Source organism: Cavia porcellus, unplaced genomic scaffold (genome assembly GCF_034190915.1).
Source record: "Cavia porcellus strain 051 isolate PalLab524CR breed Dunkin Hartley unplaced genomic scaffold, mCavPor4.1 scaffold_18, whole genome shotgun sequence".
Lineage (NCBI taxonomy): Eukaryota > Metazoa > Chordata > Mammalia > Rodentia > Caviidae > Cavia > Cavia porcellus.
Genome location: NW_026947501.1, coordinates 47,020,469 through 47,082,296, shown reverse-complemented (window position 1 = coordinate 47,082,296; position 61,828 = coordinate 47,020,469). Strand labels below are relative to the sequence as shown.

Genomic DNA, 61,828 nt, shown 5'->3' with positions numbered 1-61,828 from the left:
CCAGCCCCTGTGCGGTCCTGACCTCATCCTCCTCCGGGGACTTCCCCAAGTCACAAGCTCTGCTCAGGGTGCCCATCCCTCCACCCACAGCGGCCTCCCTGCCCACTCTCCAGCACAGTGTGCCCAAGCCCACGCAGAGTACCCTTCCTCACCCTCTGATCCCCACAGCACACACAACAGCCCTGGCCACTCGGGAGGCTGAGACACAAGCACCACACAAAGCAAGCGTTCAAAGCCAGTCTTAGGAACATGGAAAGAGCCTATCTCCAAACAGACATCAGCCCTGGTCCATGCGCAGAGATGGCACTGCTGGTCAAAGCCCATCAAGGCTGCTAGCTTAAGCAGGGAGTCTAGGAGTTGAGGAACAACACACTTTCGAGGCAGGGCTGGGGTGGAGATAGAGATGGAGATGGAGACGGTGGCCATGATGATGGAGATGGAGATGGAGATGGAGATGGAGATGGAGATGGAGATGGAGATGGAGATGGAGATGGAGATGGAGAGGATGGAAATGATGGAGTTGATGGAGACGGAGATGGGAACCTGCTGTACTGGTGGAGCTGGAGATTGTGGATCCCAGGGCCCCTGAGATCCAGCTGCCAGAGGAGGCCTGAAGGCGACAGCTCCAAAGCACTCCTGCAGGGCCCTGGGGTCAGGAAGGCATGAGCTCTCACAACCCCCCCCCCCCGAACCTGGGAAGACCCTGGGAAGCCTGGGGCTTGGCACCACTTTGAGAAGTCTTTGCAGATTGGACTATGTCATCTGGCTCCCCCTGGGGACCGCTGTCATACTCCAAATTAATTCCGGATGGGCCAGGGACATGGCTCAGTGGCACAGCACCTGCTTGGAAGGCTCAAGGTCCTGAGTTCAATTCCCAGTACCAAAAACACAATGAATTCCCTGCATGTGCTCAAGTGCCCCCCCCCCCCGCCTTGCCCACCCCTGCCCCGTGAAGACCGTGGCTGACACTTCTGCCGAAGGCCACTTATAACCAGTGTCCACTTGGAGAGCTGGCCGGGATCCAGCGAGGGGACCTCAGCCAGGGCCTGGCTCCCCCTGGGTTGAACCCAGGACCTCATTAGCACAGAGTTCTAATCAGCGGAGCCACCAGGCTGGTCCCTCATGGAAGGCTCTGAGGTGGTGATTTGCTAACTGTTAGTTCTGAGACTGAGTAGAGCAGGAGTCCTGAGGGCCGGGGAAGAGCCTGCTCACTCTGGGAGGGGATTCAGGCCCCTTCTGTTGTGAACCCTTTGTCCCATGTTAAGGTACAATTCCCACATCTGAATACGCTGCCCATCAGGAGCGCTTCATTTCTCTTTAATCAATGTCCAATCAGAAGCCTTTGAAGGCAAAGGCAAAGGGCATCACACAGAGCTCTGCCCGGTGACTCTCTTGTGGGTTTGTCCCCAGCCTCTGTGCCTCAGCCACTGCACAGGTGGCCAGAGAGGGAGGCTGGGCGTGGTGGCGCATGCCTGTAACACCAGCACTCAGGAAGCTGAGGCAGGAGGATCCCCACAAGTCTGAGGCCAGCCTGGGCTACAGGGTGAGTTCAGTGCAGCCTGAACTACATAGTAAGACCTTTTCTCAGAAAAGAAAAGAAAAGAAAAGAAAAGAAAAGAAAAGAAAAGAAAAGAAAAGAAAAGAAGAAAAGAGCAAGAACCAGCATCCCCATCTGAGCAGAGATGGTCCTTGCAAAGCCAGGAACGCTGACCCCACAGACGCCACCTCCGAAGCCCTAGAAGGAACAAGGAAGCCGAAGCCGGATGGAGACCTGTGTCAAGGCTCCAGGAAACCCACGCCCCCCACCCCCTCCACCCTGTAGCCGCCCCCCAGGGAGCCGCTCTACAAACAGCAAATATGGTTTGAAACAGTTTTGACACTAACTCTGCACCCCAGGCTCGGATTACGTTTCCATGAATATTCCGCCCGCTTTCAACTGCAGGAGAAGTTTCCGCTCCAAGGCCGTGGCCAAGGTTCAGGCCACTTCAGCTTCCCTCGCTCCCACCCTGACGGCAATCTTTGAAACTGATACGGCCCTGGAAAAGGCCAGCAGAACTTTTTAAAAGATATTAATAGTGATGGGCCAGGTTCCCAGTTTTTGTAATCTCGTGGAAGAGCCTCTTTGTGACGGCATGCTGGGAACTGAATGGAGCGTCGTCCTCCCCGCCCCCCCGAAGATTGCTTGAAAATGTGTATTTCTGCCTTTCTGCTTTTCTCTCTCTTTCTTTTTAGTCCACGCTTGCAGCACACAATGGGTACATTTGCTGTGGGCACTGGGACATGTGCATGACATATCCTCATTCTTAGTCTTCCTTTCCCCCCTCCTCCTCGAGGCCCCATCTCCTTCCAACTGCAATAGCTCTGTCTCCCTCTTTACTATCCTCTGTCTTTTCATTTATTCCTTAACTGATGTGTTGGGCTTCTTACCTAAGAGAAGTTATGCGATACTGAAGTTATGCGATACTGAAGCGTGTGTGTCTGATTTATTTCACTCAATGCTGTGGACTCAGTGTTTCCTACAGACGTTGCAAGCTCATCTTTATGGCAGCGTGGGGCTCCGTGGGGTACAAACACTGTCTTCTGTTTCCTGAAGAAGCATTTCCCTGAAGCGGAGGACAAGAATTGCCTTGAGTTTGCACTGAGCACTTTTGTCCTATGAGCACCCAAGCATCGCAGGCTGGAGCTCAGTCCTGAAGCAACTACCCAGCATATGGAAAACCCTGGTTCAGCTCCCACAGCTGCAAAATAAAATATACAGGCATACGCATATGCAACACACACACACAAGGGCCACTGCCTGGAGTATGGACACCCTTCATTTGTCAGAAGGCCCGGTCTGGCATCTAGGGAGCACCCTGTTCTCTATGACCAACTGGCTGCCATGGGAACTCAGTTTCCCCTGGAGTTGTGGGTTTCCTTGTCTATAAAATGACAGCCTTTATGACTGCTACAAAACAGGGCCGCCATCTCCATGCTAAATAATGGACGTAAAACTCCTCCTCTGTGGTCCCAAAGGGTACTTAGCAAAGCACTCGTTAAAACATTAATGGCTGGCATGGAGCAAGTGGCCAGTAGTGGACTGTGTACCTAACACCACAAATAAATAAACACATAAATACATGTATACATCCATAGACTCTCAGTTCTCACAGCTACCATCTCGCTCCTTAGCGGGAACGGCTGTCCTGGTGGAACCTGTGCCCTTCCACGTACGCCTGCCTTTAAAATCCTCAGTAAGAATGAAATGCACACTGCAGTCTGCCATCCACGAAGAAGATGCTGACGGTTGAACAGAACAGAACCACGCTTCAGTACTGCACTCTGATTCGGGCAGCTGAGAGGCAGCATCTAACATGGGAATGTCTGAGTCGCCCTGAATTCGGGGGGGGGGGGGGCTCTAAAGACATTTTCCTACGAAACACATGATCAAGTGCTATGAGAAACCTCCTCAACTGGCTCCACAAAGCATCACAAGGCAAGCAACAGCTCCACAGCACCCCAGATCTCCAGGCAGCCCAGAAATTAACAGGAATTTCAAGTAGTGAGTACGTAAAAATAAGACCCACAGATTCAAGCAACCAAACTAAGTACATTTTTATCTGAAAATAAAATCTGAGGCAACCTCATTTTATAGTGAAGGAGTCCATTTTAAGCATTTAGGAAGTTACGATTTAAACTTCTACCCAAGTTGAAGTTGACAGTCAAGAACTAAGAAAACAGAGACTGACGGGCTGAGCAGTACCTGTCTGCAGTTACGGGCTCAACTGGCCCTCTAATCTCTAGCAGGGATACTAATTCAGCAGAATAAATAGCCTTCATTTCCTCTGTGCATTTCCTCAGACCACGCCAAGACCTTTATCTGCGGCTTGCCTGCCTAACAGGTTTCCACAGCGGTCCCTGCCTCGCCTGCAAACTGATGTTTGATTTTTTTAGGAAACGGAGGGCCAGCGGATGAGGGTGCCCATTGTTTTAAGGCTCTAAGCTCTTAATCACTTCCAGTTCTGAATCATCAGAAAAGTAGTACTCTTGAGGGATTTCTCTTCTTTTGGTCGCTAAATATTGTCTTTCATTTTGAGATATTTATTTCTTCCAGAAAATGATACTGTATTTTTTTTACCCTAATGATGAAGGATGAAAGATGGAGAGAATTCCATGTAGTGATTATTGGACCACGAAGACGTAAACTGATTCAGAAAACAAATCCCCAAAAGAAAAATAAAATGTATTATGTAAGGTGGAAGCATGGGGTTCCTGGCAAACACTCAATTGGAGCCAGGATTGGTAATTTAATAACATCCTTATTTTATTACTATTGAAGGGGGAAGGGCAAAGCTCTAGGGCTTTAGCCTTGAGCCAGAGCCTTCCACTCTGCACCGCTCCCAGCCAGCCTGCGAGCCCCGGCACAGACACTGCAGGCTGAGCACGGGCTCCCGCACCAGCCGGCTCTTCTCATGCAGGGCGCGGCCCCTCTGCCGCTCTGCAGCCCCTCCGTGGGCTGTTTCAGGAGCAGGCAGGAGACTCCATGGAGGTGATCCGCCTAGGCAGGCTCATTCGGTAATCACGCCTCTGCCTGGGCCTTCTGTCTTCCTTATAGGCTACTGGCCACTTTGCTGGGAAGGTGACCAGCCTCTGAAAATACTCATGTTCTCCTATGAAAGGGCCAGTTACTTGTGAGTAATCCAGATAGGAAAGGTGGCAGAAGCTTGTGGTAAACTGGCAACGGTGTTATCTCCTGTGATCCCAGCTACCTAGAAGGCTGAGACAGGAAGACCACTTTAGCCTAAGAGTTCAAGGCCAGCCTGGACAACACAATCTCAAAAATTAAAACAGAAAAGGAGGAAAGAAAGGCCTGCTGATGACAGGGTCATTTCTGACCTTTGTTTTTCTTCCGTGTTTAAAGAAGAAATTGTCACAGGAGGAATAATGAAAGGAAAATTTTAAAAGATGGAAAAAGTGGGGCTGGGGAATTAGCTCAGCGGAATAAGCGCCTGCCTTGTAAGCAGGCAGTTGTGAGTTCGATCCCTGGTACCGATAAAAACGAAAAAAGACAAAAAAAAAAAAAAAAGATGGAAAAAGTAAAGCCAAGTTTAGCCCAATCCCAGTCCCCAAGACAGTACTGAGTCACCAATTTTCTTGCATAGAACTTTTTAATTCCTGGATTACACAAATGTAGAGAAAGTCAAACTAAACTGCTAGAAATCTGGCCTAATTTTTGGTCCTCAGGATGGTCTGAAGAGAAATATTCTATGTTATGTGGGTGACAAGAGGTGAAAAGAGGAGTGATAGTGGGTGGAAATGATGGTGCTAGAGATGGTGGTTATGATGGAGATGGTGGTTATGATGGAGATAGTGGTTATGATGGAGATGACGAGGTTATGTTGGTAGTTATGATGGTGGTGGTCATGATGGAGATCATTGTTATGACAGAGATGGTAGTTATGGTGGTGATGGTTATGACAGAGGAGGTGGTTATGATGGAGATTTTAGTTATGATGGAGATGACAGTTATGATGGTGGTGGTGGTTATGATGGAGATACTGGTTATGATGAACATGGTGGTTATGATGGAGGTGGCAGTTATAATGGAGGTAGCGGGGTTATGTTAGTAGTTATGATGGTGGTGGTTCTCAAGATGGAGATCATGGTTAAGATAGAGATTGTGTTGGTGCTGGTTATGAAGGAGATGGTGGTTAAAATGGAGATGTTGGTTATAATGGAGACTTTAGTTATGATGGAGAGAGTGGTTATGATAGAGATGGTGGTTATGATGGAGATGGTGGTTATGAGGGAGATGACAGTTATGATGGAGGCGGTGGTTATGGAGACAGTAGTTATGATGGAGGTGGCAAGGATTTGTTGGTAGTTATGATGGTGGTATGGTGGTCATGATGGAGATCATGGCTATGATAGAGATGGTGGTAATGGTGATGGTGGTTATAATGGAGATGTAGTTATGATGGAAATTTTGGTTATGATGGAGATAATGGTTATGACAGTGATGGTGGTTATGACAGAGGTGGTGATTATGATGGAGATTTTGGTTAAGATGGAGATTTTGGTTATGATGGTAGTTATGATGGAGGTGGTGATTGTGATGGTGGTTATGAAGGTGATGATGGTTATGATGGAGGTGGTTAATATGATGGAGGTAGTATTTATGATGGAGATTTTAATAATGATGGCAATAGTGGTTATGATGGAGATGGTGGTTATGATGGTGGGGGAATGTGGCAGAGGTGTTGATGGTGGAGGTGATGGTGGTAATATAGTAGTTGCGGTGATGTCAGTGGTGGTCCAGGGAGAGGGGTATAGTGATTATATTCAAATCTCTAAAAGCTGAGGTGAAGGCTTTAAATTTCAGAATTTGAGTCATCTACCGCACTCACCTTCTCTGAGTCTTCATTCTTATCCATCAAATGCTGAATAATTTGATCACAATGATGTTCTTTAAGATGTGAAAGACACTTTAAAAAGAATAAGAAGAGAAGGCAAAATTAAGCCACGCTCAAGTGACTTATGTCTCTCCACAAGTGAGTTTTTATTTTTCACTTTCATTTTCATCTTAGTCACTGTTATGAGAAGCATTTCAAAGAATCAATAGCCTTGAAGCTGCTGCCCTGAAAGATTCCGAGGATGATACAGTAGATGCAGTTTGGGGGGGGGGGGGGACTGCACCGTGGCAAGCTGCTGCCCACTTGAAGTGGGACACAGAAACCCATACTGGCGTCACCAAGGACCTGGCCAAGGGAGCTCTCTTCCAGGTACTAATGCTTAGTGGTCAGCGGGATAGGCACACCATGGCTCCTTTTCATTCTCCTAAGTTCAGTGCAGGAATGAATGTCCCTAACTGCTTAGGTTACTGTCTTGGTTACTTTTCTCTCATTGCTGGGACAAAATACCCAGCCCTCTAAATAAAGGAAGGAAGGGTTTATTTAGCTTACAATTTCTGGAGGTTTCAGTCCATAATCTGTTGGCTCCAAAGCAAGGTGTCATGACACAAGGACAGTACTTCAAGGCAGCAGCTAGAAAAAGCAGCCAGAGCAAACAGAGAGCAAATAAGCCTCTTTTCCTCCCTTATATTGTACATAGGCTATCCCCGCCTCCAGGGTGGGTGTAGCACCCACAAAATCTCCATGCTGTCCTCTTGCACAGGATGAGGATATTTACAAAGTAAGAACTCTGGCTCCCTGCTGAATCTCTCAGTTAAACCTCTAAACTTCTCAAGTTGACACAGTGTTTCAACCATAACAGTCACAGTCCTGTCCTTTCCTTAATCCAGGAAATGGGAGCAGAGGCAGGAGGTGGCACTATTCCCTTCTCCTTACCACACTGGAAGTACAGGCTAGTGCCAAAAGGACCCCAAGTGCCACAACAGGCACCCCCTTTCTGACCCCCAAGGACACCCAATGACAAGGAGAAATAAATCCATCACTGGAAGCCACTGGTTTCGGTGCTCCTCCACCACCATCACAAGCTGCTCCTTCCTAACAGGGATGCGTGGCCAAAACAAGGGGGTTCAGAGGTCACTCGTGGTCACATCAGAAAGAAGGAAACTGTGACTGCCCCAGAATAAACCAAAACTCAAAACTTTCTATGACCAAATCGCCAATTCCAAGGTGCTTCACTTTTCTCCTGCCAAAAACTTACACTGCAGCCCGTGAGCAGATGAAAGCCACGTTCATCCACACTGACTGCCCTGCAAGGTCTCTTTCGGCTGAGTTCAATTTCCAACAATAAATGCCCTTCACGAGAAGATGGCGTGGGCCCCCCATCCCCGGAGTTCAGGGCGGCTGAGTCAAGGTGCCCGCAAAGTAAGAAGCGCTGTGGGGGAACTCTGTTATTCCAAAAACCGCATCTCATAAAAATCAGGACATTTCCACACGCGAAGTGGGGCAGCAAACGCAAGAGCCCATCTGTGCCACCCCCGCCCTACCCCCAAATCCCACCACCACCCGGAGCCGGAGCCGGACTTGAAAATCCAACACACCGGCAGCACAGAAGCCCTTTGAAAGCCTGGCCCAGCGTGCCGTACATGCGGGCTGCAGCCCGACAGAGCCATGCCAAGAACAACACACAGGGAAGAAAAGGAAAGGTTTTCTTTTCTCTGAACTTGGGAATGAAACATAAGACTCCTCTTTTCTACAGGGCCGAATGGCTCCAATTTCCCACCCCCAGGACCATCTCGGACCGGCCTTGCCTCGGCTATATCTGAGTGGCTTCTTACTGGGCATCGATTTCCTCCCCAAGGAATCAGAGGCCACAGTGGCCAAAATAGTGTCCCCATTCTTCACAGCGACACACTGGGTCCTCACGGGGCCACGGGGCCCTGTCGGAGTAAGTGAAGTGGACGAAGGGAGGCAGCTTCGAAACTGCAAGTGACATTATTTCTATCATTCCTCAGCTTCTGTGGCATCGACAGTTCTACTGGGTCTAAACTTGCCCTGCTTGACATTCCCCAAGACTCTCCCTGCGTAACAAGGGAGGGAATTCACACTTACTGCAAATACTCCCAGCACAAAGTCCCCACATGACCCTGGGAGCAACTGCTGTACGCCCAAGGGTGCACAGCAAGGCAGAGAACTTGCCAGTTCCCCTAAAGGGCACAGAGGTGGGTAAATAGCACCGACCAGAGCCTCATCTATCTGTCTGTCCTCAGACACAGCCTGCGCACAGTGCCGACTCCCACCTAAGCTGTCCTCCTGCTCCCTGCAGCGTGCTTGCCAGGAAAGAGGGATGGATGTGCCACTCTCTGAGCCACTACAAAGAGAGGACTGCAGTACCCAGGCTGGGCCAGCTAGGCCAAAATCTCAGCTCAGAGTTTCTCCAACGCGACTGAAGTCCACCGTGGAAAGAAGGAAGTGAGACAGAAATGACTACCTCTGTTTACTGGAAAGACAGCAAGACTGAGAAACTATGGGAAAGGAATCCAAGAGCAAATCCAACTGGGAAGCTAGTGAAAAATTACTTATCCATCACAACGTATGGGTTTGGACTTTCCAACAGCTTGCACATCCTAAGAGAAACTGCTAGGAAGAACAGGATGTACACAGGGAACGGAAGGGGACCAGGGCGCCCTGGGTACAGGTCACCCACAGAGACTGAAGGGAGAAGAGCCAGGTAATGGGGCAAAGACATCCCAGCAAGATCCTTGAAAAGAATCTTGAAAAGAGTCCCCTTGAAAAGAGTCCCCAGGAAAGGAACAGAGAAAAAAAGTAGAGGGGTAAATGATTTATTCTGTACACATGCAAAAGCAAACAAAATGGGCAAAGAAAAAGCCCAAGGGACAAAAGGAAAGAAATTAAAGTGAAGATATGAAGTAGTCAAAATTATTTCTGCACAAAATAAGCACCAACTGCTTAGAAAATATCTCCGAATAGCAACCCAGGCAGCAGATACATCACCGGGGCCAAGTCACCTGCTTAGGTTAAGGTACTGACAAATACATGGGCTATTTAGAAAGGCGAAACCAAAACAAGAGAAAGGAAAGCTTTTATTATTCACAACACAGAGATTTCTGTTTTAAAAAATAGGTTTTTATTGAAGCCTGCCTTTCCATTTACTTTTCTGTTTTATATATCCTAAAAGTTACGCATTTTCTCTCAAATCATTACAAAAGATGTTTTCAATCTATTTCATGGCTGTGAAATGGCATGGGGGCTCTGTCTGTATTTTTTATAGCATCTTTTGATTTTGATCTATCTGCTTGAACCATCCAATTCATTTTTTAAAACCTAGCCCTACTTCACTCGTTGACAGAGTTAACTGGTACACCAACCTAGCTGGAATTTATAGCTAAATGTATCACTCATTTCAGCCCCAATGGTCCGGCCATTTGAGCACACAGACACACAGTGTGCTTCCTCTGTATTAATTAACTTACACTGCTTCCTCATAGCAGATCGTTGGCAAAACGACTTTTCCTAAGATCGGGGTCCCCAATGTGAACACTCACTACTGCACCCAGCGATTCATAAATCCCCAAAGTCAGGGGCACAACAGCCCAGGCCTTTGCTTATGGAGAATTATACCTTTAAAAAGCACATTCCCTGACCTGCTTTAACAACCCTTTCCATCAGCAAACTCATGCTGCTTGATAATATGATGAAAAGAGGAAATTTAAGACCTCGTGTAGCATTCTCAGAACAACTAGTTAAAAATGAAAGCTTCCTGCATTTCAAGTGGTAGCATTTTTTAGCTCCACACATAAAAATGCTGAAGCTGTCCTGGGTCATTTTTACAATGCCAATTTCCTGTTTTCTAAAGAGCATCTAAAGCAGAGTCCACAGTTCAGTCTCGGGGTTTTCACCAGAGAGGGTCAAGGTGGTACAAAATTTGTGGGCATTTTTGGGTATTTTTTCCTTGTGGACGAGCTGTTTCATATTTTCTTAGCAAAACTTAGCTCTGGAATTCACATAAATAATTAATGAAATACTCATAAAAGTTCATGAGACATAAAATATTCTCTGGGCAGAGCCCAGAGTAGAAATCCAAGCAGAGGTTCTCAGTTCCCCCACTCTGCCCACGAATGACCGCCCGAGGTGGGGTTCCACCACCCGCTTCTGAACAGCAATCATAACACCCAACCAGAAATTGCACTGTAAGCAAAGGGCACTTCCAAATCAAAACAGCCCGCGAGCACAGCAGAGAACACCAGTGACGGGCTTGAAAAGCCAGAATAAGGCACACAGCTAGTGTACTTGAGAGCTGGCCCTGAGGCTGCAAGGACTCTTTCCTGGGCACCCTGCAGGCCACCCTGGGCACCCTGAGTCCCCAGGAAAGGAACAGTGCAGTTTGCCTAGAAAGTAGTCTTCTCCCAGAAGCGCTTGCAGCACTGACTTGCATTTCTTCTCTCATGCCCTTGACCTTGAGGTCTCGGTGGTACTGTGGTGACCCAGTGGTCTACTGTTGGCTTCATGGCATCTGTGTTGCCGGTGACTAGTTCCCCAGTGTTCCCATGGGGGTGGACTAGGTGAAGAGCCAAGACGTGGTAGCCAGGCCATGGGCAGGAGGCCCTGGTCTGCTCTGGAGGGAGGAAGTTCCTAGCAGTGGGTGCAGAAGACACCAAGAGGGACACACCTGGCACCCTAGGCAGAGAAGTCAGTTGGGAGCTCTGCCAATGGAGGAGGGCGATCTAACCTCCCTCACCTGGAGACAGGGCTCGGGGCACAGGGAGGTGGGAGAGTGTGTGAGGCAGAGCCTCGGGAGAAGCTCAGCATAGGATGTCTCTGGTTTAAGGGTGCCTTGAAGCTCGGAGGTGAACCTGGAGCACACAAGCCACAGCCACCTGTTATCATGAAAGCTCTAAAAGGTTGCTGCTCTGGAGCATTAGGCTGTGGTCCCTAATGTGGCAGAGGATAAATCATCTCTTTATTCTAGCTAATTTTCATTGAAATCTGTTCTGTGATGGGGTAGGAGGAGACCCAGGAATCAGACCTACGGGCCTCACGCATACCCTCATGCATACTCTGCGCAGCCCTAACTTCTCCTCCATCTCTCCTCCAGCAGCTATTTTAGCTGCTTACGAAAAGTTCTGCCCAATGTGAGAAATAGAAACTCGTAATTAACAAGTCCCAGGGTGCTTGGGTCCCTGAAGGCCCTCGAGACTTATTGCACGGTGAGGCTTCAAGTCCGATTTCACAGGAGCTCATGGCGGTACATGACTTGACTCTGTTAGGGCCTTTTAAGCCATCCTCCCTGAAAACAGTCAGAAAATGTTGCCAGCCCTTATCATGCTGCTATTATGCTGAGTCTTGATAGATAGGCACAGTGTTTGGGGTAGAGAGAAGGAAACAGGTGCAGTGAGGAGGCCACCTCGGGTCTGAGCTTGGAGTCTGGTCGCAGCACACTCATGGACTTGGCACGCACAGCGCTGCAAGGGATGGATCACAGGGCTCAGACACGCCCAGGAGAACGCTCAAAACACGGCCTCTCAAGAACCTTTGCACAGTCAGGTAGCAGGGTGCAGACGATACTTCAGTAACTAACTGTAAAGTGAGAAACTTTGAAAGGCTTCCAGCTGTTGGTGCCACTGCATGCCCATCTCCTAGCCTGAGGCCAGCAGTGCCCTCGACAAGCCGTGCTGGATAGAGTCAGGTGTCTCCCAGCTGACCACATCGCCAGAGCCGCTGGGGCAGTGACTGTCTGAGGGACAGCTGGAGATCTCTGGCCACTTTTCCCTTTTCACATGCCCCTTTGAAGAATCCTTTCCAACCTCTGGGGATGAAACATCAAGCCGAACCTTTTGGAATTTATCATAAGCCTGGCATCTGTGCTTTGCAGTAGAGCCTCTGAATTCAAAACAGGACGGTTTCCTGGCTCAGAACCCCAGCTCCGAATTCCTCAGGCTCAAAACTGATGGGAAAACAGATCTTCAGCATTCTTCTGATTTAGAAATCATTAAAACTGACAACAGATAAGAAATTGACAAGGAGCTACGAAATCCTTAATTTGCATAGCTGTCTCTTTTTTTCCTCTCCATAGTGGAGAACAGAACATCCTTAACCTTGATTTTCTTGCCTCTCTCCATTTAAAGCACAACCCATAACATTAATTAAGGTGTGTGAGCCGGAGGGAGACATCCCCTTTCCTATTCGGTGCCACCTGGCCTTGCAGAAGAGCTGCAGGATCCGGAGGTACACACCCACAGGGCTCCACACTGTTCTGCAAAACCTCGCTCCTTCCCATCCCGAACTCCCTGGTAGCAACCTGGGAGAGAGGCACAGGCTCCCAGAGCAAACATGGGGAGCACTGGCGGCCCAGTGACCTAGAGATGGGGTCAAGTGTCTGGCTCAGAAGTCCAAAACACTCCAGGTGAAGGGACATCTCAGATGAGCGACACCATCCTTTTATTTTATAGATGGGCTCTGCAGAACGAACTGGCTTTGCTCCTCCAAATAAAACCCCTGCAACCAGCCAGAATTTCTTGTGCATTCAGTTACTTCTGCTCCTTCCAGAGTCAGGGCCCTCGGAGACACCACCAGGAGCCAGGCCCTTTTCAGAAAATGATTCACCATTCCCACACATGTACACACCTCAGTCTGCATGCAAACTTAGGGATTCTCAGAGCTCCCAAAGCTCTCTCTGGTGCTTCCCAGGTCTGTGACCCCCCCAGATGAAGTTCTGTGCCTGAACAAGCAGCTTTTGTGTACACAAGTGCCACTTTCATTGTCTTTCAAACTTATCACCTTCAGACTATGCACCAGCTCTAATGATGTCATCTACAAAATCCTGGGGAGACACAATCCTAACAAGTCAAGAGGTGATTTAATCCCTAATCAATTGTTCCATATTTTAACACGTGTCAAAAGAAAAGAAAACGTGCAAGAGAAATTGAAACCCGCACGTATTTTACTACCGACTTCACATATGGACATGGAATATCTTTTCTCCTAATATGGAGATGGCTCAGCAGTATTTAAATGATTCCTCCTTCCAAGTCATATAAATATGCACCAGATGTATCTTTTGTAAATGTTATGTTTTTCAACTTCTCAGCATTTGCAAGTAGTTGAAAGCTATGTCAAGCATGCTTTAATGGGGCATAAAAGTGTATTGTATTCAAAGAGAGGGCACAGCTCTGTAATAGGTGGAAATACAAATGTTGTCAATGGATACATTTTCATTTTATTGATTTACACCACGTAACAGAACAAGCTGTATTCTTTTTTACAGTCAAGTTCTCTATCAATTGAATACAACTAGAAATAAAAAAAAAATCATGCTCACATTAATGGATTCTCCAGATGACACAAAATTCAAAACATAGAATTTTATGGGTGGAAGAGGACTCAAAGATCAACCAAATCCCACACCACAATTTAACAGATGAGAAAACGGAACCAAAAAGGTCGCCTGAGGCCAGCGAGTGGAACAGCTAGTTACAGCAGAGGAGGCGCGGATTTATGGACCCCTAAGCACAGGGAACTTTCCCGGCCTTTCTCGTATCTGTCTCTTGGCTGCCTAAACAAAAACTAAAAGAGGACGTAAAACATGGATCATTTATTGATTTCCTGGGATTTACTGGGAAGAAGAGAATGTGATCTGTATTTGGCGACTGTCAAATTTTCTTATGGGAAGTAAGCAGAAGAAGTAAAATGGCAATTGCTAGTATTAAAGCTTGTCGAAGACTATGAGGATGCCCTTTCTCCAATACAAAATTGTAATAGACGAGATTAGCCTTTTTATTGTGAATACAAAAGAAGTCCTAGTAAAATCCCCACTGACCACTTTTCTTTGAGGTTAAATGGATCAGAGATGTTCAGGAAATATTTTCAAGTCACGGTAATTGATTGCTCACCTTTTTTCTTTTTAAAATAACCGTTAACAAGATTGATAGCTTATTGTAAAGCTTTTTCTTTCTTTCTTTCCTTTTTCTTTTTAATGTAACACTCTAACTCCCAAGCCCACAGGTCTTAGTAATATATGTATCCATGTGTGTAACTTTAACTACGTTCATTTTTGTCATGTATTTTTATTAACCGCCTCAAATTCCTTCTCAGTATGAGACAGAATATTAATTAATGAATTAATTAAGTGAAAGAGTCACTTTCCAAAAGCCAAGTAACCTTTTCACTTTGACCTTTATAAATAACATTTTGCCCTCTGGGGACCAACGGCAGAAATGAAGATTTTACTGAAAATGAAATCATTATTGAAGTTTTTCAAACTTCACGTCCCTGCTGCTGCTGCTGCTGCACGGAGGACCCTGGCTTCTCCATGCCCCTCGGCCCCCTTGCCGGAGACAGAGGCAGGAGCCCACGTTCACATGCCTGCCCCCCGCTCAGCACTGGAGCAGACCCAGAGTCCACGTCCTCGGAGGTTGCATTGGGGACACTGCTGCCCTGCAATAGTTTATTTTCTTTCTGGAGGGCTTACGCACCAACCGACCGACTGTTCCTGTAAGGGTGCCAGGGGCAAGCAAGATTATGAGGACACGCAGGCCGCTGCAGAGACCCTCACCGCGACTGCATCTGTACACATCGGGGTAACCAGAGGGGTGACACCCGCACCAGAACCCATGGTGCTAGTGGAAGAGAGGCACCTGGAGCTCCTGGCACCCTCGGTTTGATGTGGGGGAAAAGCAAGGGTCGCCCCCGCCCAGCGTCACAGAACGACCTTGCAAGCTGGCCCAGAAGTTTCAGAGAAGGAGCGAGGCCAGCTGGGAAACCTGAGAAGGACAGAAAGTAGCAGCGACCTGAGTCTGGAAAGCATTACCATACAAGCATACTGTCACTGGACATCTTACCACTCTGCAAGGCTGAGGCAGGACAACGCCAAGTTGGAGCCCAGTTTAGATAACTTATCAACACCTTGTCTCAAAATCAAATTTAAAAAAGAAACTAAAAGGTCTGAGACATAGCTTAGTGTGAAGACTGTGTTCAGTCTCCAGCGCTGGGGGAAGTGTCTCTGGAAGACACGACCCAAGTTCAAAATCTATTGCTACTGTCCCTGGGCCTGAAGAGGAGACCTCATCCTCCACCTCTCAGGGGGTGGGGGCTCGGTGCCATCTGCACCTGGGCAGCCAGAGAGGCTGAGCAGGACAACACCTGCAAGGCACCGTCTCCCCATCTGGGTGCAGGGTCCATAGCAAGGTGTTCTTGCCATCCCGTTGTCACCATCTTCATGAAGATTTCCCTGCAGTCAGAGGAAAGATCTGCTTGGAAGAGCTCTTTGCTCACCTCCCCAAACTCAGAGACTGAGCTAGACCCTGAAAGCTTCAGAGTAACCAGAGACATAGGGAGGAGAGGGGAGAGGAGAGTGGCCCAGCCTGCAGCATAATGTAGTACCTCTGTCCTAATCACTGGGGAAGCTGAGGCAGGAGGATCGCACTGCAATTTGGGGCCAGCCTGGAATACACAGTGAGACTCTACCTCAAAAAACTAAAAAAATTTTAAATTTTCAAAAGGAGCTGGATGAAAATCTCATGAGTATGTCCTGTTCTGGCCCTGACCCGATGTGTGGCCACCCCATCAGACAGACAGCACTGAGAGCTTCTCTGGTGGTGCAGGTCTGGCTGACCACCTTGCTCTCCCCCAGCGACCAGCGTGCGCTCCCCCTGCATGCTTCGATGCCTGGCACCAAGACGGCTGCAGAGGGCCTGGCACTGCCCAGCTACCTCCCTGCTGGCCTAGCCTCCTCTGGGTTCTCAGCCCTGGGGATCACCTGTGGCTCCCACAACCCCGGCCCCAAAGGACCAGAACTGGTTTAAGGGTGAGCCTTGGCCTGGGGGTTTTAAAACGGACACCAACTGTGTGTCATATATTTAGTGTGCTTACCCTTGGGGAAAATGCACGCAAGACTTTTGGTCCCTTCACCACAAAAAGCCAATGCGGCTGTTGTCCGGTGCCATGCACGGGCTCCAGGTCCACACGGATGGCCCAGCCCCAGGTGCCTGGCTGGGTTCCCTGGGGACGCTGGCCCTGCATGCCCGTCCCCACCCTGGCGTGGGTGCAGGTCCCATGGCAGGTTGTGGGTCATGGAGGAGGGGCTCCTTGTGGCCTGGGAAGGGAAGAGCAAAGCACCCTGGTCACAGACGACACACTTTCCAGAGGGATTTCCAGTTGTGGTACGTCTGTCCTGTGTGCTGTGCCCGATTGCAGCGGGGCCCAGGAGCCATACCAAGGCGTCTCGGTGTCCCCACCACGCCATGGTTTCAGATGCCTTCGGTCTACCCACATCAGGGCTAGAAAACACCATTATTTTCAGCATGAGTTGGGGCCTATGATATAGGGCATTTAAAAAAAATCACAGCAAAATGGTTCTCAGTGTCTGCACACACCCGCCCCCTTTCTTTAAGGACCCTGAGTCTTGGGCAGCTAATAGTGCCCGGTCCTGATTGGCCAACATCTGTTTATTTATAGGAACCCTCTTGCCAAGTAGCTGGACAGCAACACCCATTTGGTATTCATGGGAAGTGCTCGCCGAACAATAATGACAATAATTGCCTCTGATTCTTGTGTTTACAACACTGCCCAAGTATCATTAGGGCCTTATTTATAGATAATAATGCTTATTAATCACAAGTATTTGAATTTTGGAATGTATTAGATTAATATTCTTTTGTACCTCAGTTCTGTACTAATGCTGTGAAAGACATTTACTGAATGCAACTCGTTGGGAATGCTTATTTTGAGCTGCAAAATAATGTGTGTAATTTGCAGGTGAAAGATAAAGAAATTATATGGCTACCTCTCCATGGCCTGCACCGAACTCCACAATGCCATAGAAAAGCAGGTCCTACTTCTAAAATGAGAGAAGAGAGACAGCAAAATAAACAGCCCGATAGGTAGGTTTGGTTTTTATTTTTGTTTTTGTTTTGTTTTTAAGAAAATCCCATAAGTACTTAGGCCAAGGGAAATTCCTGAGAATAAGTCCATTATTATTATTATTATTATTTTGCCTTAAATCACCCACGGAAGGCATCACTTTATCGAAAGGGTTCTGGCGTGAGGCATAATTAGTGATTCCATAACAATTTCACACTGTGTAAGTTTTGGAAGTTTCAAAGAAAAATAGCCCAGCCCGACGAACAGTATCCAGTAATACAATCCTAGGTCTAAAAGCCCAGTTTTTAAATATCTCCGATTTTTCTTACCAGTGATATTTTTCTATATGCCTCAGTTTTATGCAAACATTTATACAAACAAACACTAGAGGATTTCTCTAATTTCACATGTACCTAAAAATAGGAATCATTACAAATTTCAGAAAATCATCAGACTTTCCCAAGGTTAAAACCATTTCTGTTAACGTAATAAAACAACTTTATGAATAAATATAACGCATGCCTAGCCCACACTTTCGCTCAGCTACTTCCTCCTGAAATTATAGCAGAAATGAAATCAGCAATATTTTCTTCTCCTCTAGCACAGTTTTATTGATTCTTGGAGTTTCATGCTTTATGTGTTAGTGTAAAATATTCAGCTTCTTTAATTAGATGACAAAATAGAGGGACGTAATCTTTTGGAAATTTTTGAAAAAAGAAACCAAAGTTTATTAATACAAAGTCTAAGTGTTCTTTTTTAAAATAATATTTGAAAATAGACAGCTTTTCTAAAAATCCCTGTATTTAATGTTTACTGATAATCTGCAAACTAAACTCAAATCACCTTCCATCTCCTCCCACTCTGTGAAAGCCGACTCTCACCCAGTCCGTGGGCCAGTCACCCCCTAAGGATGGCCCCTGTCCTCTCACTCTGTCCCTACAGAAAGCAAAGGGACTGCACCTTCCAAGCACCAGATCACACAAAGAAAACCTTCCTCCTTAAACTCCACAACAGCTCTACATGTAAGTGTTTCCAAATCTGATCACACAGGAGACTAAGACATTCATTAAATGTAAAATGCTAACATTTTAATTCATTGCTAAATGTAAATAACTTTAGTGATCCCAGCTGGCCTGTTTAATATTAACTCTAAATATCTTATAAAATGTGCCTGGGTCTCCCCTCGTGGGACAAAGTAGGAAGGTGCACAGTTACCTAATGTGCTCCATCAGTGGAGCCCTGGCAGGCTGGGCCTCTCGGCTGCCTTTACCTGAAGCTGGGGGAAGTGTCCTAGCCCAGGTAAGAACCCCACCTGGAGGCCTACGCCCAAAGGTGTACCTATGCCTGCTGGCCCTGGAGGAAGAGACCAAGCCGTACCCTTGAAAGTCACCCATGCCTGGTAAATGTAACCGTGGTAGTTAATCAAAATTGCTCAAATTTCCCCTTTGTTTTTTCTTCGCAGCTAGAAAGAAGGGGGCCTGAGTTACACAAATAATTCTCCAATTTGTTTTGCTTTCATTAGTCATCACCCAGTTTTCTCTTTACGAGATGCTGATACTTAGAAGAGGAAAGAAATGTTTGAGAGATCTCAGCAAACTGAACGTGTGGCGTGTGTCGCTGCAAGCAGAGCCCTGGGCAAAGCCTCAGGTCCCCCAAGGTCTCTCCACGCTTTCTGGGTGGTGTCCCCGGGGTAGGGCAGGGATAGGGGAAAAAAAGAAAAAACAGGCAAAAGAGAGAAGGAAGAAAGAAAAAGGAAGGCAGAGTGGGGGAGAAGCCTCAGCCCATGAAGCTGCGGCTTAACTGAGGATACCGAGAAGAAAATTCACTCCGAGACACCGACATAGTAACTTGTACTCCACCAACATCCCGGCAGCCTTCTGAGAGCCTAGTTGGATACGAAACGTGCGATCTGTCAACATTTTATAGTTATCCTGATTTAATAAGCATTTTTCCTTCTTTTCTTTAACTGCCAAATTTTTTAATGAAATTGAATCTTGGATGCCTGCATTCTGGGGAGGTTTATTTGCTATATTATATTTCTGTCTGCTTTTAGGCCACAGAATGCCAGAGTATTTATTCTTACAAATCTTTGTGCATATGTAATTTGAGCCGGCTAAAATAGTCCTTTCCCCCTTTCATTAATTAAATCGACAAAAATGATTATTTTACTATTCGATAGTGAATGACTTCAACCAAATTTTTGAATGAACATTATGCAATTTTAAGTGGTTACACAGCCCATGTCTCATCCTATCGTGCCGCACCATCAGATGGGAAACTTCCAGAATAAAAGACTAACATTTTTGCAGTTGATCTTAAACCCCCAACTACAGAGAAATGATTTTACTGCTTTCCAAATAATAATATTTTCTCTCTTTTTCCTTTCTGTTTCTCTTTTTAAATTTCCACTAGTGTCACTTCCATCATTTTAACTTCAAACCTTTGATGTGATTAAGAAGCAAAACTCAGAAAGTAGTTGGGCTAACCTGATTTCTGTTTTGACCAGCCCCTTACAAATATTCAGAAACACCAGTGAGCCATCCATCTTTTAAATTCTCTCCTCTGAAATAAAATAACAATAACTTCCACAGGAGAAGAAATGTCATCAGAAGCATCCGATATATTTTTCAGCAAAGAAATATACTTCGATATAAACATGAGAAAAATAAAACATAATATCTTATAACAGCACAGATAACTCGTCACATAAGAGAGTTCCCTTTATCACAGTTTTAAGAAAACCTCAAAACTACTTTGTTGATTCGGGTATCTGTGAGGACAGATAGTTTTAAAAGTAAAATTCAGGTGAAACGCTCTTTCCCATTACATCGGCCCAAATGAGCCTTTGGACTCTTGCCAACAAATGCCAACGTGCTCACTTTAATCCTAGTCTTTAACAAAAACTCTTCTGAACACTTAGAGATGCAAAATACTATAGGAAAGTAGCAAGCAAGTAACATGCCACTACCGCTTCATACAAGCCATCCCAACTACAAATATGCGCTTCAGATTCGTTTGCATGTTTCGAATTACCACTAGACTACCGAACATCTTTTAATGTACATATACACCCATAAAAATAGCTCCAAATGTGTTCTTTACAAGACAGTGGCAAATAAAGTTACTTTCTTTCAGTGGGCCCAGAATTAAATTTGTGTTCTAAGACAATAGTGCTTAGTATATGAAAAAGACAAAAAAATATCTACCTGACTTTAGGCTGAATATGTACATTTTCAATGTGCATTTTAAAGCATACTGCTTTTTTATTTTACATAAAACATATTATTTAAACTCACAGCACTTTCAAATGCAACATCTTTAAAATAGTAATAAGGGTTTATTTTTTCCTTTCTGAGATGCCACCTCCAATAAGCACAGTTCACATCTCAAAAAAATTTTTGAAATTTTTTCCCAATATGAAGAAGACTGACTCCTTCCCTCTTTCTTTCAGACTGTTATAAAAATGTATTGTTAATCGCTGAAGTTTGGTGCCTTACACATGGGCGCATTCTCTGCAAATGGATTCAGTTGGGGTATGTATATGTTTTGTTACGTTATGTACGTAAACATCTATCCTTGTGCATATGTATATTTACATCGAGTGTAAATATGTGCTGTATATTACCAAACTGTACTATACTTAAGGAGGAGGAGGAGCTTAGCAGGAATACAGGCAATATTTTAGGGAACTGTTAACTGGGTAAGGTTTTCTATGAAAGCAATTAGGCCTTACTTTGTTTTTTGGTTTTCCAAGGCAAAAAGGTGGGTGGTGACAGTCACAATTATTTGTTGTTTTCCAAAAGGCAAGCTTTAAACTATTTCTTCAACCATATGCTTTAAATAAATACAAGTGAAGCCTTCGCCTCCTCTTAGGAAGGCCTTTGGGCACTCAGCCTGATAAATAATTCAAAGAAAAGCTAAACTTTGGTTTTAAAAACAAAGGCTCATCCACTGAGACACTGACATTCTACCATTAACGCGGCTTGTTGAAATTTAGCTGTCTAAGTTATCTCCTGCAAAGCAGTGATTGAGAGAGTACTAGGGTCCCGGCGGGTGGGGGCCTCTGGGGTGGCTGTGAGTGTGTCCCCGTCCCTTGGGGTCTTCACCGGGACACCAAGCTCATGAAGAACTATGGCTGGCAGTAAAAACACCTGGTATTAATGAACCCAAGAGATGACCCAGCACAAGGTACCTCCAAATTCTTGGGAGATCCTCAGGTGCCAACCTCGTGCAGACACAGGGCCACTATAAGAAGCAGGAAGCTGCTTTTAAGAAACCTCTGAATCTCAGCTTGACAAAAAGACGCTGGGACAACTGGGTTCACAGCCTCAGTGAAGGACACAAGTGTTAGGCCTTTTTTTTTTTTTTTTTTTTTTTTTTTTAATTTCTCTGTCCTGTTTCCCCTTGAGAGCTGGACACACTGGGCAGGCCCAGGAGGAGGGAGTCCCTGGTTAATGTTTTCAAGAAAAGGAATGCATTTCGGCCCAAGTTTCCCTTTACTGCTCCGCTTTTCTCCTTCCTCGAGGAGAGATAATTGACAGCCCCTGTTTTGTATGAAATCCTGAGAATCACAGACTGAAGGAAGGGGAGTCATTATTTCAGAACTGAAAAGGTGTAGGAGCCTGGCCCGCCCCAATTTCTCTCCACTGGGAAGGAGCTAGCAAGTTGGAAAGGGGCACCTAACTAGTCAAAGAGCACCAAACTGGTCAAAGACTTCCTGCCTGACCCCCCAAAATAAAACTCCCAACCAGGAGCAAATCCTAAGGCCAAGCAGAGGGGCACAGGTCCCTATGGCTGGCTTCCTGAGGGCAAGACGAAGATTAAGCGCGGAGCTCGGAGGTATTCCCAGCCACACCGTGCCTCCTAGTCTGCTCTGGCTCGCGCGGGGCAGGTGTCCACGCAGGTCCCCCCAACTCCAAGAGGTCTTCCTTTGGGAACCAGATGGGGAGATTTAGGCGAGAAAACGAGAGGCGCCTGTGTAGAGAACCCCGGGAGACAAATAATGAGCTCTGTGGCTGCAGCTTCAGGTCTCAGGCTAGAAAGGACAGGCTGGCGCTGCTACATCCCGAGCGCCTCCTGCCCTGCCCTGCCCTGTCCTGCGCGCGCACTGCGCTCACGAGCACACGCCCTCGTGCACGCACACGCACACTGCTCCGAGGTGCTGCTCCCGCCGGACCACGGGGAAAGCGCCTTGGCAAGGTGCTCTAGCCAGAGGGGACCGGCCCCGCCCGGAGCTATCCCTGCGGGTGACAGCTCGGCCTTGGGGCTCCGGAGCGCGCATCCCGGGAGTGAGGCGCGCGGCTGGTGGCGCTGGCGGGTTCTGCCCGGCGCCGGCGCGCAACGCAGCAGAGCCCGCTACCCTGACCACAGAACAAGGAGCAGACACCTCCTCTCGCCCCGCCCGGCCATCGCTGCCTGAAGCGGCACAGAGCGCGCCCGCTCTGGGGGAGCTCAACCGGGAGGAGGCGAGGAAGACCGGACCCCCGGTCCCCTGCGCGCCTCCCACAGGGTCCGACAGTGCTGTCCCACTTGTCACCACGGCGGGGCCGCGTAGCGCCGCAGTCTGCTCCCCCATCTCTGCGCTGGAAGAGGCCTGGGGTGACGGGACACTGCCTCCTAGCTGCGGGACTTTGCTGGACTCCATCCTTGCTGGGGGGTGGGGGGGTGGGGAGCGTCCCCTCGCAGAGCCGCGCAAGGCATTGGAAAGTTTTCTGCCACTTGAGGGACAGAAGAGGATGAAGTCCTGGCCTTGCGTTCTAAAATGACCCGGAAAGCACCAGCAGTGCAGCCGGCGAGCTGTGGCCAGGGCGCCTCCCTGACACAGGGACGCACATTCCTTCCCCCCACAGGGCTCGCGGCCCGCGCACGCAGTGGGCCCTACTAGGGGCCAGGTACCCAGGGTGAGGACTGGGGAGCCGGGAACTCTCTGCCCGCGCTGCATCCGGGTGGGCCGTGCCTGCCTTTGTGCACCCACCCACGGGTGTCGCCCACTCTGCAGCCTGGATGGAAGGGGGAGGTGAAGGCCACTTTCCCAGAAGAACAGAGTTCAAGACCTCAGGGACACCCGTGGGGACTCGGTTGCCCCGGGGGCTCTGAAGTACCCGCAGGACCCCCAACCTGCTGTACCACTGCTGTGGCTGAACCGGGAACCCTGGGTGTCCATGCCCTCTGCTGACTGAGGTTCAGCTGAGCTTCAGGTGGCCACGTTGCCTGGCCCAACCCGGACCCAGCAGCCCAGCCAAGGCCAGAGGGGTGCAGGTTTTTTAAAGACTCACATCTTACAAATGTGAGATTTTGATCAAGAAGCACAGATTACTCAACACGTTCCATTTCTCCGCGATCCAATTTTATTAGGATTTACTCTCATTTGTGCTCGGCTTCTCTGGGGAAATAATGCTTTGATTAATGTAATCCTGGCCCGGGATCCGCCACATGCCCCCCGACCTTCTCCCCAGAGAAAGAGCCTGTTTGACAAACAATAACAGACCAGCAACTCTTGCAATCTGCCCACACCTTTGGCGGTGGCTGGGGACAGGGTGACACAAGCTCATGCGCCACTAACCAGGCGCAAAAGGGAGAGCAGGGCTGAGTCCAGGAGAACTTTCCAGATGCAGAGCTTGGGGCTCCGAGGCGGAGGGGGGGGTACGTGAGGAATCCGCGGCCGGGGGCGCGCGTGGACCCACGTGCGCGCCTGCCCTGGGCTAGCTCCGAGTGTCTGCCTCTTTGTCCCCTGCCACAGGCCTCCACTGCAGAGCTCCGCACGCTGCCCCGGCCGCAGGGTGTGTCCACAGCGCCCACCCGCGGCCTCGAAGCACCTCCAGAGCAGGTCCCTGGGGGATTAACCAGCACACAGACCTGCGGCTGCCAGACGCCTAGGACCTGGGACTCAATCCGACGGTTCGCCTCGTCCCTGCATGCGTGCGCCTATCCAGCCTGGCACGCGCGCACGCAACCACACGAATCCACGGACAGCGCCCGGGGAGTCGCGCCTAGCCCGGGCTGCAGGCTGAGGACGCACGCCCCCTCGCCCTCCTTCTGCCGCTCAGCCCCGGCCCCTCGCGAAGGGGACAACAGCTCAATCACGAGAAGGAACCAAGGAACAAGTTCCAGGCTCCGAAGCGCCCGCGGATGCTGCTCGGGTCCGGATCCCCGTCGCGCAGTCCCCACCCCCACCGTCCTCAGCGCAGAGAGGGCGGGGACGCGGCGGCGCGAGGGGTCTTGGCCTGCTCCTCCGGAACAAAGCCCGCCGCGGGAGCCCGCGGCCGCGCACCAAGCCGGTGACAAAGGCGAGCAGCAGGCGGGAGCCGAGCCCGAGCCTGCGCTCCTGGGGCCAGGCGGGAAGGAGGCCCGAAATATGGGTGCGATTGGCACCCGCCCGGTTCTGGGCTGTGGCCCCGTGGACCCGGTGACCTGTCAGGGCGCCTGAGCATTACCTCGCCTCTGCATCCCAGCTGCCTATCTCGCCGGCCCCAGCCTCCTCCTGCGCTTTCTGCCTCCTTCTCCGTTTCCCTCCCTCCCCGCTTTCTCACTTTGCCCTTTTTACCTTGCCCTTTTTGCCACAGAAAAGCAATGCTAATTCGACTTCTTTGGAGCTCCAGTCAAACAGTATTTTGCAAGGCCTTCCTAGGTAGTGTTCAGGGAGAAAGAAGGGATGAGGGGTCCTTTTAATTTCAGTATGCAAGCACTATGTTTAGTAAAATAAAACGCAGCGAGACAGCGGATCTCCAGAAGCGAAACTCAGCCCTGAGACCCCCACACACTGCCCCACGCGGGAGGAGTCACGCTGGCGCCCACAAATCACGCACCGGCGAGGGTGGGGGCGAAAGGCCTCGCGGCTTTCCCAAGGAAAACACTGGGGAAAGTTCTAGTCCTTTCGTTCTGCCCCAGCGGGGACCACTGGCCGGAGTCCTGCCATAAAGTGTAGTATTTTTTAATTCAGGAGCTTGTGGGTTTTTCATAGTGAAGTTTTACTGGATAGTTTTGAGATGGGGATTAAAAATAAAAAGCCCTCTGCCCACCCCCTGGAGCCGCAGAGGACCCGCCTTGGCTGCTGGGTGCGCTTGCACCTTGCTTTACCACGGAATTCACATTTGATGTCTATCAAGTGCCACGCTAGGCTCGCGGTCCTTCTCTCGGGCTTGTACAAACCAAGCTCCCTACAGAAATTTTGGGGAAACGGCTGAGCGGTCAAAGCAACCGCTCAGTTCTCACACAGAACTTTTAAGCGGACCAAGGCTTCCTAGCTGGGACTGCAAGAGGCTGGGCAGCGGGAGGGAGGCGGCTTACACGAGACTGCTGCACCTCCAGGAGCATGAGACGCACCAGATATGAATGAATACACTGTTTTTAAAGTGAACAATAGAAACACTTTCTTGGAAACACCCCTGAGGCTGCCTGGGCCCACGGGCACCCAGCTGGGGCTGGGTTAGCCAGGAAAGCAGGCTAGCAGTGGGGCGGCACAGCAGCACGCGGAAGCAGAGACCCAGGGCAGCAGCGTCTGGTAGAAGTGCCCAAAAGAGCAGCCCTGGGCCCGACATGCTCAGACAATAGCTGGGTTCAGATGTCACAAAATCTATTTTTAAAAAGAGGCACCAACAACATGCAAAGAATTGTTTTCCCGTTCAGCACAAGGGACCCCTTCATCTACCAGGCGGTGCCAATGGTTCTGACCCAGGAAGGAGATGCTACAAACTGTGTAGGGGTCTCTTTGGGGCTCAGGGTGTCCCCAACGGAGAGAGCAATTCAGCTCAGTTCTGCTGGGACTACCACAAGCTCAAAAATTCCAATCGCCTCTCTGATAAAGCTGAGTTAGTATTTCTGGCATTTGCTTTTTCTTTTTCACACACACACACACACACACACACACACACACACACAGCCACCAAGCGACCTTGTAATATTTTCTAGCTATGACATAGCCATGTTTTTGTTCATAGATCAGCATTATTGTTCTGTTCTCCCTCAGCCTCTATGGTCCCTCAGCTGGGCTCTGCTTTACCCAGCCCTGTGAGTTACATTTTAACAAGACCATGATGTTGGGGTGCAGGAGAAGGCTGAGGGGCTCCTGTTTCCCCAGTGAGGAGCGGCTCTCCGCCGGCCACCTGTCCTCTCAGCCTGCACACAGCCACAGTGGCTGACAGAGAGGAGTTGTTTCCAAAAAAAAGCTCTGATAACCAACTTTCTCTGTTTCCTTAGTTTTTTTTTTTTTTTTCATAATCAGAAATGCCCTATAGTTTAAAACTCTCCTATAAGTATCAGAAAGAAAGCTTCCAAATTCAGGATGAGGAATCATGGTGTCTTTAAATTTATAATGACGCTTCAAACTCGTCTTTAAAAGAAAAAAAAAAAGAACCCTAAATGCTTCTTTCTTTCTCCAAGATCAGATAAGTCAGTTATCAAAGCCATACAAAGGCCTGGGGGTGGGGTACACTTCAAAAAACTTAGCGATCCCAAGAAAAAACTCGGCCACTGCTAACACAGCAAATTTTCCTCTCCACCCGAAAGCTACCGTTCCGGAGTCCTCCCTCTGCACAGAACACTCTGTGTGGATCTGTGGGTTTGCTTTACACTTTAATTTGGAAACGCTAATGAGAAATGTGCGTCCAAGCTGTGTCAGTACCGAGTACCTTCTCATTCGGAAATGGAAACAAATGAATAAAGACCCACTCTGGGCTTGGCACGTTTGACCCAGGTAATGTTCCTCATGCCCTCATTTACCAGAAGCAATTTCCCCATCCCCAACAATTAAAAGTCTGCAGCTTGGCCCAGTGCTTTAGGTCTTCATTCCTGCCCAGCCTGGTCCTCTCCACCCCCAAATCATCGCAGAGTGCTACCATGGGCTCTCTACTGTGTCCTTTATTCTCAAATTAACTTGTTGCTTTGCCCAGAAATCTTATTTTTTGTGTCTTTCACTACAAGGTTACCTACGACTGGAGGTATCATGAGAGCCAAGTCCTTTTTTTTTTTTTCTTTCCCTGTTCTTTTTAAATATATTTTTGAAAAAGAAAATTAAGTAGCAGCCGCCTGGAGGACCACAGATCTTAAGAAAATCTCACACATGAAAATCTGATCTAACTGAGTAGAATGTGTTCTTCACCTGTGTTCTACAAAATGTCTAAGGGAACAAAAAGTTTTCTTTTTCTCTACTTTTTCTCAAAAGCATAGGGAATTGCAGGGCGTGCAGAGTAAGTGGGACCTGTGAGACATTTGTCTCAAATGTGCAAGGGACCTGCCCTGGAAGGCTTTTGTCTGAAATGTCCAGCGAGCTGACGAAAAAAGCAATGTTTGGGCTCAAATTACAGTTTCCCCGATTCTCTGTTTTCTTTATTAGCACCAACCTGACAGTACATTTCCTGACCCAAATGTGAGCTTTCGGGGGGGGGGGGGGGATTAAAAAGTGCTGGCCAGGGCCTGCTCTGCTTGCATGCATTCTGTCCTAGCCGCGCTCCATGAAATCCCACTTCATCCCAAACTCTGAGTTAACTAAAATTAGTTTTAAAGAGAAACTTCTCGTGGCTGGAAGCAAGTGGCCTGCAGCTGCAGAGAGCACAAGGTGGCCGGTGGCCCTCTCGTTGGGAGGAACTTGAGAGCCACCCTCTAGCTGGCCGGATGCTCACAGGTGCATCGCTGCCACCCAGGGGCCCCTTCCTAGCTACTGGTCAGTGACAGACTGACTGAATTCCCGCAAGCCAGTGGGCATCCACCCCCTCACCATTTCAGGACCTCTTCCACCTCTCTCTCATCCTTTTTACCCGCGTGGCTTTCAGTCTTCCAGCACAGTATCTAAAAATCCTGGAGGCAGCAACTTTGCTCTCTATTAAAACTTTTCTTCAAATGAGTTAAGTAATATTGTACCAAAATATGTTTTAAATCCAGTTTCCCCCAACCCATGGCTACTCTGTATTTTCTTTTCCCCACCAAGCCTTTCAGTGGTGAAGCCAAAATCTTTGTAAAACCATAGGGGCACCTGGAACCAGTGGCTAGAGTATCCTGGCCGGTTCAGACTTGCATCTCCAGGATCCTGAGTTTTACTTAGAAGCCAGCGCATGTATCTCAGTGAAGAATCTCAATTATTGAACAGATAATACTTTAGAATCCTTTTTTCCCTCCTTGATCACTTCCCAAAATATACAACCCAAAAAGTAGCTTCTAAAGTATCCTATTATGTAAGCATAATAATAATTTTTAAAAGCTTTTTCTCTTCAGAATTTCACATCCCATTTCTGCACACAATCCTGTAGGTACTTTCCCCGCGGGAAAACGGAGGAACACGGTGTGTGCCCTGCCTGCCTTGGGCCTGTTCACAGACACGGGAGGGCGGGGGTGGGGACGTCATTGTACTCGCGTTTTAAAATCCTGCGTTATGCAATGAATTCACTTTTCACCCTGCATATGCATTGAAAGGTAAAAGTGTTTGTTCCTTTGGCAAATTCCAGGAGCAGATTTGCTTTTGAAACCACTGTATTTTCCCCAGCGCCCGCTACGACGAGTCGGCGCGCCCCCTGCTGACGAGTCCTCAGCGCTACTCCCTAGCAAAGTTTATTTTGTTCAGTAAACCGTGTCATATAAAATTAACAACAACCAATAAAATTAGCTTATATGTTTCAACTGTAAAAGTCCAAAACAAAATAAAGCTAGTTTTAGTGGCACTAGAAATCTCTAGCTTGGCGTCTTCTCTTTGGCTGAACCAAGGTCCTTTTATCTAAAGCCCACTGCACAAACATATAGCTTAATGTGACTAGTGTTCTTCCTTTTATTTCTTTCTCTATGGCAACCAATATGCTCTGCTCAGAAATGTTCCCCATCAAGGAAACAAATGATCTTCAGGGAGCAGCTCTATATGGCCTGTGGTCCGGCGGAGCACGCAGCTACCTCAGTCAAAGGGTCGCTGCCAAGCACATAAACCAGGGTGGAAAACGGGCCATTCTGAGCCCCTCCCCAGCCAAACCCTCTGCCTCTTGTCACAAGCTACTGCCCTGTTTCCAAATAAATCACCAATTCTACCCTGCAAGGTGTACCGTATACAAAGATTTAATAAAATAAAAACCCAGCCCCCTGGTTCCCCTTCCTGGCCCCAGATGCGGCTTCCTTTTAAAAAAGAACAAAACCGAGAAGCTTTGCAAATCTCTCCGGCCTCTCTCACAAAGGTAGGACTCTGCTCTGCGGCTTGGACTTGGCCTAGCTATTTCCTCCAGCCAGAGGCATCTAATGACTGCTCCTGGTAAATAATCGCACCCTCAGTTTCACAAATCCCAGCGACCCAGGCAGGCAGGGAGGGGGCAGCTAGGCTGTCAAAAATGGAAAACACAGTAAAATCGAGGTTCATGCAGACGCTCCAGCCTCCGTGGGGAGGAAAGTCCGCGGATGGACTGGTTAGTTTTGATTGATCACCGGCTTTGGGGAAGGGCTTTCACTGCAGAGCCAGGCGCTGCACCTCCCCCTGCTCCCCCCAGACTCGCATTAGCCAGGGGTGCGCTGACTTCCTGCTCTTCTCCCTCCTGGCTTCCTCCTCTGCCTCAGCTCCTGCCCTCCCTGTGCCAACCCCCACCCCCAGCTCCCAGAGCCAGTCCCCCACCCACCCCAACAGGTACACAGGGCTCAGCACATCACCACCAGCTACAGAAAGGGGTTTCTTCCCCTGTTACCCTGATTCTCTGGGAGAAAAAAAAATCCCAAACAAGAAACATTTATATAGTGCATGCCTCACAGTCACATTCTTTTGCAGCTCCCCTCCATCAACAATTAAAATTAATAGCACTCATCTGACACACACACCCCAAAAGTGCCTCCTCGCTCTATGGAGCTTTGGAATGAGTCCATATTTTTATGCAATATTTTAGCAGGGTTGGATTTCTCTTCCTTCCTCCCCAGCACACTCTCCCTTCCGCCTCCAGACAGCGGCCCTGCGAATCTTTTCCTGTCCCCAGCCATGAAAATAAGCGCCCACACCTCCAAGACCACAGACAAATACACCAGACAGGAGAGAGAGAAGAGAACGCAGGGAAAGAAAATGAAAAACACTTACCGAGCAAACTTCCAAGGTTAGATTTTTTAAAATAAAAGAAGCTGTTTTATTTTTTTTTAAATAAAGTTCCTTGGGGGGGGGCGGAGGGTAGGCAGATTCTCAACTCCCCGGCACCGGTGGAGCCCAAGCCTTCCCTTTACACTGAGTCCTCTAAGCCCAGCTCGCACTAGTCTATTATTTTCACCAAAATATATGAAAATGTATGCAAATGAAAATCAGCACTAACTGTTCTCCCCTTGTTATATACTTTGGATTTTTTTTTCCAGACAAAACAATCACACTCTGCAAAGGGAAGGGGCGGATGGGTGGGGCGGGGGGTGGGGAGCGATGCGAGAACTAAGTACGTGGAAAGGGGGGAGATGAAGGGGACAGAGCGCGGAGCCCAAGCGCGTCTCCCTTCTCCGGGCGCGCAGCGTTTTGGGGGGCTTCCCGTAAGCGCACACATCCTCCACGCAGAGAAAGAAAGTGGAGCTGTTTGCAGAGGCGCTATCGCGTTTCATCAGGCCACCTGAGACTGCTTTTGAAAGCGTGTACTGTGAAATTCATAGCAGTAATTTAGACAAAATCCTCACTGTATATTAATGAAAGGCGGCCCCATGGCTCTGTTCCTCTGCTCCCCATTCAGTGTAAACAAAACCACGAGACTCTCTCGGTTTTTGAGCCTGATCCAAGCAAAATCGGCAGCAAAGGAAAACACGGGGTGCTGGCACCGACTATTCCAACGTCTGCACCTGGAGATCTCAGATTTATTCAATGAAATCTGTGTTCTATCTTTCATATATACATTGACGCGCACATAAATATAAAAAGGGACCTACAGGAGACGCAGAGAGCAAAAATCCGTTCTGTTTGGGGTTTGAGTACTGCCGCCGTTTAGGTCTGTAACTTGGCAGTACGGCTTTGCTGAAAGCCACCTACGATGGCACCGTTCTCCCGGCGAGCGGGAGCTCGATCGCCTGCGACACAGCAGCGGGTCCCGAGACCATCAGAGGCTGCGGGGCCGGCTCCCCCGGCTGCGGAGAGCTGCGCAGCGGAGAGCGAGGCGCGCAGGCCCGCTCTCAGCTCCTCCGAGCCGGGCCACCGCTGGGCTGGGGCGCGGGGTGTGGGCACACGCACACTCATTAGGAACCGCGTATTTACTGAATGTCCGAATCGGGTTAGTTCATTGGAAATCCCCGAGGAGGGTTCAATTTGCCCTTGTTTTCGTTGCCACTTTCTCTTTTTTTTTCTTGGTTCGCTGAAGCTCCTCAGAGCAGCGTTTCCGCTTGGCCGCGTCCCCCCCTCCACCCACCTCAGCTTCCCCCGCCTACCCCGCCCCCCACCCCGTCCCCCTTAACTCTTTCAGCCGAGCTGGGGTTGAGAAGGCTCCGCGGCCGCCAGCCCCATGCACCACGCAAAACCATCTGAGACAGAACAGAAAGAAGAAAAGCACCACGATGACTAAAAATAGCGAGCGAGCAAAGCCCCACCGCTCCTAACAATCACACTGAAATTGCACACACACTCACGCGCGCGCACACGCACGCACGCACACACACGGTAAGCGGTGCAGCGGTGCAGGGCGCGGCCGGCGGATCCCCGCGCTCGGGCCGGCTCCTGCGGCCGCTCTGGGGTGCTCGAGGCTGCGGTTGGGGTCGGAGGCACTTACGAGGCATCTATGGGGGAAGCTCGGACTGACTGCCTTGTAAACCCGGCGCGTGGCTCCGCCGGCCGGCACTTCCAAACTCACAAGGGCACGCGCGCCCGAGTCCCCCGGAGGGTGGCGCGGGGAGGGGGCGCGGGCGGGAGGGCGGCAAGGGTCCGACCGCACGCGCCGTGCGGGCCGCCGGGCTCCGACGATGGCATCTGCGAACTTAAACAAAGGGGCCGGCGCCGCGCTGCACAAAGTTACGGTGGCGGAGGTCCAAGGCGCGTGGTCACGGCCCCCACCCGGGGCCGCCCCCGTCGGGACAGAGCCGGGGGCCGGCGGGGGAAGGGAAGAGGAAACTTCGAACCCACTGGGGACACCTCTGTGCATAGGTACCCGCGCACTCAGGGCGCCGTGCCGCGCGCCCTGCGGCTCTCTGGGTGGGGGCGGGGGCCGGGCGCACGCAGGAGGGCTGGGTGGGGTGATTCGGCCGCGGTTTCCCGTGATTTTCCTCTCTCCGGTTTCCTCCTCGCACCCCCCTCCTCCCTCTCTTTCTTCTTTCTCCCCCGCCCCCCAGACCGATCGCGAACGCACCGAGCCGCCGAGGGACGCCAGCCCTCGGGCTGGACGCTAAGAGTTAAGATGTAGCGGCGGGGGAAGGGCGGGGAGGGGAAAGTGGCGCGGGGAGGTGGGGGGGCCGGGCCGAAGGACGACAGATTTCAGGCTTCTACGACGCGCTGCCTAAATTAAAAAGCAACCAATCGGAACGGCCGGAAGGGGGGCCGCGCGTCCGGAGCCAGTCATTCCGGGGCTGCCAATCACGCAGCGGGTAGCCAATCGGCGGGGGCCCTGGCGTTCGACTTCCTTGTATTTGGGAAAGTGTGGTGGTGGGTGCGCGCTCGCGGCGGAGGGTAAACATTCTACAGTCCCCGCTCGGTGAGGGAGGGACAGAGAGCGAACTGTCAGATCGCGGCGAGCGAGCGCGGGCGCCCGAGAGCCGAGCGAGGGAGGGAGAGGGAAAGTGCGCGAGGGCGAGCGAGGAGAGAGCGCGAACCAGGGCACAGAGCAGCTTCGCCGCACCTCCGCCGCCCGGCCCGCGCCTCCGTCGGGGCTCCCGAGAGCAAGCGAGCGCGCAGCGTCCCCGGAGGGGTCGGGCGCAGGAGCCCCTCTATGCACTCACACACCTCTGCAGCCGCCAATGCACGCTTCCTCCTCCTCCTCCTGCAGACCACTACTGGAAAAAAAATAAAACACCAGCCCAAAGCGCCAGCGACAAGGTAACAGAGCAGTTCGACATCATTTTTTTTTTCTCCTGTGCATTTTTTTCCTTGTTATATTTGTTTCCTAATTTCTGCCCAAAAGGAAAGATGTCGTATCAGACTGTGACTGTTGCGAGGAGAATGAGAAAGGACTCTTGTGTCCGAGGCAGCCTAGAGGTACGGCAATAGCAACTTCAGCGCAATGCACCCTCGGAGGAAGTTTTCCTAGGACAGAACCAAACTTGGAAGGAGTGGACCCGAGGGGGGCAGCAGGCGCCGGGCTCCCCTCTCCACGCCCAGGATCGCCCAGCACCGCCAAGCCTTCCGGGACCCAAAAAGTTTTACCACGCCAAGGGGAAGCCTGAGCAATGCGTTCCTGAGTGAGAACCAGCAGAGGCTGCGTGATCGGGCCGGCGGCTGGCCACGCGTGACTTGGCGAAGGAGGGAAGGCGCCGCTTCTTTGTTGTCGCCCGCGGAGCCATCACCTAGCAGGTGGACCGAACCCCGCGCCCAAGAGGCCGGAAAGCAGCAGCGTCCCCGCCTGGCCCGGCCCGGCCCGGCCCAGCGACTCCCGGACAAGGCAGCGATCGGGGCTGGGGGGCGGCCGCGACCCCCCGCGGCAGGGCTGGCCACGGAGCGCGCCCCGGGTAGCGCGCGCCCCTCCCCGCAGCGCGGCGGCCGCGGCCGTCGCCGCGGCAGCTGCTGCTGACCCGGGCGCGCCGGCGACCCCCGCGCCCTGCCCACGGCCGTGCAGCGGCGGCAGCGGGCCCGCGGCGGGCGCGCAGCGGGGCGCGGGGCGCGGCGGTGGCGGCCGTGGGGTGGCGCGAGCGGGGCGGCATGGCCACGGCGGCCTCTAACCCGTACCTGCCTGGCAGCAGCCTGCTGGCGGCCGGCTCCATCGTGCACTCTGACGCGGCGGGCGGCGGTGGGGGCGGCGGCGGCGCGGGGGGCGGCGCGGGGGGCGGCGGCGGCGCCATGCAGCCGGGAAGCGCCGCCGTGACCTCGGGCGCCTACCGCGGGGACCCGGCCTCCGTCAAGATGGTGCAGAGTGACTTCATGCAGGGGGCCATGGCCGCCAGCAACGGCGGCCATATGCTGGGCCACGCGCACCAGTGGGTCACCGCCCTACCCCACGCCGCTGTCGCCGCTGCCGCCGCCGCCGCCGCGGTGGAGGCCAGCGCACCCTGGTCCGGCAGCGCGGTGGGCATGGCCGGGAGCCCGCAGCAGCCGCCCCCACCCCCACCCCCACCCCCGCAGGGCCCCGACGTGAAGGGCGGCGCGGGGCGCGATGATTTGCACGCGGGCGCGGCGCTGCACCACCGCGGACCGCCGCACCTGGGGCCCCCACCGCCGCCCCCACACCAGGGCCACCCGGGGGGCTGGGGTGCTGCTGCTGCCGCTGCCGCCGCTGCTGCTGCCGCCGCCGCCGCCGCTCATCTCCCGTCCATGGCCGGAGGCCAGCAGCCGCCGCCGCAGGGCCTGCTGTACTCGCAGCCCGGGGGCTTCACCGTGAACGGCATGCTGAGCGCGCCTCCCGGGCCCGGCGGCGGCGGTGGCGGCGGTGGTGGAGGCGCAGGCGGCGCTGCGCAGAGCCTGGTGCACCCGGGGCTGGTTCGCGGTGACACGCCTGAACTGGCTGAGCACCACCACCACCATCACCACCACGCACACCCGCACCCTCCCCACCCGCACCACGCGCAGGGCGCCCCGCATCACGGCGGCGCAGGGCCCGGACTCAACAGCCACGACCCGCACTCGGACGAAGATACACCGACGTCCGACGACCTGGAGCAGTTCGCCAAGCAGTTCAAACAACGGCGCATCAAGCTGGGCTTCACGCAGGCGGATGTGGGGCTGGCGCTGGGCACGCTGTACGGCAACGTGTTCTCCCAGACCACCATTTGCCGTTTCGAGGCCCTGCAGCTGAGCTTCAAGAACATGTGTAAGCTGAAGCCGCTGCTGAACAAGTGGTTGGAGGAGGCGGACTCCAGCACCGGCAGCCCCACCAGCATCGACAAGATCGCAGCGCAGGGCCGCAAGCGCAAGAAGCGGACCTCCATCGAGGTGAGCGTCAAGGGCGCGCTGGAGAGCCACTTCCTCAAGTGTCCCAAGCCTTCGGCGCAGGAGATCACCAACCTGGCCGACAGCCTGCAGCTGGAGAAGGAGGTGGTTCGGGTCTGGTTCTGCAACCGGCGCCAAAAGGAGAAGCGCATGACGCCGCCCGGGATCCAGCAGCAGACGCCCGACGATGTGTACTCGCAGGTGGGCACCGTGAGCGCCGACACGCCGCCGCCGCACCACGGGCTACAGACCAGCGTGCAGTGAGCGAGCGCCTGGGCGCCGCGCGCAGAGGGCCGCGGCCGCCGCCGAGTCGCCACCAGGCCACAAACGGGCCGCCTGCGAACGCCCAGCCGCCGCAGAGCCTGCACCGCGGCGCCCGGCCCGAGCCCCGGCGCCGCCGCCCTCCCCTCCGCCCACAGACAGGCGTGCCCGCCCTTGGAGGAAAAATTGAGGGAGACACGGACCAAGGAGACTTTTTCCTTTTAATTTCTTTACATTTTTTTTTGCAAGTCCAAGGAAGGAGGGACCAAAAAATTTAAAAAGCATAATACATACCTAGACTGTTTTATACACATATATACAAACAAAACCGGAAGAGGAAAAGAAGCAACCGCGAGATCTCATTTATGCTGTGGTGGTGTTCTGTTTTTTTATTTTCAAGAAGGTTGAAGATGCCTAACACCAAAACTGCACTGGCGAGGTGTTCTGTGCCCAAGAGATGTCCTGTAAGGCAGCCACGGACAGCGCCTGCCCTGTCCTGCTGCCTCTTGGAGGGAAAAAGAGTCCCCTTCCTTTTCTTCCACCTCCGGAACACGCTTTCCTGGGAGCCACCTGCAAGACAGCCACAACGCCAGGCTCCCTGGGAGCTGATTCTGGGCTGCAGGAACCTGTGCGTCTTGGCCATAGTAAGCCATTTGGGAACTAACAAATCAGCTATGACACAGGAAGGAGAAAGGTGCAAGAAACAGTCTCCAGGGGAAAAAAAATCAGTGTCTGAAATTAACAGACTGAACAGCAAAGCCAAAAGAAAGTATCCTCAAAGTAACCTTGGGAATAAAAGCGTCAGGAGGGAGCAGAGGATGGACTGGGACAGTGGGGTGCCCAGCATGCAGAGAAGCCAGGCCCAGCCGGCCTCAGAGCCAGGCCCTACCCTACCGGCTTCTCCCACTGCGCGTACAGGGCAGACCGTGCCTAAAGATGCCACCGCTGATATTTTTTTTATTAATATTTTTTATTTTTTATTTCTGGACTGACTCCGATAAAGGGATTTAGAGAGACTGAGCACCAGCCGCTGCACTTCCCTGCCGCCTGACCTCAGCCCCTGGCCAACCTTGACTGATGGGCGCTGTGGAAGTGATTATATAATACTGCCATTTGCAAGCAGTGTTTTTGGTAGGTTTTAATAAACAGACTTTTCAAAAGACGGCAATATAGAATCGTTAGATCCGTTGTTGATCTAAAAATATTTGCTTTATATTTTCATTAAATGACTTCTTTTAATATTTTATTCAGAATACTTATGAACTGCTGCAAAACGGTAATTTATTTTTCCCCAGATCTTGTATTACGTGTTTTTTTCAGACGAGCACAAATCAAAATGAAATGAAAATATGGACAGTTGTTAGGTAATAAGGGTATCTTTTGATGTGATCATTTGATTGTAATTTAATTTGAGTAGTGATTCCGTAAGAGCTGATCGAGAAAATAAATTTGTTAGAAGGAAGTAGTCTGTGTCTGATGCATACTCACTGTGGGAAGAGAAGAGTTCTCCGAAGACCTATTTTTGTACTGATGCAGATCTCTGGTAGGGCAGAGTGCTGAGGAACAGGGCTGCTCTGCTGAGGTGTAGCTGGAGGTCCAGAGTGAGCTGCTGCAAGCCTGGACAGCTGGTGTGTTAACACAGTGGCCACTCCTTGTCCATCCATGCATTTCACCGCATTTTCTCCCCCTTAATTTTAGTGGGTGTCTGGTGTTTCGGAGTGAGTTTGTCTGTAGATACTAACCCTTTTCTTGAAGATACCTGTGTTCTTTATTGAATGACTGAACTACACCACCAGTAATGTGCCAAACTGGTGATTTCTGAGCAACTCATGTCCCAAGTTGAGCCTCTTTTATCCTCTCATCCCCCCCCCGCCACATTTTTTCTATGCCTCTTTTCTCTTTTTCTGAAGCCTGATGGTTGTGAAGAATAGCTGATAAGTCTATAAAATATTTTGATATCACTTACCTCCTATTCATAACTATATGCAATTAAATTTAAATTATTAAGCATTTTTGTTGTTTGGGTTTTTTCCTGTAATGAGACAAGATAGTTCAGAAGGCCCCCTTGGTCCAGCCTGCTTTCCATCTGGGCCATTCCAACTAGAGCATCGGGCTGTGTGGTTTCTGTGGTTTGTCTTTCCGGAACGGTGTGATTCTTTATCTCCTCTCCTGGTGCAGGGGGTTTGAGCTTTTTTAGGTCACTTTCTAGCTAAACCCTGCAGAGTGACCACACTGATGGAGTTCATTGTAATGCATGGATGTTTACAGTACGGGGAATGAGAGCACAGTGCCCCTGGCTGGCAGCCTTCAGAAGCAAGGCTCGGGCTCCTCTGGCTGAATTCTTGTATATTGTGCTTTTCTTGAAGTAATGATTCCACAGATTCATTTGCCCTGTTCTTACTTGGCTATCACTCAGATTGTGCTCTCTCTCCCTCTCCTCTGCTTCCTCTGCCTGTGATATCGTGCAGGGGTTAAAAAAAATCCCCGAAAACCAAGGGAGCAACCGTGAGCAGTCATTTCTCCAGACAGGCCCTGTGTCACTTCCATAAATCAGCCTAGCCAGATGGCCGTGGACCGGGTTGCATTGTTTTAAACACCAAATCGCACTAGAAATCACAATCATTTTGATTTGTGAAATCTGAAAAGGGCTTATTTATTAAACAGAAAAGAAAAAACAGAAGAAACCACATTGTACTTTCTTGGTTCACACACCTCTAGGCATCACCCAGCCCAGGGAATTTACAACCTGGAGGGGCTAGGATGAAGTTCATGGGTTTTGAAGGTCTTGGGGAAAGGCAAAGAAAGCGCCCCCGGCAAGCTAAGAACTGGGCAAGTTGTGCAGGTTGTCCGAATGCGGTGTACACTGCTGGTGTGTGAGTTGGAATCCTGTGTTGTGTTTTGTTTGTTTTCTGCCGAAATAGTGGTGTTTGATTAGAAAAGGAATAGATCTGTTTAAAATTTTGGGAAGTATGTGCTGACTTGACTTACCTGACAACAAAAGAGTTCACAATAGATTTCACGCTGTTTTCTATTTAAAAGCAACCTGTGCTGAGTCCTAGGGAAAAGGCGCTGATTTGGGGTAGCTGGGTGATCTTCAGTGGAGAAGCTCCACCACCGGGTCCATTTTGTCTCGTTATTTTGCATTTTATAAAATTTTTTCAACCCTTTGAATGTATCTGCAAGATGGAATTCACAGTTGAGACACAAAAGAGAGGAGCTGTAAGGGAGGAGAGGTTCTGTGCTAAGGCCTACATTGTTACACATGTAAATAATGAAAATATTGTTATATGTCCCCAGATCTGAATTTGACCATTGTGTCGCTTTGCAGCACAAGTGCCTGTGCTCCGCAAAGTGCTGTTTGTTTCCTCCCCTTTCACTCCCTTACCCTCCCTCCCAGCCCGAAGGAAAGGGACCAAGTCCTGTCACACGCACCTCCCCACCCCCACCTCCCACCCTGGCCTGGCTAAGCCCAAACTAGGCCCATCCACAGTTTACAGTCTCCTGGGACTCTGGGCCACTGGCCCAAGCCTGGGCAGGCTTCTTCCAGCCGTTGCCTCCAGTGAGTCCCTAGGATCAGTCCTTCACGGTGTATTTTAAACACCTTAAACTGCTGTGGTGCCCTCTCATCTGTTTTGTTTTTCTTTAGTTCTTAGCCAGGGACTTCTTTGTTCCACACTAGAGCTGTCCACTGTTGCTCCCAGGAGCGCCCCCCCTCGGGTAGCACCCACTGTGTGTTCATTACATGCTCGTAATCTGCTTTGTATGAATGATTTCCAACATTCAGAGAATAATTGGTTCTAATATTCAATGCAGTATATACTATGGATAGTTTTATCGATAAGTGTAATATTTTAACGATTAAAGTTGTTTTTTTAAATTATATATTTGTAAAGTATTTATCCTGTTGGAAGCAACAATATATTGTTGTATTTATTCGTTTATTTTTGTAATAAATGATCAACGTCTTTAAGCTAAATCAAAAATGACACTTTTATATATCTATATGAAATGCATTTGAAGAGATGGGCATATTTGCACCAATTTGTATGTAAACAGAGTTAGGTCCATCAATAACTCGTAGCTCCGAGAACTAAATTGAAGGAAGAAACAGCCTCTCCACATGGAGTTTAGTTTGCCCAAGTTCCAGGGTAATTAATCAGCTCTAAAATGGATGCAACAAGTATTGGCACCAGTTGCAGACTCGGAATTAGTTACTTAGGAGGTGGACCTGGTTTCCTGGTTTCTTTCTCTCTTTTTTTTTTTTAAGGCAGAATGATAGAAATTAAAGTATTCTCTTCTTTCACAAGCGTGGCTGGCTGTGCAGATTAGGGCAATGTGGTTTTAGTGATAAAACCTAATAGCTGCTGGAGTCCGGAGCTCTCTGTGGGGAGGGAGTTGGCCAAGCCTGGAGAGTTTGGAGTGGTCAGTGACCCCAAGCAAGGTGATTAGGGAAGAGTGGTGGTTGTTTAAAAAAAAGATCATCTTGCAATGGCAGTGAGCAGAGAAACCCTCTCTCTCGGGAGGCCCTGTGAGTGGTAGCCAGGGTAAGGGGCACAGGTGTGGCTGGGGTGGAGCCCACCTCCCCGGCTCCCTGCCCGCTCCCTGCCCTTCTGTCAGTGGCTTGGTCATCTGCTGGGCCTAGGGCCTGAAGGTCACCCACGTGACCCCTGGCCTGGGAAGCCTCAGGGTGGGCTTGATCTTGATTTCAGTAAGGAAATCTGAGTGCTCTGCTTTACCTCCTGAACTTTCCAGGGTAGGGAAGGAAATAGCAAGGGTCTGGAGGAGCCTGGGTGGGAGCAGCGGAGATAGCAAGAGGGATCCTGGTGTAATCAGATTCTTTGATTTTGTTAGCCTGGCTCATGGCCTATTAATTAGATTACTCTCTTTCATTCTTGATTTCACATCCGTGTTGGTTCCTGTATCCTAAACGTGGGCGCGAGCCGTCCAAGCAGGAGCCCATGATGTCACTGCCGGCTGCGGCTGCCTGGCCTTCTGGTGGGCTGTGGCCGCTGCCTGGGATGAGTCCTCTTCCTCGAGGAGGAGTCGGCTCTGGAAGTGACCTCAGAGGGGTCTGGGAGGAGGGCAGCAGGCATTCTTGAGGTGGTACAATGCGTGTGTGTGCATGCGTGCAGGGGTGCACAGGACGCTCTCCAGGGGTAGGGGATGCTTCCACTCCACTCGCAGGCTGCACCCAGAGGCCCCAGGGCAGGGGCTTGGTCAGCGCAGGCTCTGCTGTTGTGCAAACCTCGGTGCAAGTCCGAGGTAACCAGAGGCAAGCAGGAGGGGCAGGCACCAGGTGTCCAGTCCAGCCCTTCTCAGGGAAGGTGGCAGCCAGCGCGGGTGGCGGTGGTCCTGGGGCCGCCTGGTCCCTGCTCAGCCCGGCACGGCCCAACAGCCCGCGTGGCAGCTGCCGTGGGTCCCACAAGTTGTTTTCCTCGTGGCGACCATTCAGCAAAACCCAAGATCCTTTCTCAAAGATTTAAATTTCGCGGATGAATTACCATACACCGGTTGCTTAGCAACTAAATTCAAGCAGGGCTAAGAATATGCAAGCTTTTTGTATTCTCATTAATAAAAATGCCAGTCTGACACAGCAACCCGACTTTGGATCACTGCAACTTCTGTAAAAGCCGTAGGAGAATACAAACCGATCCTGCCATTTAATTACAGATCAAAATGGCTTGAAACGCGATGTTTTGTTCATCTATCTTAGTCCTAAAAGCGATGTAAGAAATAACAGCTTTCAAGAACAGTAGTAAATTTTCTTTTTCTTTTTTTTTAATGGAGTTGTCTATTGGGGTTACTGATAATTGCCAACTGAGACCTCTCTTAGGCTGAAGCATCCCGGTTCAGCCACAGCTCTGCTCCTCCCGAAGGCCCCGCACTCCAGCCGCACTCTAGACAACGCTGTGGCTGCTGCTGCTGCTGCTGCTGCTGCTGCTGCTGCTGTTACAGCTGTGCCTTCGGAGGCCTGAGGTAAAAGCCAGCAGGCAGTGTTGTCCCGGGGCCGGGCTGGTGGCCTGAGTGGGCCAGGGCCACAGCAGAGCCGGGGAGACCACAGAAAGTTTCTTTAGGAGCTGGATGAGTGGAGGAGGAGCAGGGTTCTCAACTTCTAGGGGTCCTAGCCAGCCATGACTTCAGGAAGACTGGGGGTTTTCCTGGGAGCTCCACTGGCCGCTGACCATGGAGTTCAGGAGCTGAGCTAAGGACCTGGCTGGCCGCCGTGCTGTCAGGAGCCTTCCCTCTGCTGTGCACAGTCTGAGTGGGAACTAGCCTTCTGAGCCCCTAGTCCTGCCTAAGAGTTGTGTACTGGAAGGTGGGGCCTAGTCCTGCTCCCAAGAAGCTGCACTGGAGGGAGGGAGAGAGGGAGGGAGTGGGGAGATACTCAGGCTCAGGAAAAGGCTCCAACCTACTGACTCAGCTGCTCTGAATTCAAATGCAGAGCTGGAAGAGACCAGAGCTAGAGTTTTCGAAGTCCAGCCCTCTGGGAGTGAGGGCACAGGACAGGGCAATCCTACAGGCAGCTGAGTGGAAGTTTCAGGCCTCCCTCAGCCCAGTTCTGCTTCCTGCAGGTGGGAAAATCTGCTGCCTGCTTCGGACTGGGTCACAGTCACCCTGCCGGAGGACCGCAGCCCCTGACCTGCAGAGACCCTGAAATGCCAGCCCTCTGGTGTGTGCCCAATGGGCCGTGACCCACAGCTGCAGAACCAGGTGTGGTTAGCTTTCCAAAGACACAGGGGCAGAAGTGGGTCTGAGTCCTGTGACATCCCAGGGAGCCAGCCTCATCTAGAACTTCTGTAAACCTGGGACATGTAGAATGACGAGTCCTGGGACATCCTGGATGCTTATGACCCAGTTTTCCCAAGGAAACATGAAACAAGGGTGGAACTCCAACCCTAAGATGAACTGTTTCTGTATTAAGACTGTTCAGAGGCACTGGAGGCCTTTTAAAATAAAACTACTAAACAGGAAGCTGGTTATTTACAAATACAATTGCCCTAGACAAACCACATTCCACGGATGTAATTCATTAATGGAATTTGTTCCTTTTCTTCCCTTTGGAAAGAGAATTTTAGCTTTTAAACACAGCTGGAGCTCAGAGGCCAGAAAGGGAAGCAGTATACTTACCTGTCCTTTGGAAGGAAGGGCTGCTGGATTCCTGGGTCTGGTGGTGTTGAAAGCTCTAACCCAAAATGCAGGGAGAGGTTTCCTTTTTTACTTTTTAATAAAAAACTTTTCCAATTATGTTTGCAGTCACTAGAGTCTTCCAGGAGAAATGTGCTGGAGATGGGACACTTGTTGGGGTGTGTCCGTATGTGTGTGCACACACGCGCGTGTGCGAACAGAACTAAACTCTCAGTGGTGGGAGTTGGAAAGAATGTAGGGACGCTGCATCTGCAGGATATACCCCATCATTGTCATTTCTGCAGTGTCACAGAGCACTGCAGGCACCCCCTCCCAGGGAAAAGATGGGCTCAGGAAGAGGAGAGCCTGGGTCTGGTCTTTCTGTATTCAGGAAGTTCTTCCTGGGTGACCCTTCCTCTGGGAGAGACAGAGGGCTGTTGTCTGCTGGAGAGCTGTCCAGAGACAGCAGGATCAGGTGTGACTGCTCCAGGGCGCACCGTGAGCCTAAGTAAACATGAGACATCCAGGACGCACCTGAGTGATACATGGGCAGTGTGTGTTCCCCCTTCCAGACCTGGTGACAAAGCACAACAAGGGTGGCCACCAGGGCTCCAGTTTCATTCCTGGAGCTGCAGCACAATAGGACACACACTGGCAGGGAAGGAAAAGCACTTTTTAATTTTTTTTTTTTTTAAAGGACAAGAGGTGTTTTGAGCTGGAGACTTCCTGGGCGGTCACAGTAGCTCTGTTCTCCAGGAAGGTTGGCAAGCCCTCATTTCAGCGAGCTCCTGGTACTGACACTGAAATAAACAGTGTCCAAACTATGCTGCTCCCGGCCTGGGATGGACAGGTCCTCAAGGGCTGGGCACTGGTTCCCAGCTGCCCCTGCAAGGGTCATGCAGGGACTTCCAAGGCTGGAAACGGCCTACAGAGGGAAAGATAAATTTAGTAGACCTAACCAGAAAGTACAGGTTCGCCAGAAATCAGCAAAAGGAAAATGAACGTCTTAGTAGCTTGGTCTTGAGAATCTTTGGGATACAATAGTGGAGAAAAGCCCTAAAGCCTGCAGCAAACAAAATAACGCTTAAGGAATGACTGACTTTTCATTAACATTTTAAAAGAGAAATCCTGTGGATTTCAAGAGCTCTCTGGCCCTCCTGTTTTTTACTTTAACACACCCAGGAGATGTCTGCCAAACAGGGTTTTCAGAGTGTTCCAGTCCTGGGGAAAGGTGTTTCACGTTCCCAAGAACTATTTAACAGTTGTCCTGCATGATTTTTTGTTGGGAGCGCTGGGGATCAAACCCAGGTCCTCACAGGCTCAGAAAGCCCGCAGCCACTGAGCCCCATGCCCAGCCGAGAGGAGTGTGCAGCGATTGGTTCGGGGTCCACGCAGAGTGGGCAGTAGGAAAGGGAGTCCAGGGGCACCGCGTCGCCCACACCTGGAGCTGGGGGCAGCCAGCAAGGCTTATATGCTCCCGCCGCGCAGGCTTCCTTCCCAGGGTCCAGAAGGGGCTCGCAGGGGGGACGGAAGTGTCGGGAGCTGGTTACCTCTCCTCTTTGTTCCAGGCCTGGGACTAGAGCTACCAGGAGGGGCATGAAAGCCCCCAGGGAATGGAGCCACCACTCCCTTTGCAGCGCCCGCTAGAATCCCCAGGGCTGGCGGATGTGGGCCCAAAAAAGGTAACCCAAGGAATCCCCGTGTTAGTGTTGTGTAACGGAGCCCTCCGCCGGCGGCCGGGAGAGGTGCCAAGCTCGATTTTCTCCAAGGACCCTGTGCAGGCCTCTGCCTAGCGCGGAGACGCGAAGACCCAGGACTGGCCGCCGTGGTGGAAACAGCCCTGCTGCGACCCTCCCGCCCGCCACGCTGGACTGAGTCACGGACACGCAGACAGAGGAAGGACAGGGACCTGGCAGCCCAGCAGGACCCAGGTTAGCACAGAGCGGCGCCGCCGCCCTGCATGGGAGTGCGAGTCACCTCCCTGCCTGGGCAAAGCCCATCATTGCCTTCCTTCAGTAGCCCAGGTTTCTGCGACCCCGGCCTGAGGCAGAGCTGAGGCGCTGCTTTTGCCAGAGTGATGGGTGCGCCTGGGAGAGCCCAGAGGCCGCTGCAGAGGCGCGCGGAGCACTGCGGTCTCCTGCGCGCTCATGTTTGCTCCGCAAGGCCCTGGTCAACTGGGAAGGTCATGGGCTGCGGTCCAGCAGGAGCTGCAGGCCTCGGGGCTGGGCAAGACGAAGAAACCCGGGAAGCAAGCGTGCCACGCTGAGTCACTGGGTCTTTATAAAGGGAGGAGAGGGTGCCCTTCAAGCCCAGGGAGCTAAGCCTTGGGAGCTCAAGAGATGCACTCCGCCCTGCAGCCCCTGGAGGTTCCTGGCACTCAGGCCACCCCAGCCCCTTTCTTAGCAGCACCTTCGGGGACTCTGGCCTCCAGCGGGGCTGGAGGGAAAGAAGTTGGTGCCCAGCAGTGCGGCAGGGGCTTGTCAGGGGCTGCAGGCCGAGCTGGACTCTACCTGCAAGACAGGTGTGAAACCAAGCAGCCAAGAACCCACCCGCAGGGCCCCAGGAGTCCCCAAGCCCTCAGTGCTAGGAGCAGCAGGGATATTTCCTGCTGGGCACTGTAGGCCTAGGGTCTGCGCTCAGCACAAGGCAGAGCCTGAGGTCAAACTGCCAGCGGGTGCAGGAGCCTGTGGGGCACAGATGTCCCCCGTGGGGACCGGTCGTAGTGAGCACACAGCTTCCAAAGGTCCACTATGGGTGGCAGTATGGGCAGTGGCTTCCCTCCTCCTCACCCTATTCCCTTCTTTTAATTCAACCCCAGAGGTGCCACCTGCATCCCCTCTGCCAGGCCGCTCTGAGGGGCTGTGCCCTTTCCAGGTCAGGCCTGCACATGGCCACTGCACAAATGTAGCAGGCCCTGCCACTGGCCTGCCTCAGCTTCTGCCTGCCTGTCCATCGTGTCAGCTTGGGGCCCAGCTCCTGCCCAGTTCCCCACAGTGCAGATGTGCTGCTTCTGGCTGATGGTCACTGTGTCTTATGTCTATGTTTTGTCAACTCCTCTGCCCGAGAGAACAGCAGGGAATTTCTAAGAGACTCTGCCTGCGTCTTCCACCCACAGCTCTGCGGTGAGGGTGCAAACTAGGATCACTGCTGACTTGAAGGACATGTCTCAACCTTCCTACAATGCAAGAGAAGCCACAAAGAAGACAAGGAAGGAGGTGGCCTAGGCTATCCCAGCTGAACAGGGGTCAAGATGACATTAGGTGGACTCTGGCTGGTCAGGGACAGTTCCTGTGGAGGAAGAAACTCATCTGCACTGACGGTTGGCTGAGGACAGTCCACCCTTCTTCCCCCATTCCCTGAACCTGGGCAAGGACCACCTATTGGCGCAGGAGGGAGTAGGTTTGCCAGCACCATGGAGGTCCTCTGCTCTCCTCCTTATAGGTCAGTTCTCAAGCAAGTTGCAAGTTAAGAGATCTGCCTTCAGCCTGCCCAGGTTCTGCCCCATGCTGGAGCAAGCAGGTCTTCCTGGAGGGATGGGGAATCCTAAAAGCAGGAGAGGGGAGAGGGTCTAGGGACCCAGTGGACTCAGGCATCCCACAGTCTTCCTGCAGAGAGCTGTGCTCCTTCTCTGCACAGAGCCCTAGATCTCTTGCAGGAACACAGGCCCAGCCCTGCGGGCCCTCAGCTCTGCCCCAAATCCCCCTCCACTTGTCCAAGGCCTCCTGCAGGGAGCCCTGGCCTCAGGCTGGTCTGCCCCACCCACCCAGCCAGGAGCAGACAAGCCCTAAACTGGAGTTGTTCCTGAAGCCCCTGTTGGGGGTCATAGGGAGCCCTTTCTCAGCCTCTTGCTCCCTTTTAGGGGTTCTTGGGGTCAATAGTAGTTCATCCTCAGGGTGCCTCTGTGGGGGGAGGCTAGAAGGGAATTTAGGTTGGCCCATTAAGCTCTCCTGCCGAAATGGGCCTCACCTACCCACCTCATGAAGCCGTGGCTCTTTTTGCTGGGGGGGGGGGCTCCAAGTCCAGCAAACACTCTCCAACAACCTGGGTCAGGCCATAAACCAGTCTGTCCCTAGGGAGCTTCCCAAGAGCAGTGAGGACCCCAAGCCTAATCCCAGGCTAATCCCAGCCTCCTGATACCTATGCAGGATCCCTTCTTGCCCTGCACTGTTGCTTGGCGATGCCCCACTGCAGGGCAAGTAGCTGAGGCCAAATGGGAACCAGGAGGCACTGCGGAGCGTCTCAGCAAGACGTGAGGACACCAGTGCCTAGAAACTGCCCGGGCCACGCAGGTCTCCATGCCACACAGCCTGGTAAAGCACCAGAGCCAGATGTGCTTCCAGCTGCTGTGGACATCCACAGGAAGTTCACGGTCAGGGGCCTGGAAGGCCAAGCCCTAGGACTGCAGGACATCCTGCTGAGAGGCCCCTCCTCGCCCGGCAGAGATATCCCCCGCGTCCTCCTGCTTGGGCTCTGGTCGCCATGCACCCTTCCCTCCTCCCATGCCTGTCCCTTTCAGCCCAGCACTGAGCTTGGCCCCGTTTGGGTGAGGAGATGGCCCACACACAGACAAGAAAGGTCCAATGCAGACGGTTCGCAGGAGACTTTCATTTTTCAAAGGTCCCTTGATCAGCCAGCATGTGACCCCCCAAAGCTATTTCAACTCAGGAGCTGGAAAGAGGAAGCACACAGAGAAGGGGACCCAATTCCTTCCTCTGCCTTTGGCTTTGGGTCCACAGCCTGCTGTCCCTAAATTCCCAGCCAAACCCTAGAGCCGCAGCCCCACCAGCAGAGTTACAGCTTTTGTCCTTTAAAACAGCGGGATTTCCAGCAATACCAGAGAGCCTCGAGGGAGAGCCCCCAGAGAGAGCCCCGAGAGAGCACGCCCTTCCCCTCACCCTCCCCCAATCCCACCTCCAAACCGAGGATCCACACCACCACCATCAGCCACATTTCGCCTAATGTTACAGTGCCAGGAACCAAGACTCCATAATTTACCAGAAGCAGCCCTAAACTTTACTGACAGAAAAAACTCCTTCTTCACCCATGGGTCCCTCCTGGCCGACTCTGGGCATCTCTTTGGTGAGAGGAGTAGTAAAAATCTTAGGTAGCAAAATTTTTGAAAAGCTGCATTATCTTGGCCGAGTTTGGAGGCCTCAGCTCTAACCATTGGGAATAAAATCACTGATGGTCATAATTGGTTTTTGATTGCTCGGTGTGATTGGTGCTTTATTGGCGACCAGATTAAGTTTCCAGGGTAGGCTCGGGTCCAGGGGAAGCCAGGATCTGGCGGGCGACCTTTCGGGCCCAAGGATTGCAGCTCCGTGCTTTCGCAGTCGGTGTCTCACGCGTCCCTCCCGCTCCCCGTTTTCTGTAAGCTAAGAATAAACGTTACAGAAGCGGGTTTTAATTTCTCTGGATGAGATCACAGAGCACCTAGGAGACGCGCGTGTCCCAGAACCGAGGACGCGAGGTTGCTGCGCACCCCGAAAGCCGAGCGGAACTCAGCGCCACAGGCGCAAGACCTGAGCGGCGGCGCCGACTTTCAGCAAGTTCACTCTTTCGCAGGAAGAGGGTGTGCGGCGGCGGGTCTTGGAGTCCCCCGGGTTTTGGAGAGAGGGGCGCAGCGGCTGCCAGGCCAGGCGGTGCCCCGCGCGCGCTGCCGGGTCCCTCGGCCCTCGGGACCGCGTGTCCCTCGTCGCCCCCACACAGGCGCTATTTGGCTTGAAGGACCCGATCCCAACCCCGCCCTTGTGGCACCCTCTGCGTGGTGCCCTGCGCGCTCAGGCCTGCGCTCTGCACTCACCCGCCAGCTGTCCACGGCGCGCAGCCCGCGAGGCCGGCATCCTCCCGGGCGCCCTCACACGCCCTCCCGACGCCAGCTGAGCCCGGCGCGCTCAGGGCCCGCGCCCCAGAGCGGTGTCTGCAGGAGCCGGCGGGCTCGGGGGGCGGGCGGGAGCGCCAGGAACCCGCCTCCGGCCGCTTTCTTATGGAAATGAACGCAGCGGCCCGGGCCCGACCCGGGCTGCCGTCTGAGGCTCGGTACTCCGCGGTCCCGCCCTCCCCGCCCGGAGTTCTCGCCGGTGTAGACGAGCTCACTGTGGCGGGGACCTAGCAGCGCTCACGTTAAACATTCAAGGATCCACTTTCTGACAGCGAAAAGTCCGCGGCCGGGGGCGCACGGAGCTGGGCCGGGTACCGCGGCGGTGCGCGTCCCTGCGCCGCAGGAGGGGCCGGGCCGGGTCGCCCGCGTGGAGGTGACACTATTTTGGGAGCTCGTGGGAGTGGGAGAGGAGCTGAACCTGGGGCAGAGAACAGCTGCGCTCCCGGCCGCGCGCTCAACCCCGATTTCAGAACCAGCGGTCACATCTGACGCCGGCGTTCCCGGGGCCCGGGAGGCTGGGGGCGCTCCAGGCTCCGCAGGACGAGGACGCGCTACCACAGAACCGGCGCCCGTCCAGGTCTCCCCGAACACGACTCGGGCCAGACGAGCGGAGCCGAGCGCACGCGGACCCAGAACCTCGGCCCAGCCGCACCACGCGCGGTGCCAGGCGATGCCGGCTGCGCACTCGCGCTCACCCCGCGCCCCCTCGCACCACGCTGCTTTTTGTTCCGGGCCAGGAGCGCTTTCGCGAGTGGTCGCAAAGCCTCGAGCGCCACCTAACGGGGCCCAAGCCGCCGGCGCTGGTGCCAGTCGGGCAGGCGAGGTCCCGGCACCGGGCTCCTCCGTCTGGCTGTCCTGGCCTCCGGGGCGTCCTGCCTCGGCCTCTCTCGTGCCCGCGCCCGCACTGCCTGCCCAGGATTCAGCGGACTGAGGCGCGGCCAGAGGAGGGGGCATCCGGGGTGGAGGGCAGGACCCGCTGCGGGAAGTGATGGGTTCTGGGCTGGGAATCAGGCAGAGCCCAATCTGCACAGGGTCCAGGATCAGCCTGGCCGCAGCTGCCTCCCTGTCTCTCCTCTCCTGCGGAGGAGGTGACTGAGGCTGCGTCCTGGAGAAGAGAGCTGGGAGCCGGGAAAGAAGGGAGGAGAGGTCAAGCAGACCTGGCGGGGCAGACCCGACCCACAGGACTAGCCACAGAGCTCAGGGTCCCAAAAGCCAGGGTCCCTGGGCTTGAGGAAGGGGAACAGGAGCTCAGCGAGCAAACATCCTGGGCTTTGCGGGGGGGGGGGGCTGTTCACAACATGAAATTTCCCGGTTTTATTCCAAGTGCCCAGTATTGCGCACATTCACTTGGCTGGGCGCACACCGCCGTCCTGCAGAAAACCTTCGCCTCACAAATCTGAGCCGCCAGTCTACACTCCCTAAGCAGCCCTCCCTACTTCCCATACCCACCCCGCCTCTGGCAACCACTATCCCACTTCCTGTTTCTAGGAACACGACCCCCTCATAGTGGAATCATGCACTGCTCCTCCTTATTTGATTGGCTTATTTCACTTACTACGTCTACACTGTGTTACATGGGTTCGAATGGCCTTCCTTTTCAGGGCTGAGTGATATTCCACCCTATGTATACACATTTTGTTTACCCACTCGTCTACCGGTGTCACTTAGTTATTTCTACTTGGGAGCTATGGTGAGTGGTGCTATTAGGAGCTCTTTAAGGTCTTGCTTCCAGTTCCTTTGTGTTACAGAGCCAGACATGGGCTTGCTGGATCCCAGAATCATTCTATTTTTAATTGTTGGAATCTCCGTACCATTCTCCACAGTAGCTGCTCAGTTTTCAATTCCCACCAGCAGCACACAAGGCTTCTGGTTCTTTCATGTCCTCTCCAACACTTGTTACTCTGTTTCATTTTTTGAGTAATAGTCACCTTACCTGGTGTCATCAGGTGGTAATTCATTACAGTTCAGAAACCGTTTCTGGAGTGTTAATGTAAGAACAGCAAAACAAGACAGAGTCATTGAAATGGAGTGAAATACCCTGATGATTGTTTCTAATCTCTGGCCTTCGACTTTTGAATTCATCTGTAGAAACTGGAAGAGGAGAGCCGACTACGGTAGAAAAGCACTTTTTTTCTTTTGCAGAACTGGGGCTCAAACCCAGGGACACTTCCTGTTTATCTATTTTGCTAAGTGTCTTGCTAAGTTTCCCAGGCTGGCCTGGAAGCTGCAGAATGTCTGACCTCCCGCCTTCCAAAGAGCTGGGACTCCTCACCCCTGACAGAGGCTGTGATGTTTTGGAGTCTTGTTTTGGCCCTTGTTCTAATCCAAAGCTGGAAACCTGCGGTGGAATTATTAGAGACCAGAGATTCGCCACTCTTAGGTAGAGAAGAGAGACAGGAAGAGGTTACTTGTCTCCCTGGATACTTCAACATGTTCAAATTGAGATGGGGAGACTCAGTGCCTGGACTCGGCCTCGTGGTGACAGTGGAAATCTCTGGAGTCCGTTTTCCCAGGAAAGCACATCCTGGGAAATGTGCTAGTGTGTCCCAGCACGGGGTCTCCCCTGGTTCCAGGTGCACAGCACTGGCCTCCCTGCCCACCAGGCTGTACCCTGTGAGGCTGCGCCAGCCGCATTTGGTGCCGATGGGCAGGGCATCCATAGAGGGCCCTTCTGCCTCTATGTTTTCTGTTTCCATGGAGGCCATTCCTCTTGGCCACCTGTGGAGACCACACAGCATTTCCACTGCCCACAGGCTAAGTGCAAGTAGCAAGACTGGGCCCAGAGTCAGGAGTGGAGACAGCCGTGGTGACAGGTCGTGGCCTGCGGACCGCACCGTTCCTGCTCTGGCAGGACTCTTGGCACAGGACGGAGCAGACAGGAGCCAGAGCTGTGAGTGAGCCTTGGCAGGGACTGCCCGCCCTTGGGCCACCAGGCCAACCTCACCACCTGCTGAGCTGGGAGCCGGCCAGGCCCTGCTCCTGGGGCTTGGGGAACTGGGGGGTGCAGCTCAACCAGCCTCATCCAGCTGGGCTTCCCCTGCTGTGGGAGGACGATGCTGCACCAGAATGAAGGGAAAAAGCTCAAGGGCCACTTGGACACATGCCCTGGTTTCCTCTTCCCCAGGAAGCCACTTCCAGGAAGGAGTGACCCTTCTAGGGCGTGGCTTGAGACCCTCGGCACTCTGCATGCACACAGAGCCCTGAGTCCCAGCCTGGAGACTTAATCAGATGGGTCAGAGTTTGGTTTCCCTATGCGCAGTGGCTTCCTCAGTCCCAGACTGGCTCCTCTCTCTGTACCGAGTGATTCAGTCTCCTTCCAGCCAACCCTGTCAGGGGAGGTAGCCAAAGCGGGCCCTAACCAAGGTGGCCTTTCCACTCTCCCACCCAGGGACCACGGGACCATCTGGGGTCCCTCCAGGTTTGATGGTCAGCTGCAAGGCTCTGCCAGCAGCAGGTGCATGCCAGCGCCACCTGTGTTTCCACAGCTTCTCTAGGCTTGCGGTGCAGCTGCAGAGTCCGTCAAGACTAAGGTGGGCCACTGGTCTGTCCCCCAAATGTGGCCAAAGCCTCCAGGCCCAGTGGTAGTCACAGAGCCTCCCTGGGTCTGGAGGAGATGGTCCAGGTCCTCACAGAACAGGACAGAGGGGAAATCAGTGTTTGGTTCCCCCCCCCCCCCACACACACACACACACCGCCCAGATGCGGGCAGAGGAAGGGCCAGGGCTGGTGGTAGCAGACGCCAGATTGACCTGGCCAGGCCCTCAGGGGTCAGCATGGTCTAAAGACGATGGGCTATGCTGGCGGACCTGGCCTCCTCAGCCAGATTCCAAAGGTCTCGGTGGAAACCGAATCATGCAATTTGCCCAGATTTCAGAGGCCGAATCCAATTGTAGTTCGGGGCCTGGAAAGGAGGATGAGGGATTCCAACTAAGGGGGTTCTTCTACCTCACTGCCAGTCTCTGTGGCCTGGCGACCAGGGAAAGCCTAGGAAAGAGCCCCCACTCGTGGTGTAAGCTGCCTCCACCTGCACCCACCCAGCTGGGGCTGCGGTGTCACCATCAACTCTGAGCGGTCCCCTGAGCATGGCCTTGCGCCTGCACTCTCGCTCTGTGGCAGCCAGAATGCATGTGACCGTTGTGCGCGTCACAGGAAGGTAATATCTTTGTCCCTTGATAGAGTAGGGGGCCCGCGGCGTCCTGTGCGCAGGAGCCGGCCTCTCACCTAAGCCTGGGGCTGTTTCATCTAGGGGTGACCCCCCCCCCAACTGTGTCCGGTGCAAAAGAATGCCTCTCCACCCCAACTGGCGGGCAAGGAGAGACTGCAGGTGGCCCCCAGAGTCACGGAGCTGCTTCCCAAGACGGGTGTGCATCAGTCGCCCGGAACACACGCATCGCACACATCCCCGCACGCCACGAGTGAAAAGCCTCACACAGCACAAAACACACTCGGGCCATACAGCGCACACGGCATGGCCGCGCACGATGCCCACTTGATGTGTAGCACATGATGCAAGCCTCGTGCGCGACACACACAGGTGACACACGCAGGTGACACCCGCCACGCACATGTGCAGAGAGGCGAGGGCAGAGCACGTCTCAGCCCCAGGCACTGTGCGTGGCCCCGGGCCCTGCGCCCAGCGGCCAGCGGGGGCGGCCTCCGGGGACACGGCAGCTCTTCATTTCTCATCCATTCTCCCCATTTCCCGTCCTCCTCTTTTTAGAAAGATTGCTGCCTCTGCTATGTGAAGCAAAATCACCAGATGCTTGTTTTTTCTTTCTTTTTTAAACAAGTGTGGCCGTAGCTTGGTGTTTACTGTTTATTAGTGCGCGTTTGTGGCACGTAAAGGCCTCTGTGCCGGGGTGCGCATGCGCGCAGGACCCGCCTTCTGCTTTATACTTTCCTTTCCCACCGTGCTTTCTTCTCTTCATTTACAAGTCCTCGTTTACATTTCCATTTTTTCCTTCAATTCTTTTTTTCTTTAAAGTCCTTTTCCCTCCCCCCTCCCGCCCTCATCTCTTGTTCCCCTTCCAAGTGAACAAGGTCTTCCTACTTCTCAATGTCTATCCTCTGCTTTGCTCCTTGTTTATACTTTGGGTTTTCCCATAGGGAAACTGTGTGATATTTAGACTTGTGTGTCTGAGTTATTTCACTTACGACGATGGTCTTGAGGTGTAGAGCCCCGTTCTTTCCACCTTTATTTTTATTTTATTTTGGTTTTTGGTTTTGTTTTTTTGAAACAGGCTCTTGCTATGTAGCTCAAGCTGGTTGCAAACGCACAGAAACCCTCCTGTGTCAGCCTCCCGAGAGCTGGGGTGACAGGCATGCACCACTACACCTGGCTAAGTTTGTTCAGAGCTTGAGCCAAAGGTTGAAAGGTAAAGTGTCTTAGTCCTCTGACAGGAGGAAATCGGCAGCAGGCACAGCGAGTAGACCTGTGGGGAAGGGGGGGGGGTCAGGGTGGGCCGCCTCTGTCCCCACCCCTGGTTGCAGGCTTGCAGGATACTGAGCTGGGCACAAGCTGGGTGCATTCACACCCAGATTCCTTGTGGGGCAAGTTAAGGAGCTGCACTGAGAATTTCAAGCCAGGCATTTGCACAGCAGCGACCTTGACTGTTACTCACTAGAATACAGAATCAGCCTGCAGTGGCCGCCTGAGCAGCAAGAGGGAGGGAGGGCAGCTCAGCCAGCGGGGCTTGGCTGCCTGGCCTGGGCTTGGCTGCCTGGCCTGCTCCCCTCCGCCTGGGCTCCATGCACTCTCCAGGACACTGCACCCTCGTACCCACCCTCTCCCACCCCATCCTGCCACAGAGACAGACTGGCCTGGCTACTATGGAAGAACCTGCCCTGGGTGCCAGGCCCTGGCCTGTGCTGAGACAGGGTCACGAGGTCATTGCAGGAAGCCAAGGGAGACCCCAGCACATGCACGTGCTTACCCTGATTCTCCTTTGAGAAACTCAGGCATCGGGCTAGACTGCAAGCACCGTGGTGTCATCTCTGGCCTCCACCCTCCTGCCTCAGCCTCCTGAGGCTGGGGTTACAGCTGTGGCACTAACACACCTAGCTGGATGGAAATACCATTGCTTTTGAGTGTTAGAGTCTTCCAGGATGAGGAATAGCTGGCCTATTTCCTGTACAGTTTAGAGCCCTCTTTTACTCACACAGACTCTTCTTTCTTCATAGAAAATGGTTTCAAACTGGCTTTCCTTCTGTTGTTACAGTAAAGGCCTATACAGCCTGCTGACTTTTTAAAAAAAATTTTAGTTCTGTGAGAGTATTTTCACAGGACATAGGGGCCACATCCGCTGTGGGAGTCGGCACAGGGACAGGACTGGTCTCTGGTCTTTCCTCACCCCTCTTGGATCCCCCATCTCTCACCTCCAGTGGGCTTCTCCATTGGTCCCTGGCTTCCCTCAGACACAGCCCTTGCCTGCATTCCAGAATGGGTCTTGTGGGAGTGGAGAGCACATCGGCCCTCTGGGGTGCCCCAGCGGGGGTGGGGGGTGGCTCACAGAAAGGAGCTCGTTGGCTCACCCTGAGAATGGGAGGGCGGTCCCTCCAATGTGCCGCCTGGGGCAGTGTGTCCCAGACATCACTCCAGGCCTTCACAGGGGTGCTTCAGACCGTTTTGGAAGGAAGGGGAAGTCAAGTCCACTCCCAAGGAAACCAGGGTAGCAAGCTGACATCTCCTGCTTAACAGTTACTGATGCACTAAATGATTCTCAGAGCAGGTAAAAGTCTCCTCCAAGCAGTGGGTTTCCGAGGGATGCCCAGAGCCTCCCATGCAACAGCTGTGTGTGCTTGTTTCTCAAGTCTGGTCAGTTTGAGGTTTTGGGCCTCGGCACAGTGGTGCTGGCTGGAGAGAAGGCCAGGGTGTCCATCCTTGACCCTGCCTCCCGCAGTCCTCCCATAGTATACCCCAAGATGGAACACAAGCCATCCTCCTAAGACCCCAAACATTGATGGTCTGTGTCACCCCACAAATCACACCACTTGCAGGACACCTCGAGCCCAGAGCAGTTGGGTCCCTTGTCTAAGCGCTCCGAAGCCTTTCTCTTTCCCTTAAATTTTAATGTGATTTTCTTTCCCTGGAAAAAGCCAAGAAAAAATATCACAGAGGAAGGTTTCAAGTTAGCAAAGCAGAGTGAGGATGCAGGCAGAAGGCCAGCACACAGGCAGAAGGGACAGGAGTCCTGAGCAGGGCCTGGCATCAGGAACGGTAGCCACATTGCAGGTCTGCCAATCGTCCCTGGGCCCCTTCACCAGGTGGCTTTCCTGCCAGAGCGTGGCTTTCCTGTGGGGAAGTCAGGGCCACCCCTGTGGGATCAGGGGACAGCTGTGCCGAGCTGGGTTCTGGGCCAGGCCCACCCGCACGCTCAGGAGGGCACTTTATGAACCAGTGTGAGATGCTGGGTCCGCTCTGGGCAAGAAAGGCTGCATACCAGCACTCCTTCTCTTCCTCTTCCCCTTTCCTGCTGGCAGAGGACAGTCAGAGATTGCAGCCTCTGGCTCTGTCCAGCTCCACTTCCTTGCCTTTCCTCTTCCTTCAGCGCCTGGGAGGCTCTGCTCGGGGCCAGAGGGGAAGCAGATTCCTGGGAGGCTCCCAGGCCATCGCTGCTGCCAGTGAGCCCCACACCAGAACATCAGGGTCCCGCGGCTTCAAGGTGTCTGGAGGGGGTGAACAGCACCGTAGCTCTGGCCCCTGGGCATGTGTGCAGGCTGGAGCAGAAGGGCATTGGTGCAAGGCCCCTTCTCTGGTCAGCACACAGGTTCAGCCCTCTATCTCCGGCTTCGGGCTTGTGGATTTCACCAACTAAAGATGGAAAGCATTGGGGGAAAGAATTGTGTCTGCACAGAACAAATACTGACTTCTTTCCCTTGTCACGGTTCCCACCTCAGTGACATGGTCCATCTGGTGCTCACCTCGCTCGTCCGTTAGATCAGGCACTTAAGCTTCCAGGCTGATTTAAAATACACAGGAGCTTGTTTGGTACCATGTGAAGTCTAATCCACTTGATATAGGGACTTGCGACTGGTCATGGAACAAAACCCAAGGGTCCCAAGGAACAGCAGGCCCTGTTCAGGGGGTGGAGCTCACCAGCAACTTAGGGACAGAACTGGAAAAGATAGGGAGGAGGAGAAAGAGGAGGAGGAAAAGGAAGGAGGAGGAGAGAAGGAGAAAGAGATGGAAAAAGAGGAAGAGATGGAGGAGAAAGATGGAGGAGGAAGAAGAGATGGAGGAGGAAGAAGAGATGGAGGAAGAGGAAGAAGAGATGGAGGAGGAGGAAGAGATGGAAGAGGAGGAAGAAATGGAGGAGAAAGATGGAGGAGGAAGAAGAGATGGAGGAGGAAGAGATGGAGGAGGAAGAAGAGATGGAGGAAGAGGAAGAGATGGAGGAAGAGGAAGAGATGGAGGAGGAGGAAGAGATGGAGGAAAACGAAGAGATGGAGGAGGAGGAAGAGATGGAGGAGAAAGATGGAGGAGGAGGAAGAAGAGATGGAGGAGGACAAAGAGATGGTGGAGGAGGACAAAGAGATGGTGGAGGAGGACAAAGAGGAGGAGGACGAGGAGGAGGACAAGGAAGAGGAAGAGGATAGGAGGAAGGACATGTCCTGCAGGTTTTGTCCGGCAGTCTCCCCAGGCATCCTTCCCCATCGCTGCAGGGCCCTGGAATCTCTGTACCTGCGGGGCTGATTGGGTTAGAGATGGCGCCTGGGAAGTCACAGCTCTGTCAGAAGAGGGCTGTGGCAGGGGTGAGGGAAGACTGTGGCGCCCAAGGGTGAGACAGGGGCAGGACACGGAAGCTCCTGGGAATACGGAGGGAGCCCAAGCATACTGGGCCATCCCTTGGGAACATGCAGGGAGCGGCAGAGGCTGGAAACACCAGTACAGGGTGCCCACATGGCAGCAGGAAAAGACCTGTGGAATCCGTCTCCCCGATCTTGCCCTGCTGTCTCAGGTGGCCAGGCTGGCACTGTACCCCAGCACCCCCCAGCTGCTCCTGGGCAGCGCCCCCTTCACACACACCCCCACCCCCGCCATGACCCACAATCATTCAAAGCCTCTGTAGCTGCAAACTCACCCAGAGGTGTCTGGGAAACTGGTTTTCTAAGCAAGCCAGAACACATGGCCATGTCCATGCCCTGGACTCCAGGGCCAGGGGATGAGAGCAGAGCACTCATGTCTGAGTGGAAGACGCAGGTCCCCTCTTCCCAGGGGAGTCCCAGGAGGGCATAGGTCACAAGCACATGGGACTCTGCTCCATGCCTGGCATGCCTGACGGGCACAGTGCTGGGGGCTGCTCAGGCCTCTGCAAGGTGGAGGGGTCACAGGTAGGAGTCTCCTCGGTTTCCCATCTGGGGGCCTCAGAAAGGCAGGGAAAACCCAGAAGCTGCTCCAAAGAGATGGCTTTAAAAAGGAGGTGGCCAAGGAAGGGTCGCTGCCCCTGGGACCCTAGGGCCATAGAGCTATGCTCGCCACAGACAGGCCAGGCACTGAAACGCAGGGGGAGCATGAGTATATGTGTGTGCAGGGTGTGCGCAAGGCATTGGTGCAAGGTCAGAACCCACCTCCTGGTGCGGAGGAAGCACAATTTCCACGCCGGGTAGCGTGAATGGAAAGCGGAAGCGTACAGGACAGAGGCTGAGCGCGGCTCCTGAAGACACCAGCTGTCCAGTGACCGAGTGGGAGTCCGTGTTCCCGTTTCTTTGTGAACACCGGTGTTGATAGGGCCTCCGGGGTCACTCAGCCCTTCCTGTGGCAAATGGCACAGAGGTTGTATCTGTAAGGCCCTCAGGAGCCCTGAAACCCTTAGGCCAGGAACCTGAAGGTAGGCTGGCATCCCACCAACAGGCCTCCTGCCTCATCCTCAGAGTAGTGGAGGCGCCTGAGGTTCCGGCCCGATTAGGTGACAGCTGGGTGAGGCTTTGCGTTTCTGCAGTTTAGGCAGAAACACACCACCCCTTTGCCCCCACCCGTGGCGCCTCGAAACTCACCAGCACAGATGTGTGTCCCACCGAGGTGCCACCAGGATGCCCACAGCCTAGGTACTGCTGCGGGGGGAACTTGGACACACAGCAAGGCGACCTTTTGCAGACGTGTTTTATTTCCAGGCTTTCAGTGAGGCACAAAACATGGTGGTGAGGGGGCACTTGAGAAGCACAGCGTTTTATTTCAAGGAACAGTTAGGAGCAGTGAGGTATTTAAATCATCTGAAATTTTTCTTTTGTAGGATCTTTGCAAACGCTGCAAGCCCGAGCTTTCCCAAAGTGCGGAGAGCAGATACCAACAATGCAGGGGTGCGAGCGTTCACTCTCTCTCCACGGTGCGTCAGACACAATATGCCGTGCCCACCGCCGCACCTTACAATGACCATCTGAAAACAGCACGCCTTGCTCTGGCGCCAGCTGCCTTGCTGCTTGTGAGAAAAATGGGTATATTTTCACAGGCTCCCCGGGGGCAGCCATTCATTTATCTGTGCGGTTACTCTGCAGCGTTGGAGAGGAGACTGAGGGCCTTGTGCATGCTCCGTAGCCTTCCAGCCCTGAGTGCTCCTTAGGGCTAGGCTAGATTAGCGTAGACTAAGAGATTCCTCTGTGCTGGGGAAATCAAAGGCTCATGTGGCTTGAACAGGCAGTAGAAAGCGTGAAGGCTCTATTCATGGTGAGAGGCAAACCAGCTCCAAGGAGAGGGCTGGACTCCGGGCCAGCAGGGGCTCACCTCCTGTCCTTCTCATCCTCCTCAGTCTTCCTCCTCCTCCTCCTCACTTGGCTGTGATTTGCAAGGCTTTCACAAGGTGCCAAATACATTGTGTTGTTGTTTACCAAGGATTTCTGCATGTTGGAAGGCACCACTCTTGGTCTTGACTATGGTAGGCAATGAGATTTTTTCCAGGGGAAGCTTATGTAAATCCCACTCCCAGGGGAGGAAGGAGACGGGGTTATGCTAGGATGCATCAGATGAGCCCTGGGTTTCAGACCCAGTTCTGCCACACCTTTCGCACCTCTGCTTCTTCCCCCAATCTCCTGGGACTCCAAACCCTAGGAGTCCCTGCTTCCCAACTCAGCACAGAGGAAGGAAAACTCCCTGCATCGTTGCTGCAAAGGCGCAAGACAGGCTTTCTGCTGTGACAGTGTGGCACCTCGAGCACTTCATAATTGCGCTTTAAACATGAGCTGGGCCTGGCTCCGGATGGCACTGTGAACCCAGCGTGAGTGGACCGCTCGTGATCCTGGCTGTGATGACAGCATGGTTCCCAGGGACAGGCGTGCGCTGCTGGGAGGAGCGACTCCTAACCTTCGATGGCACACAGTGGTAACTGCGCTTGGCAGTGCTGTGTTGTGTTTCACAATAGTTCCCGAGAGGCCTCTGAACATCCTCACTGTGAAGAAACAAGGACCAATGGGCTGGGTGTGTCTGTCACTCCGATGTGGACGTTAGATCCTGGATTCATGCATCAAAGCATCAGGTGCCCCGTAAGTATGTAGAGTTCCTAAGTGTCAGTTAAATGCAAAGCCAGTATGAACACCTCCGGGGGGCTGTGCTACTCAGCCTTTTCCATGATCTGCTTCCACGATCCCTCAAATGGAGCCCTCAAATGGAGATGCAAAATGGAGATAGTGTGCAAGGGCACTGTAACTATGAAAACTGGAGGTTGGGGAAATTAAGTCACCTGGCCGTTGTCCCAGGCCAGCCTGTGGGGAACCTCCCCACACATGCACTCCTCCCCTTGGATAGGGACCACATCGCTGCGATGGCCCAGAATTCCCAATCCCGAAGCCCACAGTGCGGGGAGCGCTGCTCTACTCCTTTCCACAGCGAGGAACCAGACTTTGCCTTCGCTGTCTCCGGGCCTGGTGCAGAAGGGGCAGGGCAGGTGCAGGTAAAGGCTTGCCGGGGTGGAAGGCTTGACAGCTCCAAGCATGACCATCAGTGGCCCCAGGATGAATGGAGGGTGACTGTGTCACCACATGATCTTTTCTGGCCAGATTGTATCTCTGCTCACTTGTCCGATCCGAGGGGCCCTGCACGGGGATGGAGGAGCAGAACTCAGGGCTATGCAGGCGGCTGACTGCTGGGGCCACCAGAAAACCTCTGAGAGGAGACATTGCATTAGCCAACCCCGGTCTGTGCCTTGGGAGCACGGGGAGGGGCCAGCGTTCCTGGGAAACATGGGAAGTGCCGACCCCGAGTGCTGTGGCATGTAGATGTCTGCTGTGTCCAACACAGGACTCTCTGCTCTTCTTTTCCTCTGGTTGTTCCGCACCCCCTATCCCACATTATCTGCTTTTCAGTGAGGCAGGAAGTTAGGATTCCAGTGTGCGTACCTGGTACACAGGTGTCAGGGGCAAATGGGTCCTCTGGGGTGGTCCCTGCAGCTGCCTGCAGGGGTGGGGTGTTGTTGACCACAGTTAGGCTTCTTGATAATTTGTTTAGTTTTGGATAAGTCCCTCCACAGAAACTCATGGCCATAATCACCAACTCACTGACTCATTCTTTCTGGGCAGCCTACGGTGTACTTCACCCGTTACCATATAAAACTCTTTACATAGCAATCCTGCCTGTAGTGATTGTCCACACACAACATATGATCTCACGCTCAGGGTGCACCCCGCTCTGTGTGAGATGGGGTCTTTCCAGATGCATAGATAGTCTCCCCAGTAAGCTCCTGTTTCTCTGCCCAGCGAGGTGTCACTTCAAGAATTAACCCCTGGTCCCTCACTCATGGCAAGCCCTGAGCCTCCCTCCCCACTCTTGTCCTGGTGGTGCTCTTCTTCACAAGTACAGAGAGGTAAACTCCAGCCTTTGATTATGAAGGAAGAGGTCACACAGCTGATGCATTCCTCCTTGGCCAGGGTGGGAGAGGTAGAGACACCCCATCCTGGCTACTCACCATGGGTCGCATTGGACAGGTCTTCAAGACTGCCTGGAGCTTCTCTTTCTCATTGCTCCAGTGCAACCCGGGGTAAAGGCACAGCCCTGGGAACAAGCTAACCCAGAATGCCTGTCGTCTGCTTCTCTATCAGTTGTGCACTGCCGAGCATGTTCCTTTGCCTCTCTGATTATGCAGTTTCCTTTGGCCATGCTGCAGGGGTACAGGCTCTCCAAGCTGCCTTTCTGTGAGGAAGGTCCTCTGAGATCACTTAGGAAGCATCCAAGACCACGGTGCACAGCTATGCACTGTGTACGCTCAAAGTGTGAGCTCCTCACACATCTGCATCCATGCATTTCACCAGTGTGAGCTCCTCACAATCTGCATCCGTGCATTTCATCAGTGTGAGCTCCTTGCACATCTGCATCCATGCATTCCTCCAGTGTGAGGTCCTCAC

General features: G+C 52.5%; 1 protein-coding gene and 1 long non-coding RNA gene across 4 annotated transcripts; both read left to right on the top strand.

Moving 5' to 3' along the window:
- Positions 1-31,625: 31,625 nt before the first annotated feature.
- On the top strand, positions 31,626-47,826 carry LOC101787436 (uncharacterized). 3 transcript variants are annotated; one of them, XR_010040741.1, is made up of 3 exons: positions 31,626-31,827; positions 41,330-44,552; positions 45,737-47,826. It is a non-coding gene; the product is annotated as an uncharacterized LOC101787436 (long non-coding RNA). The 3 variants fall into 3 exon arrangements; XR_010040739.1 differs by having other exon boundaries at positions 41,284-44,552; XR_010040740.1 differs by lacking the exon at positions 31,626-31,827 and adding an exon at positions 32,184-32,307 and having other exon boundaries at positions 41,284-44,552.
- On the top strand, positions 33,962-36,958 carry Pou3f3 (POU class 3 homeobox 3). Its single transcript, XM_003471740.4, has one exon. It carries the CDS (start codon positions 34,012-34,014, stop codon positions 35,497-35,499), a length of 1,488 nt encoding a protein of 495 aa, XP_003471788.2. The 5' UTR covers positions 33,962-34,011; the 3' UTR covers positions 35,500-36,958.
- Positions 47,827-61,828: the final 14,002 nt, after the last annotated feature.

Excerpts from the sequence above, each read along its gene's own strand:
- Pou3f3 (XM_003471740.4), top strand. The coding sequence starts at position 34,012 with ATGGCCACGGCGGCCTCTAACCCGTACCTGCCTGGCAGCAGCCTGCTG.